Source organism: Somniosus microcephalus, chromosome 19 (assembly GCF_052327205.1).
Source record: "Somniosus microcephalus isolate GS21.2 chromosome 19, FLI_Smic_1.0, whole genome shotgun sequence".
Classification (NCBI taxonomy): Eukaryota; Metazoa; Chordata; class Chondrichthyes; order Squaliformes; family Somniosidae; genus Somniosus; species Somniosus microcephalus.
Genome location: NC_141005.1, coordinates 32799044 through 32871132, shown reverse-complemented (window position 1 = coordinate 32871132; position 72089 = coordinate 32799044).

Genomic DNA, 72089 nt, shown 5'->3' with positions numbered 1-72089 from the left:
CATGGCCACCAGCGACATTGACCCCCTTGGGGACAACAACGGTATGTTCAACCCTACTCCTTTTTCTCACATCCCACTTTCCCCTCACCCCACAAGCGTTTCACATTTTCCAGCTAATCATGCTGTATGCATGCATTTCTCCCTTCCTGCCCCCCTCCCTTCACCTTAACCTGACTCTTCTGCCTTAATGCTTTCAGATAATCAGCAAGCACCAGAGCAGCCTGTCCCTGAGGGCACCGTAGAGAGCAATGCGGGAGTAGAGGAGGAGGAAGAACTCACTACATCTCTCACTCACAGACACCAGCTCAGATACTGGCACTACGCATTCTTTAGAGGCTAGTATAGTAGTGGGATCTGCACAGGATGGTGAGTGGGCTGCAGCAAGGCCAGGGGAAAAGGGTAGCTCGGGGGCCAGCACCCCGGAGGGCAAGTTCATGCGTGAGTTCTGCTGCGCAGGACTCAGATGAGGACCTCAATGGGGAGGCTTTTAGAAGAAGGGTGATGGGCATGCACACGGAGATGATAGGTGCAATGGTAAGGGTGCCCGCGAGCCTGTTGGCAATCGTAAGGAGCGTGAAGGAGTCCTCCTCCAACATTGCACAGAACTCTGTGCACTCCATGGAGCCCATCATTTCCAGTCTGGAAAGGATGGTCGACTCCCAGAGAGACCGTGGCGACCCAGACCTGATGCTGCGTGTGATGGGTGATCTGGCAGCTTCCATTGCAGCACAGGCGGAAGCAACACAACGTCTTAGTGCTGTAATGCAGTCTATGCTTGGTGGCATCCAATCTCAGACTGCTCTCATGCAGTCGCAGCTTGATGCCACGCAAGCTCTGACTGCTGCCATTGTGGCTGGGTCTACCACCATCGACCGGGGCTTTCACAGTGTCGCAGCAGGCCAGCAATCTGTGCTCCAACAGATTGCTAGGGATGCTGAGGTGCTGCCCCGGGGGAGTGTCAGTGGGTCAGTGGAGCAGGGCAGGAGTGTTGGGGTTGCGGAGAGAAGTCATGAGCCAGGTGGAGATCGGATAGCCCTTGTCTCCGGACAGCCAGCCACGAGCTTGACGTGGTGGCTGGATGATTGCTGACACACCGGTCTGGCGCAGGATGAAGGCATCATGGCTGCTGCCAGGATAGCGGGCATTGACATTGAGGATTAGTTGTCTGTGGTTGCACACCAACTGCACATTAAGTGAGTGGTAGCTTTTGCGGTTACGGAAGATCTCAGGATTGTTATGCGGTGCCCACAAAGCCACGTGGGTGCAGTCAATGGCGCACTGCACCATGGGGAATCTCGCTATCCTGGCAAAGCATGCTCATCCTGCTTCTCTCTGGTGATGGAGATGGAAATGTAGTCCCTTCTCCTACTGTAGAGAGTGTCTGTGACCTCCCGGATGTACCGATGGACGGCGAACTGCGAGATGTTAGTTATGTCTCCTGTTGCAGGCTGGAGGGATCCGCTGGTGAAGAAATTGAGGGCAATGGTGATCTTGACTGCCACTGGGAGAGCCGTGCTCACCCTGATATGAGGCTGGAGGTCTGGTTGCAGGTGGTGGCAGAGTTCTGTGACTACCTCCTTGGTGAAGCGGAGACTTCTAATACACTGCTCCTCGCTTAATTAGAGGTAGGAGAAGTGCTCTCGGAATACCCTCGGAGGGCAAGGCCTCCTGTTGTGAGCCCTGATGGTCTTCCTCCTCCCTCTGGGCACCTGTTCCAGTCTTTCTCGCTGCCTCCGCTCCCTCTTCCATAGATCCTGGAGGGCGAGGTCAACTGCCAGTACAGCCCCCATTAATCTGATTTTGTTAAGAATAAATGTAGCTACTTTTTAGTTGTCGCAACACTCCTGATACTAAATAACCTTGAAATGAGAGAATGAGACTGTTGGACTATGTGAAACTGACAAGAAAGCACTGAAACTCCACTATCCTACAGCTGCGACTCATTACTGAAGATCCCTTTAAATAACGTCCCTGGAGCCGGCTTCCTGGTGCTTCACGCCAGCTGTCCCTGTTGTTGTTTACTGCAGGTGCTAAGGTAGGTGGCGACAATCAGTTTTGCAGATCGGGCGCTCAGTGAGCATTGCACACTCACTGACGTCACTTTCCACCTGGCATTGAGGCTCCTGGCGATAACTGTTAGTGGTGACACTGCAGGGGGGGTGCGGGGTTTGGCATGCGGCATGGGATTCACCTCGCCCCAGCGATAATGCTCTGGTTCCCCTGTTAGCGCCATTTGCTGGCGCTAACAGGAGGCGCTAAGGTACTGAATTTCTCCCCCTAATTTAATAGGTATGAGAGCGGACCTGTGGAAGAGTGAGAGAAGCGGCCATATATAAAGGTAAGCCCGAGAACCCAGAGCCTGGAGGGAGTGCAAGCAACAGGGAGCAAGGTAAAAAACCTAAAGTGACATCAGCACAAGGGAAGGAGCTTATGAGTTGGTGGTGATTGTTTTTTTACAAGTTTTGAGTTTATTTCTGTTGAGTTAGCTAATAGTCTATTAAATAGAGGCATGGCAGGGCACCTCAGTCCCATGGAATGCACATCTTGTGCCATATGGGAACTTCAGGATGCTTCCCGTGTCCTGGACAACCACATGGGCAGGAAGTGTCATCAGCTGGAGGAGCTCGAGCTCCAGGTTTCAGAGCTTGAGCAGCAGCTGGCATCACTGTGGTGCATCCGTGAGGCTGAGAGCTATGTGGATAGCATGTTTCAGGAGGTGGCCACCCCTCAGAGTAAAAGTGTGCAGGCAGAGAGGGAATGGTAAACCGTTAGACAGACAAGGAGGACCAGGCAGGTAGTGCAGGAGTCCCCTGAGTGTATCTCACTCTCTAACCAGTCTGCTGAGGGTGATGGTTCCTCTGGGGAGGAGGAAGATCAAGAAAGCAACAGTGATAGGAGAGTTAGGGGAACAGACAGGCATTTCTGCGGCCGCAGACGTGATTCCAGGATGGTATGTTACCTCTCTGGTGCCAGGGTCACAGATGTCACTGAGCGGCTGCAGAACATTCTGAGGGGGGAGGGTGAACAGCCAGAGGTCGTGGTCAATATTGGTATCAACGACATAGGTAGAAAGAGGGATAAGGACCTGCAAGCAGATTTTAGGGAGCTAGGAAAGAGATTAAAAAGCAAGAACTCAAAGGTAGTAATCTCTGGATTACTCCCGGTGCCACGAGCTAGTGAGTATAGAAATAGGAGGATAGAGCACATGAATGCATGGTTGGAGAGATGGTGCAGGAGAGCTTTAGATCCCTGGGACATTGGGACCAGTTCTGGGGGAAGTGGGACCTGTACGGGCCAGATGGTTGCACCTCAACAGAGCCAAGACCAATGTCGTAGACGGGGCGGGGGGGTGGGGCGGGTGGTTGCCAGCGCTGTGGGAGAGGGTTTAAACTCATTTGGCAGGGGGATGGGCACCAAGATGTAGCACTAGAAAGGGGAAACAAGATGCACAAAGGATTGGGAGAGACAGGTATCACTAGAGTAATAAATAGTACGATATTAGGAGGTGTCAGACAAAGAGAGAATACAAAAAGGTCTAAGATAGAGTCATAGATGTTATGTTCATAAATAAATAGACATTTTCATTATGAACAGCTAGCTTGAGCTAGTCACTTTATTCAGCCTTGTGGACTTCTGTATGGCATCCATCTTGACTAATGCCTTCTGGGTAGCCTGGTGCATTGTGGGTAGCCCCACTCTTATATACATACAGCTCCACCTAGTGTACCATTCTAGAATGACATGTTACTGATCATAACATCCCCCTTTCTTTGAGGTTAAACAAAATCAATATCAATCAATATCAATCAATCATAATGACATAAACATCTTCATAACAGTCAATACATTTTCAATATAGTTTTCTTTGTATTCAAAGATTAATTCTATCAGGCTTTTTTACTTCACGTGTGGACCTTCTTAGCACAGGTAAGTCTGATGTGTTTTCATGAGAGCCTGTATGTGTGTTTGTGTTAGATTGTTCTGGTGGTGAGTGACAAGATTCAGTTGCGGCATTGTCATCGATTTGCTCTTGAATAGTTTCTTGTGTTTTTAGGAGGGAACAGCGGTTCCTCCTGAGAATCTGTCCTTCCTCAGTTCTAACAGTGTATGACCTTGGTCCTACTTCCTCAAGAACTGTAGCTTTCCTGTTCCATGCATCTGGATCCTCAATCCTGACAATATCATCCCTTGTCAATGGTTTCAGAGTTTTGGATGACTTGTCATAGTATGATTTCTGTTTCAGCTTTAACAGTTGAAGTCTCTGTCTCAGTTCCTTACTCTGCTTTTCTTTTGCACAGCAGGGTAGCGTGGTACGCAACTTGCGACCCATTAGGAGTTCAGCAGGTGAAGAACCAGAGTCTAAAGGCGAGGCTCGGTAGCTCAGCAGGGCGAGATAAGGATCAGACTTGCTTTCTGTCGCTTTCTTCAGTAGCTGTTTGAGAACTTGAACGTCTTTTTCTGCCTTACCATTTGACTGAGCATACAAAGGACTGAATGCGATGTGCTGAAAGTCATACTGTGCTGCAAACTGTTGCCACTCCTTACAGTTGAAGCACGGACCATTGTCGCTAACGGCAATCCTGGGAATTCCATGTCTGGCGAAGATGGATTTAGCATGCATTATGACACTGCTTGCTGTGGTGCTTGAGAGCAGCGCCATCTCAGGATAGTTAGAATAGTAGTCAATCACGATTAGATATTCTTTATCATTCAAATGAAAAAGGTCCATACCAACCTTTTGCCATGGTGCTGTTGGTAAGTCAGCTACTATCATTGGTTCCTTTGCTTGTTTGTTTTGGTATTTCTGACATGTCTCACATTTGCCTATCATGTTCTCAATGTCCTTATTTATGCCAGGCCAATAAACAGTGTCTCTTGCTCTCTTTTGCATTTTTCAATTCCGAGGTGTCCCTCATGAATCCTTTTGAGCATGTCTTGACGTAGAGCCTGTGGAATGACTATTCTGTTCTGTTTTAGTAATAGTCCACTTGCGACACTCAACTCTGACCTGATGTGAAAATACTTTGGACAGGAACCTTTTGGCCAACCATGATGAATGTTCTCTATTACTGTTTGTAACACTGTATCTTTAACTGTTTCTTCTGCTATTTGCTTTGATTTTGTGTCTGACACGGGCAGCGCAGCAGTGACCATACTCACATGAACATCCACGTCTTCTTCAGTAGAGCTCACATGACTCATTGTGGGTGCTCGGGATAGTGCATCTGCTAACACTATGTGTTTGCCTGGTGTGTAGATCAGTTCAAAGTCATATCTTTGCAGCTTCATCATGAGTCATTGTATCCTTGGAGACATCTCATTCAGATTTTTTTATGATGGCAACAAGTGGGCTGTGGTCTGTCTCAACTGTGAAGGTGGGACGTCCATATATGTAGCCATGGAACTTTTCTAGTCCGACTACCAAGCCTAGACATTCCTTTTCAATCTGGGTGCATCGGCACTCAGAATCAGTCATAGACTTGGAGGCATAGGCAACAGGCTTCCAATCTTCACCCTCTGCTTGTAGCAAGACCGTGCCTCGGCCATCTTTTGATGCATCAGTTGACACTTTGATTCTCTTTGTTGGGTCAAAGAAGGTGAGTACAGGTGTGGTTGTCAGCACTGTTTTGAGGTTCATCCACTCTTGTTCATGTCTTTCTGTCCATGCAAACTCATTTGTTTTACGTAGCAGGTCTCACAGACAGGCTGTCTTGGCTGACAAGTTAGGAATGAACTTTCCAATGAAGTTTATCATCCCCATGATGCGTAGCACTCCTTTTTTGTCAGTGGGTCGGGGCATGTTGAGTATGGTGTTTACTTTTTCCATATCTGGCTCTATTCCTTTACCAGATAGATTATCTCCTAGGAAAGTGACTTCCTGGATGCCAAACTGACACTTGTCTTTGTTGAGCTTCAGTCCATTCTGGCGTATGCTCTGTAGCACTTTAGTCAGTCTCTCATTGTATTCTTTCAGTGTGGAGCCCCAGATGATGATGTCATCAACATAGACCTGAACTCCTTCCAGACCTTCAATTATGTGTTCCATCACTCTATGAAAGATTTCAGATGCAGATATTATCCCGAAAGGCATTCTGAGGAAACAATACCTGCCAAATGGCGTGTTGAAGGTACGGTATTTGGTGCTTTCTTTATCCAGTTTTAGTTGCCAAAATCCTTGTGAGGCATCGAGCTTTGTGAAGTATCTGGCACCTGACATTTCACTGGTGATTTCTTCTCGCTTGGGAATCTGGTAGTGTTCACGTTTTATGTTTGTATTTAAGTCCTTTGGATCCATGCATATTCTTAGATCATTGTTCTTTTTCTTTACACATACCATGGAGTTAACCCAGTCTGTTGGCTCTTCGACTTTCCTGATGACTCCTAGTGTGGTCATTCTGTCCAGTTCTTTCTTGAGCCGGTCACGCAGGGGTGCTGGAACTCTCCGTGGAGCATGTACCACTGGCTGAGCATCCTCCTTTAGCTGGATCTTGTAAGTGAATGGTAGAACTCCAAATCCTTTGAACACATCCTGGAAATTACTCACTACAGAATCCACTGAGTCATCTGGTCTGCTTATGGCACAGTTCATACGGTAGACTCTCTTGACCAGTTCTAAGTCCTCACAAGCTTTGTCACCTAGTAGTGAATCAAGTCCTTCAGCCACAACAGAAAACATGAGATGATGCACTTTGTCTTTGACTGTCACTTTAAGTCTGCATACACCTAAGCTATCTATTTTCTGTCCATTATAGTTCTTCAGTAGTACTGACTTTTTCTGTATTTTGGGCTTTTCTTTCATATTTTTAATGTCACTCATAATGATTAAGTTTGCTTTTGCCCCAGTGTCTAGTTTCAATGTAACTAATGCTCTATTTACCTGCAGTGACACCATCCATTTGTCCTCTTTTACTGCATTAACTTTATATTCAGCATTGTCCATTCCTGAGGGCTGCACATTTTCTGTGTCCTTTTTGATATTATCACATGACACCATTCCTACAGAAAATGTCTCACTTAAATCAGTGTCCTCAATCACATTAACTCATTGCCCTTTCTTAGTTTTTACTTTTGAAAAGCATTGTTTGACAAAGTGATTCTTTCCATGACATTTTGTGCAAATTTTTCCAAACGCTGGGCATTGTCGTGACTGGTGTTTGTAACCACAGCGTTTACAATTAAAAATTCCTTCCTCCGATTGCTTTTCATTTCTGTTCTGCCCACGTTTCTTCCCTTTGTAGGACACAGCACCGACAGCAGCACTATCACTTACTACAATCGCATTATTATTAATTTCACTGAAAGTCTTCACGTGCTTTTGAGCTAGCTCACTGGCTTGGCATATTTTCACAGCATTTTCCAATGTTAGTTCGGTTTCTCTCAACAGACGTTCCCTGACCTTTTTATCATGAATACCAAACACAATCTGATCACGAATCATGGATAATTTCAGATCAGAGAAATTACATGTCTGTGCTTTCAGTTTTAGATCTGTCACAAAGCTATCAAAAGTCTCATTTTGTTGCTGTGTCTGTGAACGGAACACGTACCTCTCATAGGTCTCGTTCTTTTTGGGAGAACAATGTGTATCAAACTTCTTTAGCACATCGTCAATTTTTTCTCTGTCCTCCTCTTGATCAAATACAAACGTATTAAATACCTCTATCATCTGCGGGCCTGCAACCGCGAGCAGCAACGCTATTTTCCTTGCGTCTGGCTTCGTACCGAATCTGATGGCAGCAATGTAGAGTTCGAATTGTTGTTTGAAAGTCCGCCAATTGCTGTCGACATTCCCCATGAGTTTCAAACCCTCCGGTGGTTTCAAAGTCTCCATGTCGCATTTCACAATTTTCAGCAGATTTTACCAATCCTGGTACCATGTTATTATATTCATAAATAAATAGACATTTTCATTATGAACAGCTAGCTTGAGCTAGTCACTTTATTCAGCCATGTGGACTTCTGTACAGCATCCATCTTTACTACTGCCTTCTGGGTAGCCTGGTGCATCGTGGGTAGCCCCACTCTTATATACATATAGCTCCACCTAGTGTACCATTCTAGAATGACATGTTACTGATCATTACAGTAGAGTCATAGGGCTGGATTTTATCAATGGAGGCATGTAGGAGGCGGGACTCCCACTTTTGGGGTTGTAGTCCCACCTCCATTGAGTTCTAGCCAACCCACTCGATTTTCCCCTGATTGACCTTGTTGTGCCCGCCCAGTGGGCTCAGCAGGCCAATTAAGGGCCACCCGGCAGCAGGTGATGTCACAGATTGACATTTCATCTGTCAAGAGCTTTTGACAGATGAAATATCAACGTTTGACAGCTCTTTGAAGCTGTGAAACACTGACAATCTGTACTCTAAGTTAATTCCTTCCTCTCAGGCTGATTTAGAGATCTCTCCAGAACAGAAAGCTGAATGCTGCAACTTTTGACAGCTTGTGGCCATTCTGCTTTCTGTGCCGGTGAGATGAGGGACTCTCGAGACCTGAAGGAAGGAAACCTGCATTATTAAGTAAAGGTAAGTAAAACTTATTTCAACACTTTACACACACCAAACACACTTACCTCTGCACTCATGCACCCATTACTCATCTCGAACCCTCCAAACCCTTCAGCCCGACGGTCTGCCTCGTTAACTTGGCGTGGTTTGGAGCTGTCGGGAATCCCACACTTCAGGGATAAAAATAGGGATTAGGCTAAAAACTGCCTGTTAACTACATGTTAACAGGCAGTTAATTGGCACTAATCCCCTTCCCGCCTCGGGGAGGTGGCTCCCAGCATAGGTCGGATACCCGCCTCCTGTGAAACTGGCATGGAAACGGGTTGGGGGCGGGATGGGTTCGTGCCCCCTGATTTCACGATTTTAACCCCCCACACGCCTCCAATCCCACCTCAACGGCCCGATGAAATTCGAGCCCATAGAGTTATACAGCACAGAAAGAGGCCCTTCGGCTCATCGTGTCTGCACCGGCCATCAAGCCCTGTCTATTCTAATCCCATTTTCCAGCACTTGGTCCGTAGCCTTGTTATTTATGGCGTTTCAAGTGCTCATCTAAATGCTTCTTGAATGCTGTGAGGATTCCTGCCGCTACCACCCTTTCAGGCAGTGAGTTCCAGATTCCAATCACCCTCTGGGTGAAAAGGTTTTCCTCAAATCCCCTCTAAACCTCCTGCCCCTTACCTTGAAACTATGCCCCCTGGTTATTGACCCCTCTACTAAGGGGAATAATAGTTCCTTTCTATCGACCCTATCTATGTCCCTCATAATTTTGTACACCTCAATCAGGTCCCCCCTCAGCCTTCTCTGCTCTAAGGAAAACAACCCCAGCCCATCCAGTCTCTCTTCATAGCTGAAACGCTCCAGCCCAGGTAACATCCTGGTGAATCTCCTCTGCACCCTCTCCAATGCAATCACACCCTTCCAAAAGTGTGGCGACCAAAACTGCACAAAGTATTCCAGCTGTGGCCTAACTAGCATTTTGTACAGCTCCATCATAACCTCCCTGCTCTTATATTCTATGCCTTGGCTAATGAAGGCAAGTATCCCATATGCCTTTTTAACCACCTTATCTACCTGTCCTGCTTCTTTCAGGGATCTATGTACATGCACACCAAAATGCATCACCTCACACTTTTCAGGGTTAAATTCCATTTGCCACTGTTTTGCCCATCTAACCAACCCGTCGATATCGTCCTGTAGCCTGAGGCTTCCCTCCTCGCTATTTACCACTCCACCAATTTTCATGACATCTGCGAACTTACTGATCATACCTCCTACATTCATATCTAAATCATTAATGTACACTACAAACAGCAAAGGACCCAGCACCGATCCCTGCGGTACACCACTGGACATAGGCTTCCAGTCACAAAAAAGATAGGTTGACAGTGTATGTGTGTAAATGCATGAAGCGTGGTAAATAGGATTGGTGAGCTGCAGGTGCAAATAGCCATATGGGATTATGATGTTGTAGCGATAACAGAGACCTAGCTCATAAAAGGGTAGGATTGTGTACTAAATATTCCTGGATATAAGGTGTTCAGGAAAGATAGGGAAGGGAAAAAAGGAGGTGGGGTGGCAGTATTGATTAAGGAGAATATTACAGTGCTGGAGAGAGAGGATGTCCTGGAGCGGTCAAGGACAGAATCTATTTGGTTAGAGATAAGAAATAATAGAGGTGCCATTACATTGCTCGATGTATTCTATAGGCCACCAACTAGTGGGAATGATATAGAGAAGCAAATTTGCAGGGAAATTATAGAGAGCTGCAAGAACTATAGAGTAGTAATAATGGGGGACTTCAACTATCCTATAGACGGGGATGGTAATAGTGTAAAGGGCAGACAGGGGGAAGAATTTCGGAAGTGTGAGAACTTTCTTGATCAGTACATTTCCGGCCCAACGAGGAAGGAGGCATTGCTGGATCTGGTTCTGGGGACTGAAGTGGGTCAAGTGGAGCAACTGTCAGTAGGGGAACATTTAGGGAACAGCAATCATAGTATCATAAAGTTTAGATTAGCTATGGAAAAGGACAGGGAGCAATCTGGAGTAAAAATACTTAATTGGAAGAAGGCTAATTTCAGTGGGTTGAGAATGACCTGGATAAATTGGAATCAAAGATTGGCAGGCAAAACTGTAATTTAACAATGGGCTGCCTTTAAAGAGGAGATGGTTCTGGTACAGTCGAGGTACATTCCCACGAGCTCCCTGGATGATGAAGGAGATAGAGAGTAAGATGAAGCAGAAAAAGGATGTGTATGACAGATGTTAGGTTGAGAGTACAAGTGAGAACCAGGCTGAATATAAAATGTTTGAGGGGAAGTGAAAAAGGAAATAAGAGGGGCAAAGAGAGTATGAGAATAGAATGGCAGCCAACATAAAAGAGAATTCAAAAGTCTTCTATAGGCATATAAATAGTAAATGGGCAGTAAGAGGAGGGTTGGGGCCAATTAGGGACCAAAATGGAGACCTACCTATGCATGGAGGCAGCAGGCATGGCTGAGTTACTAAATGAGTACTTTGCATCTGCCTTTACCAAGGAGGAAGATGCTGCCAAAGTCATAGTGAAAGAGGAGGTAGGTGAGATACTGGATGGGCTAAAAATTGCTAAAGAGGAGGTACTAGAAAGGCTGACTGTACTTAAAGTAGATAAGTCACCAGGACCAGATGGGATGCATCCTAGGATGCTGAGGAAAGTAAAGGTGGAAATTGCAGAGGTACTGGCCATAATTTTCCAATCCTCCTTAGATACAGGGGTGGTGCCAGAGGACTGGAGAATTGCAAATGTTACACCCTTGTTCAAAAAAAGGTGTACGGATAAACCCAGCAACTACAGGCCAGTCAGTTTAACCTCAGTAGTGGGGAAGCGTTTAGAAATGATAATCCGGGACAAAATTAACAGTCACTTGGACAAGTGTGGATTAATTAAGGAAAGCCAGCATGGATTTGTTAAAGGCAAATCATGTTTAACTAACTTGATTGAGCTTTTTGAAGATGTAACAGAGAGGATTGATGAGGGAAATGCGGTTGATGTGGTGTACATGGACTTCCAAAAGGCGTTTGATAACATGCCACATAATAGGCTTGCCAGCAAAGTTGAAGCCCATGGAATAAAAGGGACAGTGGCAGCATGGATACAAAATTGGCTAAGTGACAGGAAACAGAGAGCAGTGGTGAACGGTTGTTTATCGGACTGGAGGAATGTACACAGTGGTGATCCCCCGGGGTCGGTACTAGGACCACTGCTTTTCTTGAGATATATTGACTTGGACTTGGGTGTACAGGACACAACTTCAATTTTGCAGATGACACAAAACTTGAAAGTATAGTGAACAGTGACGAGGATAGTGATAGACTTCAAGAGGACATAGACTGGTGATCAAAATTTTGATAGAGGTGTTCAAAATCATGAGGGGTCGAGACAGAGTAGATAGAGAGAAACTATTCCCATTGGCGGAAGGGTCGAGAATCAGAGGACACAGATTTAAGGTGATTGGCAGAAGAACCAAAGGCGACATGAGGAATAACTTTTTTACGCAGTGAGTGGTTAGGATCTGGAATGCACTACCTGAAAGCGCAGTGGAGGCAGATTTAATCTTGGCTTTCAAAAGGGAATTGGATAAATACCTGAGGGAAAAAAATTTTGCAGGGCTCCGGGTAAAGGGCGGGGGAGTGGGACTAGCTGAAGTGCTCTTGCAGAGAGCCGGCACGGGCTCGACAGGCCAAATGGCCACCTTCTGTGCTGTAACCATTCTATGATTCTATGATTCTAAAACAGAGGTAATTGTTTTCTCCCAGTTGGTTGAGGCCACACTGATGAGCTGTAGGTATGCTTCAGCTCCTGAATACTTATGTAACATTTAGACATACAAGTAGAACTAATACTCACAGCAGTACCAAATAGGCGCCTCCTAATTTCCTTTAATTTCATCGGTGTGCTATTTTTATCTATTTTATTTTCAACAACAGCAACTTGCATTTATATAGCACTTCTCATGTGCAGGAAGAAGTACTTTGCAATGAAGAGCAAAGAGATATGGTGAACATCAAGGGTAGAGAAAGGGGAATAAATGGAGAGACTAAGATAAGGGACTAACTACATGGTTGAAGAGGAAGGCTTTGAGGGGAATTTTGAAAGCAGGAAGGGAGATAGTAAAGTGAGGAATATAGAGGCTGAATGAATGGTTGCAAATTGAACAGAGCGAGCAATGGGTGAAGAGATTTCCCATGTAAAATGAGTGGAGGGTGCATGAGAACATATAAAGCAAGAACAGATCACAAAGATAGGGTGAGGCCATGAAGAGATTTAAGAACAAGAATGACAATTTGAAATCAACACTGAAGCATGAGAAACATAGAAACATAGAAGATAGGAGCAGGAGTAGGCCATTCGGCCCCTCGAGCCTGCTCCGCCATTCAATGAGATCATGGCTGATCATCCAAATTCAGTACCCTGTCCCGGCCTTCTCCCCATATCCCTTGATCCCTTTAGCCTTAAGAAATATATCCAACTCCTTCTTGAATATATTTAATGAACTGGCCTCCACCGCCCTCTGTGGCAGAGAATTCCACAGGTTCACCACTCTCTGGGTGAAGAAATTCCTCCTCATCTCAATCCTAAATGGCTTACCCCTTATCCTTAGACAATGACCCCTGGTTCTGGATTCCCCGGCCATCGGAAACATCCTTCCTACATCTAGTCTGTCCAGGCCTGACAGAATTTTATAGGTTTCGATGAGATCCCCTCTCAATCTTCTAAACTCCAGTGAGTATAAGCCCAATCGACACAATCTCTCCTCATACGTCATTCCTGCCATCCCAGGTATCAGCCTGGTGAATCTTCGCTGCACTCCTTCCATAGCAAGAACGTCCTTCCTCAGATAAGGCGACCAAAACTGCACACAATACTCAAGGTGCGGCCTCACCAAGGCCCTGTACAATTGCAGCAAGACATCCTTGTTCCTGTACTTGAACCCTCTTCCTACGAAGGCCAACATACCATTTGCCTTCTTAACCGCCTGCTGCACCTGTGTGCTTACCTTCAGGTCTCTTTGCACTTCCACTTCTCCCAATCTATTGCCATTCAAATAATAATCTGCCTTCCTGTTTTTGCCACCAAAGTGGATAACCTCACATTTATCCACATTATAGTGCATTTGCCATGTTTCTGCCCAATCACCCAAACTGCCCAAATCGTACTGGAGTTTCATGACATCCTCCTCACAGCATACCCTCCCACCCAGCTTTGTGCCATCTGCAAATTTGGAGATATTACATCCAATTCCCTCATCCAGATCATTAATATATATTGTGAACAGCTGGGGTCCTAGGACCGATCCTTGCGGTACCCCACTAGTCACTGCCTGCCACTTGGAAAAGGACACGTTTATTCCAACTCTTTGCTTTCTATCCGCCAACCAGTTCTCTATCCAAGTCAATACCTTGCCCCCAATCCCATGTGCCTTAATTTTGCACGCTAATCTCTTATGCGGGACCTTATCGAAAGCCTTCTGAAAGTCCAAATACACCACATCCACTGGTTCTCCCTTATCTATTTTACCAGTTACATCCTCAAAAAATTCCAGTAGATTAGTCAAGCACGATTTACCTTTTGTAAATCCATGTTGACTTTGTCCGATCCTGTCACTGCTTTCCAAGTGCTCTGCTATTACATCTTTTATAATGGACTCTAGCATTTTCCCCACGACCAATGTCAGGCTTACCGGTCTATAATTCCCCGCTTTTTCTCTACCACCTTTTTTGAATAGTGGGGTAACATTAGCTACCCTCCAATCCATGGGTACTGTTCCAGAGTCTATCGAGTTCTGGAAGATGACCAGCAATGCATCTACTATTTCTCGTGCCACTTCCTTAAGTACCCTAGGATGTAGATTATCAGGCCCAGGGGATTTATCGGCCTTCAGTCCCATCAATTTTCCTAACACCATTTCCCTACAAATACTGATTTCTTTCAGTTCCACCCTTTCATCAGACCCTATTGATGTAAGCCCCCAAAGTGCGGACTAAGTGATATGCAAGGGTGACATCATCGGTTTGTTGTAAGGAAGACAGACCACTAATTGAAGTCACAATTGTTTATTCAGGCCTGGGGAGAACCTTTCAGATCGCTGTCTGAATCCGACTCCACCGAAAGTTTAGTGAGTTACATTTTTATACATAATCTTATCAGTCATATCCTGCCCTAGGGGTGGGGGTAAAGCTTATCAGCATATAGAGTTATAGCTAAATTGCAATTATAAAACCGTGACATTTCCTCTTCTTGTCGCCCCTTGTAGTGTCCGTGTGTTGATAGAGACACTGAAGACAGGAGTTGGTTCATAGGTGTTTACTAAGCAAAGTCTGGAGGGGTACAAACGGATATAACACAATATACAGGCTTATATAGCCCGAGTGGCCATTACCGGCATTACAGCACATATGGGGCTCTTAAAGGCACATACACTACAATTCCTCCCCTTTTAGCTAACCAGTACATCATATTTTAAGTAATTATTAATTACATGTTATAAGAAAAATAATATACACATTGCTGTAGTTAATTAATTATAAGTCAGTCTCTCTGGAGGCTTCCTGACTCGGTCCGGATAACGCCTCGGTGGTGCAGTAGTTTCTGGTGGTGTAGTAGGTTCTTTTGTCAAGGCTGATTCGGCTTGAATGCCAGTGTCGGGTTCATCGGGTTCCAGTATCACCGGATCGGAGGTAGATATGGGTATCTCTACTTCATCGTTCGGCGTATAGAGTTGTGGTGTAGGTTGTCCCTTTACGGATGACTCTATGATTTGGTCAGCATGGCGCCTTATTATGCTTTCTCCGATGTCCACGGTATACATCAGTGGTCCTAGTCATGTGCAGATAGTTCCAGGCTGCCATTTCTCGGTACGGTAGTCCCGGGCCAAAACTTGTTGACCTATCTGGAAGGTTCTAGTTGGCCTTTCATTCATGCCTTGAAACTGCCGGTTCTCCACGTCCCTTCTGATGTTGGGCTTGACCAAATCCAGCCGGCATCTTAGGTTTCTATTGAAGAACATCATGGCGGGAGTTTGGTTGGTAACCATATGTGTTGCATTCCTGTATGCGAACAAGAAGTTATCCACCTTGTGCTGAAGTTTTATGTCTTCACTACCCATGGCCTTTATGGCCTTCTTGAAGGTCTGGACAAACCTTTCAGCCAATCCATTGGTGGCGGGATGGTATGGGGCGGACGTGTAGTGCTTAACCCCATTGTTTTTTAAGAACTTCCTGAATTCTTCAGACACAAATTGCGGTCCATTATCAGAACATATCTGTTCCGGCAGCCCATTCCTGGCAAATATGGTCCTTAATACTGTGATGGTTTGTTCCATGGTGGTGGAGGACATCTTTATTACCTCCGGCCACTTGGAGTGTGTATCAACCGCGATTAAGAACATTGAGTCCATAAATGGACCAGCAAAGTCGATGTGTACCCTTTGCCATGGAGATGAGGGCCACTCCCATGGATGTAGAGGGGCTTGTGGTGGAGCGTTTTGGACCTTCTGGCATCCTAAGCAGCTCTTGGTCATTTCTTCGATGTCTCCATCGATACCTGGCCACCATACAAACACCCTGGCTAGGTTCTTCATTTTCACTCCACCCAGATGCCCCTCGTGAAGCTCCTTTAGCACTTTATCACAGAATCACAGAATCACAGAAACCCCACAGTGCAGATAGAGGCCATTTCAGCCCATCGAGCCTGCACCGACACATATCCCACCCGATCCCCATAACCCCTACACCAACACATATCCCACCCTATCCCCGTAACCCCATGTATTTAATCCCCCTAACACTAAGGGTCAATTTATCATAGCCAATCAACCTAACCCGCACATCTTTGGACTGTGGGAGGAAACCGGAGCACCCGGAGAAAACCCACACAAACACGGGGAGAATGTGCAAACTCCACACAGACAGTCGCCCGAGGCCGGATTCGAACCCGGGTCCCTGGCGCTGTGAGGCAACAGTGCTAACCACTATGCCACCGTGCTGCCCTGGAGTTTGGGTGGAATCACCACTCTGGATCCACACATCAATGTTCCTCGGCACACTGACAGCTGTTCTCTTCTTTGCGAGAATGCTGGCAACAATGGTTCACCATGTGCTGGCCATCCCTTCACTGTTAAATCGTAGACCCGTGAGAGAGTCGGGTCATTTCTCGTTTCCCTTTCAATGGCAGAATTTGTTACTGGTAGACATTCCACTATGGTAGAGTGGAACATCTCCACTGGGTCTACTGTCGGTGCCTCTTCTACCATTGGCAACGGTAGGCGCGATAAACCGTCAGCATTCCCATGCTGTTTTGATCCTTTGTATTCTATGTTGTATTGGTGTGCCCCCAGAAAAAGGGACCACCTCTGTAGCCTTTGCGCTGTCATAATGGGAACACCCTTTTTAGGGTTGAATATGGAGATGAGGGGTTGATGGTCAGTCAACAAGGTAAATTTTTGTCCGTGTAGGTTATGGTTGAATTTCTTCACTCCCCATACCAGGCTGAGTGCTTCCCTGTCGATTTGGGCATAGTTATGCTCAGCTGAGTTCAATGAGCGTGACGCAAAAGCTATCGGCCGTTCCGGGCCATCAGGGAATTTATGCGATAATACTGCTCCTATGCCATAAGGGGATGCATCGCACACCAGTCTGATTGGCAGTGATGGGTTGTAATGAGCCAAAACTTCTTTGGATGTGATTAAGTCTTTGCATTTATGGAAGGCACGTTTGCAGTCTTCGTTCCATTTCCAAATTACTCCTGTTTGTAGCAGTTCATTAAGAGGGTGTAGAAGAGTTGATAAGTTCGGTAAAAATTTATGATAGTAATTTATTAATCCCAGGAACGACCTTAATTGTGAAACATTTTCAGGTGCTGGGGCTTTTATGACCACTTCAATTTTTTCAGGTGACTTATGCAACCCTTCCTTATTTATTATGTGGCCACAATATGATATTTGATTTCGGAAAAATTCGCACTTGGGGCAATTTGCTCGTAGGCCCCATTCTCTCAGCCTAGTGAGCACCTGCTCTAAATTGGCAAGGTGCTCGTTGTCGTTTTCTCCTGTTACAAGGATGTCATCTAGGTAGCATTGAGTCCCCGGAATCCCTTGGAGGACTTGCTCCATAGCTCTTTGCCAGATAGCTGGAGCGGATGCTACTCCGAAAACCAGTCGATTGTACTGGTACAGACCTTTGTGTGTATTTATCGTGAGATATTTTTTAGAGGCCTCTTCAACCTCCATCTGTAGATATGCCTGTGCCAAGTCAATTTTGGTGAAACGTTTCCCTCCGGATAGTGAGGCGAAAATATCTTCTATCCTCGGAAGAGGATACTGTACCGTGTGAAGGACCGGGTTTACAGTCACCTTGAAGTCTCCACAGATGCGAATTTTTCTCTGTTCTTCAGATTTATCATTCTTCAATGCTTTCTTCATGACTGGGACGATGGGTGTTGCCCACTCGCTCCAATCTATTTTAGATAATACGCCTGCCTTTTCCAAATTCTCCAGCTCTGCCTCGACTGCTGGACGAATTGCCTCTTGCCTTAAAAAACTTGGGAATTGCTGCAGCTTCCACTTTTATTGAGGCGGTGATGCCTTTCAAGGTTCCTAGTTTCTCTTGAAACACTTCCTTGGCGTTGGCCAAGATGTCTTTTAATCGTTCAGGTATGACGTCATCATCATTTTTTTCTTTACTGGTCACCATCAGTGCCTGAATGGAGTGCCAGTCTAAACGTATTTTCCTGATCCATTCACGTCCCAACAGCGGTGGACCACCATCTTGTAGAACGTATAAATACAACTTCTGTATTTCCTTGCCGTTGTATACAACAGGCACCCTTATTTTTCCTTTGGGGTATACTTTCTGCCCCGTATATGTTTTCAAGATAATGGATGTGTCTTTTAAAGGTATATGCGGAAATAGCCGCTCGTAATCCCGTCGATTTATGACGGTCAGAGCTGATCCTGTATCTAGCTCCATTTTAACTGGGGACCCTGATATTGTGAGGGTAACCCAAATGGTCTGGTAATCTTCTTTGGCAATTACATTATGTAATTTGAGAGAGCTTAGTCTCTTGTTCCCGGAGTCGCTATCGCTCTTCTGGCCTTCGGAGCTACTGTCCATCACCATTTGTACATTTCTGTCCTTTTCCTTATTGATTCTTTTCCTGTTAGTGGATTTTTTGTTTCCAGATCGGCACACAAGTGTAATGTGTCCCATCTTTCCGCATTGCCTGCATGCTTTGTCCTTGAACCAGCAGTCCCTCTGGTCATGGGTGGATCTGCCGCAGCGATAACATCTCTCGAAACCCTGTGTCATTTCATGGGTGCCGAAGTCCTGTGTCTTTTGTTGTATCTCTGCAGCTCCTCTTGCACTGAACGCCTTGTCCAGTGTTAAATCTTTCTCAGAAAATAGCCTTTTTTGTGTTCCTACACTTAGGAGACCGCAGACGAATTTGTCTCGCAGAGAATCTGCCAGTCCTGCCTCGAATTGGCAGTGTAGGGTATCAACAATCTCCTTAAAATTCTTGTCCATTGGTTCGGCTGGAGTGATTAAGTTTCGTAACAGCTTGTATGTCTTTGCGCCCATTAGATCCAGAAGTACTGAAGCTTTTTTTTCATCTTCTATTCCATTTGCGGTGCAATATACCTCCACTCTTTCCACATATGTGGTCCAATCCTCTATCTCATTATCAAAAGCATCAATATTGCCAGAATTAGGCATCTTAGAAAAGATATGGCGCTTCCCGCGCGTTTCTTTCTTTTCTGCAGAAAAGATATGGCGCTTCCCGTGCTTTCCCGCCGCTGCTGCCGATGACAACGCTGTTTCCCGTGGTTTCCATTCTCTTTTTATTTATTTATTTATTTACAGTTGGAGACTCGTTCCCGCCGGACTCTCTCTGTAGGTCTGAACGCCGACCTGCTTGCAGCCGCGGCCGTCTCCCGAGTGCTCCCTCCCCGTCTGTTACTGCTTGCCTCCGCTTTCGCTGCTTGGCCCAGCTGTAGAGCCAGCCACTGGAGCACCAGCCTGATGCCCAGGAAGGATTACCGCAGTACCTGCCACCAGCTTGGCCAGCTGGTAAAACAACAGCTTCTTTCACTTCTTGATTCTTCTGGACGTCAGAGGAATCGATGTCCTTGAGGTGCTGCCGAATTGTAGGTAAGTCCGTTTCCACTTCGTCGCTACTGTAGTGTCCGTGTGTTGATAGAGACACTGAAGACAGGAGTTGGTTCATAGGTGTTTACTAAGCAAAGTCTGGAGGGGTACTAACGGATATAACACAATATACAGGCTTATATAGCCCAAGTGGCCATTACCGGCATTACAGCACATATGGGGCTTTTAAAGGCACATACACTACACCCCTGAATCCCACATTCCAGTTATCAATTGGTCCCATCACGTCCTGTGACTATGGGCCTCATCTTAATTGCTTTACAACCATCTAATTGCCCGTAGCCAGGTGGTGTTACTCATTACATGTTTCCTTAAGATAACAGTCCTTGTTATGGTGTGCAAAGCACAGACTTTTGGCCTTGTTCTCGGGTTACTTCTGCAAAGCAAGCACATTCTAATTAGTCCCACCATACTTTGAAGAATGGAACCCTGTTGTAGTTTATAATAAACGAATTCTTCGATATGTTATCTTGTATGTGTGTTGCCTGCCTGGCCGGCCAGACATCCTCCCTAATCTTCCTATGAGTTGCTCTGCAGTTTAATCTCTCAGCAGTCACCTAATCATGTTTTAAAACTTAGCTGGGTAAATGCAATATACGACCTCGATATCATTTAACTCAGAGTATGAATTAACCCATTACCTCCACCTTGTACATTGGTGTTGCAATTGAATCCTGGTTGTCTTGCCCTGTTATGTCCAATTTTAATATCTTACTTCACCTATGTTCCCCGGCATCTCTGGGAGGTTATTTGTGTCCTCCTTTGTGAAGACAGAACCAAAATATGTATTTAGTTGGTCTGCCATTTCTTTGTTCCCCATTATAAATTCCCCTGTTTCTGACTGCAAGGGACCTACGCTTGACTTCACCAATCTTTTTCTCTTCACATATCTCTAAAAGCTTTTACAGTCAGTTTTTATGTTCCCTGCAAGCTTACTCTCATATTCTATTTTCCCCTTCTTAATTAATCCCTTTGTCCTCTTTTGTTGAATCCTAAACTGCTCCCAATCCTTAGGATTATTGCTTTTTCTGGCCAATTTATATGTCCTCTCCTTGGATCTTATGCTATCCCTAATTTCCCTTGTTAGCCACGGTTGAGTCACCTTTTTTGTTTTATTTTTATGCCAAACTGGGATGAACAAATTCTGTAGTTCATCTATTCAGTCTTTGAATGTTTGCCATTGCCTATCCACCGTCAACCCTTTGAGTGACATTCCCCAATCAATCCTACCCAACTCGCGCCTCAGACCATCGTAGTTTCCTTTATTTAAATTTAGGACCCTAATCTCTGAGTCAACTACTTCATTCTCCATCTTAATGAAGAATTCGATCATATTATGATCGCTCCGACCCAAGGGGCCTCGTACAACACGATTGCTAATTCATCCTTTCTCGTTACATAATACCCAGTCTAAGATGGCCTGATCTCTGGTTGGTTCCTCGACATATTGGTCCAGGAAACCATCCCATAAACACTACAGGAATTCCTCCTCCACAGTATTGTTACTAATTTGGTTAGCCCAATCTATATGTAGATTAAAGTCACCCATGATGACTGCTATGCCCTTATTGCACGCTTCTTTAATTTCCCTTTTAATGCCATCCCCAACCTCTGCCTTACTGTTTGGAGGTCTGTATACCACTCTCACTGACGTTTTTTTCCCCTTAGTATTTCTCAATTCTACCCATACAGATTCCACATCATCAGAGCTAATATCCTTCCTTACAATTGTGTTAATCCCTTCTTTAACCAGTAATGCTACCCCACCTCCCTTTCCTTTTTGCCTATCTTTCCTGAATATCGAATACCCCTGGATGTTGAGTTCCCAGCCTTGGCCATCCTTGAGCCACGTTTCCGTAATCCCAACCAAATCATATTCGTTTACTTCTATTTGCGCAGCCAATTCATCCACCTTATTACGAATGCTCCTCGCATTAGGACACAAAGCCTTCAGGCTTGTTTTTTTAATGCTCTTAGACCTATTAGAATTATTATTTACAGTGGCCATGTGTGATTTAAACCGTTGATTTCTCTGACTGCCACTTTTGTTTTTCTCCTTCCTATCTTTTGCTTTTATCCTTGTTTCCCTTTCCTCTGTCTCCCTGCTCAGGTTCCCAACCCCCTGCCATTTTAGTTTAAACCCTCCCCCAGAGCACTAGCAAACACTCCCACTAGGACATCGGTTCCAGCCCTACCCAGGTGCAAACCGTCCGGTTTGAACTGGTCCTACCTCCCCCAGAACCGGTTCCAATGTCCCAGGAACTTGAATCCCTCCCCGTTGCACCATTCCTCTAGCCACGTATTCATCTGAAATATCCGTCTATTTCTACTCTGACTAGCACCTGGCACTGGTAGCAATCCTGAGATTACCACCTTTGAGGTCCTATTTTTTAATTTACCTCCTAACTCCCTATATTCCGCTTTTCGGACCTCATCCCGCTTTTTACCTATATCATTGGTGCCTATATGCACCACGACAACTGGCTGTTCACCCTCCCCATCCAAGATGTTCTGCAGCCGCTCTGAGACATCCTTGACCCTTGCACCAGGGAGGCAACACACCATCCTGGAGTCTCGTTTGCAGCCGCAGAAACACCTATCTATTCCCCTTACAATAGAATCCCCTATTACTATAGCTCTACCTCTCTTTTTCCTCCCGTCCTGTGCAGCAGAGCCAGCCCTGGTGCCAGGAAGTTGGCTGCTGCTGCTTTCCTCTGATAAGCCATCCCACCCAACAGCACTCAAAGTGGTGTATCTGTTTGAGAGGAGGATGTCCACAGGAGACCCCTGCACTACCTGCCTGCGCCTAGTACTCTGCCTGTTGGTCACCTGTTCCCTTTCTTCCTGTCCAAACTCTACCTGCGGTGTGTCCAACTCCGTAAACGTGCTATTCACGATGTCCTGAGCATCGCGAACGCTCCAGTATGCATCCAATCACAGCTCCAGTGCCGCAATGCGGTCTGTCAGTAGCTGCATCTGGATGCACTTCCTGCACATGTAGTTGTCAGGGACACAGGAAGTGTCCCTGAGTTCCCACATATCGCAGGAGGAGCATACCACATGGCCGGGCTGTCCTGCCATGACTTACCCTTTAATTAATTGAATTTAAATTAAATCAATCAATCCCACTAATTATACTACAGTTAAATGGTTTAACAACAGTCCCCGCTACACCAGAGAGACCTTAGTAACTATAAACCACAGAATTTAAGTTTATAAAGAGAGAAATACTCACCAACCAATCACCTACCTGCTTTCTGGTGACGTCACACTTCAATTACTTGTTACTTCTCTCCCTCCCTGAGCTCGGAGACTGGAGACTGGTACGCCTCACCTGGTCTGGTGCCCTTTTTAAACCGCCGCTCAGCCTCGTCCCTCGCAGGTTCGCACCGCCACTGCCACCGCCACTTCCGCTGCTGCTGTGGGGCCTCACCTGGTCTAGCGCCCTTTTTAAACCGCCGCTCAGCCTCGTCCCTCGCAGGTTCACACCGCCGCCGCTGGCTCCGCTGCTGCTGTGGGGCCTCACCTGGTCTGGTGCCCTTTTTAAACCGCCGCTCAGCCTCGTCCCTCGCAGGTTCGCACCGCCGCCGCCACTTCCGCTGCTGCTGTGGGGCCTCACCTGGTCTGGCGCCCTTTTTAAACCGCCGCTCAGCCTCGTCCCTCGCAGGTTCACACCGCCGCCGCCGGCTCCGCTGCTGCTGTGGGGCCTCACCTGGTCTGGCGTCCTTTTTAAACCGCCGCTCAGCCTCGTCCCTCGCAGGTTCGCACCGCCGCCGCCGGCTCCGCTGCTGCTGTGGGGCCTCACCTGGTCTGGCGCCCTTCTTTAAACCGCCACTCAGCCTTGTCCCTCGCAGGTTAGCACCGCCACCACTGCCTCCGCTGCTGCTGTGGGGCCTCACCTGGTCTGGTGCACTTTTTTAAACCACCGCTCAGCCTCGTCCCTCGCAGGTTCGCACCGCCGCCGCCGCCTCCGCTGCTTGTGGAGCTTGAAGAGAACAAGGTTGAGGGAGTGTGGGACTGAATGCGGGTATGGATGTGAATTGTGGAGTTCGGCTGAGTTTAAGTTTGTGGATACCTGAGGCAGGGATGCCAGTTAGGAGGGCATCAAGTCCCACTCACCCAGCACCTCTAGGCTCGGTAATCTATATTAGCTCCAGTCCTCCAATGCATCAGATTTAAAATTCTCATCCATGTCTTTAAATCCCTCCTTGGCCTCACCCCTCCCTACCTCTGTATCCTTCTCCTGCCCTACAACGCTCTGAGAACTCCGCGTTCCTCCAAGTCTGGCTTCTTGTGCATCTCCCACTCCATTTGCCCCACCATTGGCAGTCGTGTCTTCATCCTTCTAAGCCTCATACTCTGGAATTCCCTCCCTAAACCTCTGCGCCTCTCCACCTACCTCTCTTTCTTGAAGACCCTCCTTAAAACCCATCTCTTTGACTAATCTTTTACTCACCCCTCCTCCTAATATCTCCGTCTTTGGCTTAGTGTCAATATCTACCTGATTATGTTTCTGTGAAGTACTTTGGAACATTTTTCTATGTTAAAGGTTATATATATATAAATACAAATTGTTACTGATGTTTGAATAGCCAGGAGTTAGGGGGTTGGAAGAGGAAAATTGGTCAGGAGATCAGTCTCGTGGAAAAGATGAGCTTGGAGATTATATGTAGATATATAATGATTGCAAAATAAAATAAGTTACATCCTTTGGCCAGGTTGTTTTCTCTTATTATTCCACTGGTATTCATTACCATTTTTTAAACACCTATGCCCTAATAACAAGAAATGGAACAGAGGCAAGTTAATGTTTGCTTAATGTGCCTAATGTGTGCATTCCATGTCTTGGTTTGTAGCATTACTAAACCTTTTGTTGTTGTGAGTGAAGGATAGTGTTAACTTTATTTCCTAGCAGGACCACCTCTTGTCATGCAAGGTATAAGTGGAGTGCTCCCATGTCAGTGGCTGCTACCCTCCTCAGCTGTACTTTTGTGGCATTGAAGACTACCCTTGACTCAGCAAAATGCATCTTCCATGTTTTTAGTGCCATTAAGTTGAAATTTCCAATTAGCACTTTTAGGTTATTGGCTCTCTGGTGTCATGTGAGGTCAAGAGGCTTGCTTCTTGCTTACTGAGGTCCTGCTGAGGTCAGTTGGGTTGGTTTAGGTTTTGCAGTGGGTAGTCATTCTGCGGCTGCTGGTCAGAAAGAGCCACAATTCTGTGCGGGCAGTGGGTAAACATATCTCAACAAATGCCTGGATTCAGGACCTTGCCACCTGACAGACAGGACAGACTGGGATTGAGGTGGGTTTTACTGTTAATGATTTTCTAAATTGAAATGAATTAATTTTTGGAGGAAGATTTGATTTGAACTTGGTTGACATTTTGATGAGTCTTATTTTGAAAGGGAAATAATTTGTTGGGATATGTCTTAATTTCATCAAGACAGCTTCCCTCCATGCTGGGAGACATGTAAATCCTCTCACCCAACCCACCTCCGGCATTCAACATTGGGGAAATAAGAACAAGGTGAAGCGATGTGAATGTTGAACCCTAACTCAGTAGAAACATTTTACAGCAGACATTTCAGCAGCAATGAGTGCTCTCTCAATCTCACACCCAGCAGTAACTCTATCCCATTGGTGCGGGCTGTACGTGGCCCAGTTGTGGTGGTCTCTCTGGCTGCCTGCCTCTCTTCTCCACTGTTGTTCATGCCCAGGTATTCCGGGAGAAAGAGAACGCGGTGTCTGTCAGTACACTTGAGGCCTTCCCCGACTGGTGGGCACCACAGGGACTGGAGTGTGTACTGGACACTGGAAATAATATTATTATTTAAGTTTATAAGTTTCTTTTGTTTTTTAATGGTTACATTCTTTATAGCTGTGCCTCTTTAAGAGGGAGGTACTTTTATTTGTTGTTTGGTTGATGACACTGGGGCAACCTCTATTGGTTATTTTAGAAAAGGTATACTGTTGGTGCGACCCTCACTGGCCTCTCGCACTCTCAGCTAGCGAAGGAAATGGTAAGCGAAGCCTAAGACAGCGAGCAAATGAGTGAATTCTGATAGCGTCTACAATCCACAGGCACAGCCACGCCCCCCGGTGTTTGCAGCCCAAATAACCTGAGCTCAGAAACCAGAGAGCCGGCCCATCAGTCATCGCAGCTCTCTGTAGTATAAATAAACTTGAATCTGCTGATTTTAATATCAGTACTTTTCAACCTTACCTGAAAATTCAGAGGGCTGATGAGTTATCTCAGTGTGCATCTGGTGTACTGAGTGCAAGAAACACAGAAAGCTAGCATGCAGGTACAGCAAGCAATAAGGAAGGCAAATGGGATGTTGGCCTTTATTGCAAGGGGGTTGAAGTATAAGAGTAAGGAAGTCTTGCTACAATTGTACAGGGCCTTGGTGAGACCACACCTGGAGTACTGTGCACAGTTTTGGTCTCCTTATCTAAGGAAGGATATACTTGCCTTGGAGGCGGTGCAACGAAGGTTCACTAGATTGATTCCTGGGATGAGAGGGCTGTCCTATGATGAGAGATTGTGTAGATTGGGCCTACGCTCTCTGGAGATTAGAAGAATGAGAGGTGATCTCATTGAAACATACAAGATTCTGAAGGGGATTGACAGGGTAGATGCTGAGAGGTTGTTTCCCCTGGCTGGAGTGTCTCGAACTAGGGGGCATAGTCTCAGGATAAAGGGTAGGCCATTTAAGACTGAGATGAGGAGGAATTTCTTCAGTCAGAGGGTTGTGAATCTTTAGAATTCTCTGCCCCAGAGGGCTGTGAATGCTGTGTCTTTGAGTATATTCAAGGCTGAGATCGATAGATTTTTGGACTCTAGGGGAATCAAGGGATATGGAGATCGGGCAGGAAAGTGGAGTTGAGGTTGATGATCAGCCATGATCTTATTGAATGGCGGAGCAGGCTCTAGGGGCCATATGGCCTACTCCTGCTCTTATTTCTTATGTTCTTATGTTCTTAAAACTGACCACTATCTGCAGTGAAGATACAACAAAGTTGTTTACAGTTTGTTTGTGTTAGTCATTCACTTCACATCTGCATCTCCAGTACTCACGATCTATTTTAAAGGAGGGCGGATTTCTACAATCGGTACTAAGTGAGCTAACTCTGGAAAATAAATATAAGTTTATAAAAAGTCTGTCACGACCCATCCATTTTAAACAAAAATGTCTCCACGTCCCCTTTAATTAAAAGTTGACACTTGGCTTGAGGCCCTGACAGTAAATCTATGTTCATACTGACGACAGAAAACAACTTGAGAGAGAATTAAATAACAATTTATTAACCTATTTGAGGTGCACTGACACAAAATAAAAGGTGCAAATAAGCAACATAACAGATATTTCTTGAGAATCATGACTTATCTAAATCTGAAGCAGTGAAAACTCTGAAGGCACCTCCTACTCTCCCCCTTAGAAACTAAAACAGACTGCTGGCTGGGGCAGGTATTAATGCACCCTCCAATATTCATTATGGGAGCACCTCATCTTTTGATTAGGGCTCAACACAAGCTTGAGGAACAGCACCTCATCTTTTGATTAGGCACTTTACAGACTTATGGCCTCAACATTGAGTTCAACAACGTTAGATCATAACCACCTCGGACAGTGGGTGCTGGTAATGGTTCTGCTGTAACCATTTATACCTCCTCTGGACCCATCTTTTGTTTCTTTACTTGTCCCATTACCACCCCCTTTTTGCCTTCATAGAATGATACAGCACAGAAGGAGGCCATTCGACCCATTGTGTCTGCGCCAGCTCTTTGGTAGAGCTATCCAATTAATCCCACTCTTCTGCATTTAACCATAGCCCTGTAATTTTTCCCCCTTTAGACATGATGAGGAAACTCTGAGGCTTGTGATGATAGATGCTGGAAGGCATTGCCTGGAGGCTGCGTGCGAGAACACATAGTCATACCTCCAAGTTTTTGTGCCGACCTTGAATGAGCTTCAGTTGCTGCACCATTCAATGAGGTATGGTGTGTATCTGTGCTGTGGACATGCAGCCAGTGGAAATGCACTTGCACGCTGTATAATGAATTATGCTGATGCAATTAATGAGTTCCGAGCATTTAGTCAGGGTTCCAACTTATGCTTGTCAATTTCCTAATGTGTAATGACCAACTGGTGACTATCCATCTTACATGTGGTTAGGGGGAGCTAATTAGGATTTGTTTTGGGTCAAGTTGACTCCAGGATGACAGGACTGGTGATGGGAGACTGCAACTAAGATCATTCTCTACAGCAGAGTCTGGAATCTGATAGCTGAGTAAGGGAGGTCCGCCACTCTGAAGGGTGCTGCTGATGGTTGACTGGTCAGACTGGATTGATGGAATCTCAAAGGGTAGACATACCACTGGGGGTGAGATTCTTTCTGCTTAGCTTTAGATAACGCTGTAAGCCAATGCCCTAATAGAGAGTGATTCTAATTGGACGTACAGCAGGAAGCTTAACCCATTTTATTAAATCCGTGAATCTTAAGGTATGGTGTTCTTCAATAAATAGACGGAGACTGCAGATCAACAATCAACAGGTGTTTACTGGATGAGGGTAGTCTAAAAACTAACAGTACAGAACCCTGCTCAGGGCTTATATACAGGTGTGGTCACTGCCGGTACTAAAGTATACAGGAGCTGTAAAAGTAGTTCTTTCTTAAAGGTACATACACTACAATTCCTCCCCTTTTAGATTAACAGTACCATAACAATCAAATAACAGTTAACACTTTTAACATGCACATTAACTGAAATAGTCCATTTATAGATTCAGTCTTTGGGGCGGCTTCCTGATCCTTTCTGGATAGCGCCTTTCTGGAGTGTCTTGTTCTTGGTGCGGAGGCGATTCTGGCCCCCTGTCGTCGGTTAGTTCATCAGCTTCCGATGCTACTGTTTCTGGGGTAGATGCTACCGGTATGTCGAGTTCATCACCAGGTACGCGAGACATGGGGTTGACTCGTTCCTGTGACGCTAGGATCTGGTCAACATGGCGTCTCATAATGTTCTCCCCAACATCCACTGTGTACATTAATGGCCCCTGCCGTGTGCATATCGTTCCGGGTTGCCATTTCTCTGTTCGGTAGTCACGGGCCAAGACTGGTTGCCCTACATTGAAGCTCCTTGTCGGCTTCTCATTGATGTGCTGGAATTGCTTATTCTCAACATTTCTTCGCACATTTGGTCTGAGCAAATCCAGACAAGCTCTCAACCTTCGGTTAAAGAACATCATGGCCGGGGTCTGGTTGGTAACTGCATGTGTCGCATTTCTGTAGGCTAACAGGAAATTGTCCACCTTATGCTGCAGTGGAATGTCGTCATTGCACATGGCCCTTACTGCCTTTTTAAAGGTTTGTACGAACCTCTCAGCCAATCCATTTGTGGCTGGATGATACGGCGCGGATGTGTAATGCCTTACCCCATTCCTTCTCATAAATTTCCGAAACTCTTCGGACACAAACTGTGGTCCGTTATCAGAGCAAATCTGCTCTGGCAAGCCGTTCCTGGCAAATATGGTCCGTAGGACTGCAATCGTTTTCTCCGTAGTGGTGGAGGACATTTTGATTACCTCAGGCCATTTCGAGTGCGCAACCACTGCTATTAAGAACATTGAGTCCATGAATGGACCAGCAAAATCAATATGCACCCGTTGCCATGGAGTGGAGGGCCACTCCCATGGGTGTAGAGGGGCATGTGGTGGTGCATTTTGGACCTTCTGGCATCCTGAGCAGCTCTTTGTTAGGTCCTCGATTTGTTGATCGATCCCCGGCCACCACACATAAGCCCTAGCAAGGCTTTTCATTTTCACCTCTCCCAGATGGCCTTCGTGAAGCTCATTGAGCACTCTCTCCCTTAACTTGGGTGGAATTACCACTCGGGATCCACACATCACTGTCCCCTGGCATACTGACAGCTGTTCTCTTCTGGATGAGAATGTTGGCAACAGTGAGTCGCCATGTGTTGGCCATCCCTTCACCGTCAAATCATATACCCGAGACAGTGTTGGATCATTTCGGGTCTCCTTCTCTATATCCGCGTTAGTTACTGGCACGCGTTCAATTATAGACGAATAAAATATTTTGACAGGGTCCACTGCTGGTGCTTCCGCCGCAGTAGGCAGTGGCAGGCGTGATAGCCCATCAGCGTTTCCATGCTGTTTCGTGCCATTATACTCTATTTCATATTGGTTTGCCCCTAGAAAAAGGGACCATCTTTGTAGCCGTTGCGCAGTCATCACCGGAACGCCCTTCTTTGGATTAAAGATGGAGACAAGTGATTGGTGGTCAGTCAGCAAGGTGAATTTCTGCCCGTGCAGATAGTGGTTGAAATTTTTTACTCCCCATACTAGGCTGAGGGCCTCCCTGTCAATCTGGGCATAGTTGCGCTCGGCTGAGGTTAGTGACCGAGACACAAAGGCTACTGGCCTCTCCAACCCATCAGGGAATTTGTGCGACAGCACTGCTCCAATACCATAGGGTGATGCATCACACGCCAACCGAATTGGTAGTGCTGGGTTGAAATGAGCCAACACCTCTTTTGATGTGATCAATTCTTTGCTCTTCTGGAAAGCTCGTTTACATTCGTCATTCCACTTCCATGGTACCCCCGTTTGCAGTAGGGTGTTCAGTGGGTGTAATACTGTAGACAAATTTGGTAAGAACTTATGGTAGTAGTTCACCAGCCCGAGGAACGACCTCAGTTGTGACACATTTTCCGGTGCTGGAGCCTTGACTACTGCCTCAATCTTTTCAGGGGACTTATGTAACCCCTCTTCATCAATAACGTGGCCACAATACGAGATCTGCTTCTGGAAAAACTCGCATTTGTGGCGATTAGCTCGTAGCCCATATTCCTTCAATCTGGTGAGCACCTGCTCCAGGTTGGCGAGGTGATCACTGTCATTTTCGCCCATGACCAGGATGTCGTCCAAATAACACTGGGTCCCTGGAATCCCTTGCAGCACTTGATCCATTGCCCTTTGCCAAATAGCCGGAGCTGATGCTACCCCGAACACCAGCCGGTTGTATTGGTAGAAACCTTTGTGAGTGTTGATCGTGAGGTATTGTTTCGAGGCTTCTTCTACCTCCATTTGCAGATACGCCTGGGCCAGATCAATCTTAGTGAAGTGTTTTCCTCCAGATAGCGAGGCGAAAATATCTTCAATCCGCGGAAGCGGATATGGTACCGTGTGAAGGACTAGGTTCACTGTCACCTTAAAGTCCCCACAGATGCGAACCTTCTTTGGTTCCCCAGGCGTATTACTCAATGACCCCTTCATTACAGGAACGATGGGTGTAGCCCACTCGCTCCGGTTCACTTTGGACAGTACTCCTGAACGTTCCAAACCTTCCAGCTCTGCTTCGACGGCTGGGTGGATCGCATAAGGCACCAGTCTGGCCTTAAAAAACTTTGGGCTTGCATTTTCCTCTATTTTAATCATCGCTGTTATGCCTTTTAGTGTTCCGAGTCCCTCCTGGAACACTTCTTTTGCGTCAGTTAGCATTTTTGACAGTCGTCCAGGTGTGACGTCGTCATCCTTTTTGGCCTCTACCGTCAGTGCCTGTATGGAATGCCAATCTAACTGTATCTTCCGTATCCATTCACGTCCTAGTAGTGGTGGTCCTCCATCTGGCAATACATATAGGTCCATTTTTGGTGTTTCCTGGCCGTTGTATATCACGTTCACCCTTATTTTTCCTTTGGGGTAGACTTTTTGCCCCGTGTACGTCTTCAAGACAATCTCTGTAGCTCTCAAGGGTATATGTGAGAATAGCCGCTTGTAGTCCCTTCGGTTTATGACTGTTAGGGCTGATCCTGTGTCCAATTCCATTTTCACTTGGACTCCGTCTATCTTGAGCGTGACCCAGATAGTTTGGTGATCCTCCATTTTGATTACATTATATAGTTTCAGACAACCCAGCTCCTTGCTTCCGGAGTCTGTATCACTTTTCTGTTCGTCTGAGCTACTCTCCGTCACCTTATGTACCTTTTTGTACTTCTCCTGTGGAGATTTCTTGCTGCTGGTTTTCTTCCCCGACCTGCAGACTCTTGCTATGTGTTCTGCTTTTCCACACTGTCTGCACACTTGGTCCTTGAACCAACAATCCTTCTGGTCATGTGTTGTTCTGCCGCAGCGATAACACTTCCCTGCTCCATGTGACATTTCATTGGTGCCATATTCTTGCGGTCTCCGTTGTATATCTGCAGCGCCCCGTGCGGCTGCTTCATGTGATACTGCCATGCTGAAAGCCTTGTCCAGCGTGAGATCCTTTTCTGATAGAAGCCGTTTCTGGGTTCCTTCACTTTGAAGCCCACACACAAACTTGTCCCTTAACGTATCTGCTAGTCCCATTCCAAACTGGCAGTGTTTTGATAGCTTGCGCAGTTCCGTTAAATACTCAGCATTACTTTCATCTTTATGCTGGTTCCTTTTGTGAAACTTAAATCTTTCTGCTATCAGCAGCAGTGTGGGGTTTAAGTGTTCCTGTAGGATTTCCACTATGCTTTCGAAATCCTTATCCATTGGCTTCTCTGGGGTTATTAGGTTTCGCAGTAAGCCATATGTTTTTGCACCCATGGAATTCAACAAAACCAGTGCTTTCCTGGCATCTGGCACTTCATTCGCCTTGCAGTACACCTCAATGCATTCCACATATGTCGCCCAATCTTCGACTTCATTGTCGAACGCTGTGACACTGCCACTCTTCGGCATCCCTGGGTGTGGTTAGACTGGCTAAAATGGCGTCTCCCGCGCTCTCCTTTCTTCTCCGCTGGCTCAAAATGGCTTCTCCCGCGCTTCCCTTTCTTCCCGCGCTCGCCCTTCTTCTCCGCTGCGGCTTCAAAAATGGTGTCTCCCGCGCTCTCCCTTCTTCTCCGCGGCTCAAATGGCATCTCCCGCACTTCCTTTCTTCCCCTGCGGACGCTGCTCAGCCCTTGAGCCCTGGCTGCGCTCTGCGCATTCTCCTGTGCGCCTCTCTCGTTGCCGCCGCTCGGTCCTGAACCCCGGCTGTGCTTTACCCTCTCTCTCTTTTTGTTTTCCGTCGACGCCGCTCGGTCTTCAACCCCCGGCTGCGCCCTGTGCGCTTTACCCTCTCTCTTACGCTGTCGACGCTGTTCGGCCTTTTCTGTGCCGTCGGTCAGCTCCAGCCACCGCTGTCCGGGAAGGGTCTGTGCTGTACCTGTTGCCAGCCTGTTGCTGGATCGTTGTGGCTGGAGAACCAAGCCCAGCTCTCAACAGCCTCCCCTGCGATGCTCACTCTCTGCCGGATGACTGGGCGGTTGCTCGTGGTCGACGCCCGTGCTTCTGGCCTCGACTTTCTTCCACTGTCCTCCAGCAGCGAATCCTTGGGAGGAAATGCAGAGTTGCAGGTAGGTTCGAATCGACCTCGTCGCCACTATTAAATCCGTGAATCTCAAGGTATGGTGTTCTTCAATAAATAGATGGAGACTGCCGATCAACAATCAACAGGTGTTTACTGGATGAGGGTAGTCTAAAAACTAACAGTACAGAACCCTGCTCAGGGCTTATATACAGGTCTGGTCACTGCCGGTACTACGGTATACAGGAGCTGTAAAAGTAGTTCTTTCTTAAAGGTACATACACTACACATTTGCCTTTATATTCTGTAATATTCTGCATCTGTAAACTGTGTTTGTTTAGTTGGTTAACCTCCAGCAGTACCCTTGTTTACACAGGGAATCTCTAAATCTTGGCTCTTTTTTGCCTGTCCAAGGAATGAAGAAAAAATAAATAAAGGTGCATTTCTATAACACCTTTGATGTCCTTAGGATGTCCGAAAGCACCTCACAGCCAAGGAAATACTTTTGGAGTGTAGATACTATTGTTTTATAGACAAATGTAAAATTTGTGTACCACAAGGTCCCACAAACAGCAAATGACATAAATGACCATACAATTACTTGGAATTTCTGTGGGTGGTTTCCCCATTATCCACTGTAACTTCAGCAGAAGACTGGTGGAAACCTCAGAGAAATGATGCAAATGGTGATTTACACTGTTTTTCCAGGGATTCTGACAATCTTCCACCACAGTTATGCTAGATGATTGGGAGAAACCCAATCATCAAAAGAACTCCCTTGCTCTTCCTATAGCTCTCTCTCTATATAATTATATCCATTTGAATGTCTCATCTGAAAGATGGCATGCCTGACCATGCAGGACTCCCTTAATACTGCACGGATCAGCCTAGATTATGTGCTCAAGTCCTGAAATGGGGCTTGAAACCAAAACCTTCTGGTACATGGACAAGATTACTATCAATTGAAATTGCGGGGTTGGCAGGTGTCAATGTTGTATGTGGCTGCAACATATCTATATGTGCAGACTAGATGGTCTTTTCCATATGTAACCCAAACCTAAGCCTTCTGGAATTCAGAAAGTGTTGTGTTCCAAGGCGTACTGTGTGTAACTCCAGGTAAATTACTCTATTTGAGGACCTCAGACTGGTGTTGGAGAAATGGGTTTTGCTTCTTGGGACACTGGCACCAGTACTGGGACAGGAGGGAGCTGTTCCGTTGGGACGGACTCCACTTGGCCAGTGCTGGGACTAGAGTCCTGGCGAATCATATAACTAGGGCTGTAGAGAGGGCTTTAAACTAATTAGTGGGGGGGAGGTTTCTAGAGAGCAAATAACAGAAATGACAACGGAGAAGGTCATAGACTTAGGTAGCAGTGGGGAAATTAAAAAACAGAACGTGTCAGGAAGGGGCAGAAGGTATGGAGTAAAAGGTAAAGTAGTAAAAGGGGAAAAAACAGGAACTAAGTGTCACAAAATATATTTGAAAGTTCTTTATCTGAATGCACATAGAATTCATAACAAAATGAATGAGTTAACGGCACAAATAACTACATATGGGTATGATCTTGTGGCCATTACAGAAACATGGCTGCAGGGTGACCATGACTGGGAATTAAACATACCAGGTTATTTAACAATCAGGAAGGACAGGCAGGAAGGGAGGGGAGGTGGGGTGGCTATGTTAATAAAGGAAGGAATCACTATAATACAGAGAAATGATATTGGGTCAAAGGAGCAGGATAGTGAAACAGTTTGGGTAGAGATAAGGAATAATAAGGGGAAAAAAACACTAGTGGGCGTAGTCTATAGGCCTCCGAACAGTTGCAACTCTGTTGGATGGAGTATTAATCAGGAAATAGTTGAGGCTTGTAATAAGGGAACAGCTATAATTATGGGGGATTTTAACTATCATATTAACTGGACAAATCAAACTGGGCAGTGCAGCCTTGAGGATGAGTTCATTGAGTGTATTAGGGATGGGTTTCTTGAGCAGTATGTAACTGAACAGACATGGGGGCAAGCAACCTTAGATTTGGTCCTGTGTAATGAGACAGGATTAATTTAAAATGTCCGAGTAAAGGATCCCCTTGGAATGAGTGACCATAACATGGTTGAATTCCATATTCAAGTAGAGGGTGAGAAGGTTGGATCTCAAACAAGCGTGCTGAGCTTGAATAAAGGAGACTATGAAGGTATGAGAGCGGAATTGATTAGAGTGGACTGGGGAAATAGATTAATGATCAGTGGTGTACATTTAAGGAGTTATTTTACAACTTCCAAAAAATATATATTTCACTGAGGAAAAAAGGGTGTAAAAGAAAAGATAGCCATCCGTGGCTAAGTAAAGTAATTAAGGATAGTATCCAACTAAAAACAAGGGCATATAAGGTAGTCAAATCTAGTGGGAAGATAGAAGATTGGGAAGTCTTTAAAAGACAGCAAAAAATAACTAAAAGATTGATTAAGAAAGGGAAGATAGATTATGAAAGTAAATTAGCAAAAAATATAAAAACGGATAGCAAAGGTTTCTATAGTTATATAAAAAGAAAAAGGGTGGCTAAAGTAAATGTTGGTCCCTTAGACGATGAGACTGGGAAATTAATGGTGGGAAACATGGAGATGGCAATAACGCTGAACAAATATTTTGTATCAGTCTTTACGGTAGAGGACACTAAGAATATCCCAACACTGGACAAACAGGGGGCTCTAGGGGGAGAGGAGCTAAATACGATTAAAATCACTAAGGAAGTGGTACTTGGTAAAATAATGGGACTTAAGCTGGATAAATCCCCTGGACCTGATGGCTTACATCCTAGGTTCTTGAGGGAAGTGGCGGTAGGGATTGTGGATGCATTGGTAATAATTTTCCAAAACTCCCTGGACTCAGCAAAGGTCCCGGCAGATTGGAAAACTGCTAATGTAACACCCTTATTTAAAAAGGGTAGTAGGCAGAAGGCTGGAAACTATAGACCTGTTAGCCTAACATCTGTGGTTGGTAAAATGTTAGAGTCCATTATTAAGGAGACAGTAACGGGACATTTGGATCAACATAATTTAATAGGACAAACTCAGCATGGTTTCATGAAGGGGAAGTCATGTTTGACAAATTTGCTTGAGTTCTTTGAGGAAGTAACATACAGGGTGGATAAAGGAGAACCAGTGGACGTAGTGTATTTAGACTTCCAAAAGGCATTTGACAAGGTGCCACACAAAAGATTATTGCTCAAGATAAAAAATCACGGGATTGGGGGTAATATTCTGGCGTGGGTGGAGAATTGGCTCTCTAACAGAAAGCAGAGAGTTGGGATAAATGGTTCATTCTCAGACTGGCAATCAGTAACTAGTGGTGTTCCGCAGGTGTCAGTCCTGGGTCCCCAACTCTTTACAATCTATATTAACGATTTGGAGGAGGGGACCGAGTGTAGCATATCAAAGTTTGCAGATGATACAAAGATGGGAGGGAAAGTAGTGAGTGAGGAGGACATAAAAAACCTGCAAAGTGACATAGACAGGCTAAGTAAGTGGGCAGAGATTTGGCAGATGGAATACAATACTGGAAAGTGTGAGGTTATGCACTTTGGCAGGAAAAATCATAGAGCAAGTTATTATCTTAATGGCAAGAAACTGGAAAGTACTGTAGTACAAAGGGATCTGGGGGTCCTGGTGCACGAAACTCAAAAAGTTAGTATGCAGGTGCAGCAAGTGATCAAGAAGGCCAATGGAATGTTGGCTTTTATTGCTAGGGGGATAGAATATAAAAACAGGGAGGTATTGCTGCAGTTATACAAGGTATTGGTGAGACCGCACCTGGAATACTGCATACAGTTTTGGTGTCCATACTTAAGAAAAGACATACTTGCTCTCGAGTCAGTACAAAGAAGGTTCACTCGGTTAATCCCGGGGATGAGGGGGTGGTCATATGAGGAGAGGTTGAGTAGATTGGGACTCTACTCATTGGAGTTCAGAAGAATGAGAGGCGATCTTATTGAAACATATAAGATTGTGAAGAGGCTTGATCGGGTGGATGCGGTGAGGATGTTCCCAATGATGGGTGAAACTAGAACTAGGGGGCATAATCTTAAAATAAGGGGCTGCTCTTTCAAAACTGAGATGAGGAGAAACTTCTTCACTCAGAGGGTGGTAGGTTTGTGGAATTTGCTGCCCCAGAAAGCTGTGGAAGCTACATCATTAAATAAATTTAAAACAGAAATAGATAGTTTCCTAGAAGTAAAGGGAATTAAGGGTTACGGGGAGCGGGCAGGAAATTGGACATGAGTCTAGGTTTGGAATGGTCATGGCCCTGTGGGTAGTGGAGCGGGCCCAGGGGCCGTGTAGCCTGGTTCTGCTCCTACTTCTTGTGTTCTAATTCTGTGTTAGATTTCAGGAGATGGTTTTATCCCTGTTCCTGGCTGGGGTGGAGATCGCCTTTACAGAAGGTAAGTACTGTAGAAAATATAGGGACAGAGTGATCTCCTGGAAGAGATTCGATCGCCTAGATGGGTCGGAGAGGAATTTCCCAGATTTTTTCTCCCAAATTGGCCATTGGGTTTTTTATCTAGTTTTTCGCCTCTCCCGGGAGATCACATGGGTTCGGGTGGGATGGAGAGTGATAGAACGTTTGAGGTTAGGATCAGATCAGCCATGATCTTATTGAATGGTGGAACAGGCTCGAGGGGCCGATTGGCCTACTCCTGCTCCTATTTCTTATGTTCTTATGTTTGGTTTGGAAACTCGAGCAGGGCTTGATTTCTGTAAGTTGGACACTTGGCTGATCAAAAAAAATTCCTCTTTACACTACACCCTGTGGTTGTGTGGCAATTTTGCCTTTAAACATAACAGTGAGGATTGACACAGGATGATTTGGCCCATGGAAATTCTGTCTTGCAGTGCCTTCTCTATCTTAGTATGGCATGTATAATGTAGTTAGCATAACTCCACTGTTTTCACTTCTCTTATTTGCTCCATTCCTCACATTTTCTGCATGTACACTTAATAACCACATAATTCTTTCTGATACACATATATCCTGTGGTAATATTCATGCCCTGCCCTTTTTGCTCTTTTTAAAGTTCTTTTAGACCTTTTGACAGGTTCTTTAAGTGATGTTTGCAATTTATTTATATATATGTTAACTGGTTCACCAGCTGCTTGAAAAGCATTAAAAGGATTATTACAGGTACATGGTGATTTGGCTGCTATTTTCAGGAATTACATGTTCCAGAACTGCAGAATCGCACAGTTTTATTCTGACAAAGGGTTATACCCGAAACCTTAACTGTTCCTTTTCTTCACAGATGCTGCCTGACCTGCTGAGTGTTTCCAGCATTTTCTGTTGTTGTTTCAGATTTTCAGCATCTGCAGTTTTTTATTGTTTTTGTCCCACAATTTTGTTAGCAGCTCATGAATGACAAAAAAAAAAGCGTGGGCATTCCCCCCCTCCCGAAGCAGAGGAAAATATAACTCAGTATGAGGGATGTAGAGGGGCTCGATGCTGGAGGAACCCGACCTCACCATTGGGACAGCTGTCAAAGGAGCTAAAGGCAGATACAAAGCAGAAACAAAAATGTAGCTCCTGGCAGTGTTCACTGTCAGCTCATTGATCCCACACGCAAATGCAGAAAAAAAAAGACTTTACTGACACCCGAGAGTGAACAAGGACCAAGAATGACAAAGCAACTCATCGCATCACTTGATTATTTCTTCAAAGTAATAGTGATAATAAAAAAAAACTCAGCTCAGCCTTTGTTTAGCTGTTTTGCATCTGGTGGTATAGAGCTGTTCCCATTCACTGGCTGTGAGTGTGCCTTTAATGAAGTGCAATAATCAGAATGGATTAACATCAGCCAAATGAGCCACAGAAACATTGAAAGGTGTCAAAGAAATTAAAATTTCCATTCTAATTTACTGAGCGGGCAGGAAGGAGAAAGGATGATTAAAATGAATATTGTGGCCTCTTAACCTGGAAATGACTGGCAGAATTTCAAATGAGATAATGTGAAGGGTTATTTCTTAAAACATCACACAGATGTTTATTTTCTCCATCTGTGTGTCCATAAATTCTCAAAGTAAACAGGAGCAAAGGGATAGCAGTCAATCAGAAATGAATCAGCCTTCTTTGATTTGCAAACTAAACCAAACCGAAAACACCTGCTCCGCATGTTAGGAACAGAAGAACCATTCTCCAGAGTCTGTCAGCTTCTCAAGGATAACCACATAAAACATGGGCTGAATGCGGCAGGATCTGGAACTGACAATATGGACATTGGAACGCACAAAGGTCACATTGTCCAACTGCTGGCACCTCTATTTCAGAGACTCAGATCAAACCCAAAAAAGGTTAGGGTAACGTTTGAGAATCAGCTTCTGCTTTGTGTTGGCATGGGTGTCTGACTGGTTCCAAGTGTCCTTTAAAAACATATATTAAGAATAGGATACTCAGTGCCAGACCATTCAGGATAACCAACACCAGCTAGAGCATTTAAGTCAAAATCAGTCAAGACTGGGGTGTGGCAGCCAGTACGAGGCAGGGCAGGGCAATATTAACCAGGGCGCAGCAGTCTGGAGCTGCCTGCATCAACCAGGTGAGTTAAGAGATCTAATTAGTGGGCATTGACAGTAATCATAATTTAATGCCTTAGCAACAGGACTTTAGCCTCTTGACCATGTAAGACATCAGGCAGATGTTACCTGGCTGTGCTGGTCAAAACATCCTTATGCTATATTGTAAAATGCAAGAAAGGTTCCAGGTTCAATTTCCGATCTATGTTGAGTTTGTTGATCTGAGCTCGGATGGTGGTAAGAGCAGTGCATTTAGCATCAGTGCCCGCGGGCTAGGGAGAGGAAAATCACCCGGGGTTCCCACTCCTGATCACTATGCAGTGACCTCAGTAGGAAGATGCACATGTGGATCAGATCAGCATTGGGCTCGGCTGTGAGGCTCACTGTGGTCAAGTAACCTGTTGATTCTCGTTGTCCAGGCTCGCACGTAAATAATGGCCACTTAGGTGGAGCGTGATCATTGCCTGTAGAACTGCAGCCTGCATAAATGAATGTTTTCAGGAAAGGGGAGAAAATTGGTAAGCAAAGAAAGAATATTGGTTAAAAAAAAGGTGTGCTTTAATGAAAACACAGTTGCCTTAATTGTGGAGGAAGTAATGGCAAAGAATAGCTCATTACTGGGACTATAGATCCAATTAACTTTAGTCACAATGCATGTTTTGTACCGTTATGTTGTATGTGCACATGGAGAGGTCTAAATCACACTCAGGGCAGGACTTCACTGGAGGCATGGAGTGGTAAAGTCAGAAGGGGGAAAATGGGTGGCTCGGCGTATCGCCGCAGCCATTTTCATCCTGGAGCCTTGCGGAGTTATTGCTGCATTCAATGTCTACACATGCCAGTTTTAGGTGGACAATCAGTTTTTGGCTTCAGTGTCCACTGCATCTGCATTTGTGATTGGAAGTCAGTGTAGAGCCACTTACATCAAAACTTCTAGTGACGCACTAACCTGCCTCATCGGTTCCCTTGGCTTTGTTCTGATACGCACGTGCGCTGATCCCTCACACGGTTCTTGCACTTGTGGGCAGGAAGAGTCGCAGTGAAGGGGTACTTCCAATCAACAGCCAGAGGTGGTTTGGAGCAATCAGGTAGGTTGAGCTCACTGGTGAACTAAAGCTCATATCTGCATAGCTTAGAAAACTAGCCAGAGCTGACCAATAACTTCAAAAAAGCTGACTGCTGATGAATTTAAATTTATGACATGTAAAACAAGTAGTTACGAAAGGATCATTTAAAACCATTGCGCACAACTCCATTGAAAAACATACCAGATAATGTGCAGTAAGGTTAACTCATTTTTTCGTTCCTTATATGCACCACAATCTACAGACAAAACAAACCTCTAAGTTTAAATGTTTGTGTACCAAAGTAAATTACCATTTGGTTCTCTAGTCCCATAATATGCATTCTGTGAATATGTTGTAAATATGAATACCCATGAGTAGGACAAGTGGTTTGTGATGATGTGTCATCCCACTAATTACCCCATTTATCACATTTCTATACAATTTGCTGCAATGTCAGAACAGTTTTGCTTTGCAGGGAATGCCAATACACTCTGCGCAGATAGTTAACCAGGTAGACTGAACAGGAAAAGGGGAGAAAGGCTGCCAGAAAGAAAATTGTGGAAAGTGCGCGGCGCAAGAGGTAGAGACACAGGCCTAGAAATTGATTTGGCCCGAAAATGGGCATTGTCAAGGCCCGGAGCTATTTGCCTGCACCTGTTGAAAGTGGTCCAGGCAGCATGCAAAATTTATGCTGCCTGCTCATTATAATGCTCACAGCGCTGATCTCAGTGCTAAACGTGCTGCTGATTAGGTTAGTGCTCAACAGGTGGCCCAATGTGGGTGCAGTTTAATGGCCAGTAATGTTTGGCTTAGGCTCTCTCCACAACCTAAAGGGCAGGTACTTTGATGCAACAGCACCTCATTGTCTTTGCAGACTGAAGCCATGGCACATCAACAGCAACACAGAGAAAGAGCCTGAAGGTTTTCGGATGTGGCTTTCAAGGCCTTGTTCATGGCAGTGGAGAGAAGGTGGGGTGCCCTGTTCCCGCAGGGTGGCAGAAAGCTCTGGCAAGAGATAGCTACTTATGTCACGACCAACAGTGTTGTGCCGAGGACCTGGATACCATGCCGAAAGAAGTTTAATGACCTCACACGGCAGGCCAAGGGGAGTGATACGGCAGGCCAGTGTTCTGTGACCACCTCCTTGGTGAAGCGAAGTCATTGAATACACTGCCTCTCACTTTAGGAGATAAGAGAAATGCGTTCGGAAGACCCTAGTTGGGTAAGGCCTTCTATTGAGAGCCCTCTTGGCCCTCCTCCTCCTCCCTCTGCCTGCATCTTCTCCCCTTCTTCGCTGCCTCTGCTCCCTCTCCTGAAGATACCCGAGCACAAGGGGGCCTGCAAGTAGAGCCCCCATGACTGTGATCAAGTGTTGTGAGCAGAAGCCTTTAAATAAGAATGAAAGCATTCTCCACTTGCACTAACACTCCCTGTCACCTCAGGAACTTGAAACAAGTTTAGAAAGCTGCAACCTCTTTTTGGTTTAAAACCTAATTGATGGCTGGTGCCATCACCAATTATGAGGCAGCATATGCCCCTTGGGGCACATCCAATAAAACTGTTACATAAACAAAAAATTAAAGGAAACTTAATAAATCAAATTCCAATTCTATAGAAAACTGCAAGAGTTGCAGAAAGTTACACAGAGCCAGTCAAACTGAAAAACCATGTCAGCTGCAAGTTGTTGTTGATGATTCCTTTAAATAGCACTGCTGAAGGCTCCTTCCAGTTTGTGAATGCTTGGTCAGCTGGTCGTGATTAACACAGGCCGGTAAGTGGAACGGCGAATGTGAAAATAGCAGATCGGGTGTCAAGTGAGCATTGCACATTCACTGACGTCACAATCTGCCTAATCTAAATATCCCCAGCGAGCGTGGCCAGCGGCCAAAAATGGCGGCCGCTGTGGGACCCGCCGGAAGTGGGTGCAAGTGAGGCGGTGGTCATTTTTTTTCACTAAAATGAGCCTTAATGGCCACGCAAAACCCTGCAATTTCTAGGCCATGCTGACACAATAAGGCCCAACATGAGAGGCACCACAGTTACAATGGTGATTTCCAGTAGTCTTCGCTGCATCAAATCACTTGCCCTACTGTGCATAAGCTATACATACTATTCAACAATTGTATCTAATGAGGCTGAAGTATTATTACCTTCACACTGACACAATCTTTACACCAGGGACTGGATGAAATAATCATAGATGATAAGTTGTGCATCAATGCACTCACACACCAATTTCAACAACAGCTGCATGTATTAATTATATATGAACAAGGTGCACATCCTGGCAAGACACTTTAGTTAAATAATGTGTTGATGGGAAAGAAAGTGGGAAGATGTAGATTAGAGTTGTTTACCTATTTGATTAATGAATCCTCTTAGCAGTTTATTGAGATGAACACTTGTTTTGGTGAGAAGGTTGGATCTCAAACAAACGTGCTGAGCTTGAATAAAGGAGACTATGAAGGTATGAGAGCGGAATTAATGAGAGTGGACTGGGAAAATAGATTAAAGGGTAAGACGGTACATGACCAGTGGTGTACATTTAAGGAGTTATTTTACAACTTCCAAAAAAAATATATTCCACTGAGGAAAAAAGGGTGTAAAAGAAAAGATAGCCATCCGTGGCTAAGTAAAATAATTAAGGATAGTATCCGACTAAAAACAAGGGCATATAAGGTAGCCAAATCTAGTGGGAGGATGGAAGATTGGGAAGTCTTTAAAAGACAGCAAAAAATAACAAAAAGATTGATTAAGAAAGGGAAGATAGATTATGAAAGTAAATTAGCAAAAAATATAAAAACAGACAGTAAAAGTTTCTATAGTTATATAAAAAGAAAAAGGGTGGCTAAAGTAAATGTTGGTCCCTTAGAGGATGAGACCGGGAAATTAATGGTGGGAAACATGGAGATGGCAAAAACACTGAACAATTATTTTGTATCAGTCTTTACAGTAGAGGACACTAAGAATATCCCAACACTGGACAAACAGGGGGCTCTAGGGGGGGAGGAACTAAATACAATTAAAATCACTAAGGAAGTGGTACTTGGTAAAATAATGGGACTCAAGGCGGATAAATCCCCTGGACCTGATGGCTTGCATCCCAGGGTCTTGAGGGAAGTAGCGGTAGGGATTGTGGATGCATTGGTAATAATTTTCCAAAACTCACTGGACTCAGCAAAGGTCCCGGCAGATTGGAAAACTGCTAATGTAACACCCTTATTTAAAAAGGGTAGTAGGCAGAAGGCTGGAAACTATAGACCTGTTAGCCTAACATCTGTGGTTGGTAAAATGTTAGAGTCCATTATTAAGGAGACAGTAACGGGACATTTGGATAAACACAATTTAATAGGGCAAACTCAGCATGGTTTCATGAAGGGGAAGTCATGTTTAACAAATTTGCTTGAGTTTTTTGAGGAAGTAACATACAGGGTGGATAAAGGGGAACCAGTGGACGTAGTGTATTTAGACTTCCAAAAGGCATTTGACAAGGTGCCACACAAAAGATTATTGCTCAAGATAAAAAATCACGGGATTGGGGGTAATATTCTGGCATGGGTGGAGGATTGGCTCTCTAACAGAAAGCAGAGAGTTGGGATAAATGGTTCGTTCTCAGATTGGCAACCAGTAACTAGTGGTGTTCCGCAGGGGTCAGTGCTGGGTCCCCAACTCTTTACAATCTATATTAACGATTTGGAGGAGGGGACCGAGTGTAACATATCAAAGTTTGCAGATGATACAAAGATGGGACGGAAAGTAGTGAGTGAGGAGGACATAAAAAACCTGCAAAGGGACATAGACAGGCTAAGTAAGTGGGCAGAGATTTGGCAGATGGAATACAATACTGGAAAGTGTGAAGTTATGCACTTTGGCAGGAAAAATCATAGAGCAAGTTATTATCTTAATGGCAAGAAACTGGAAAGTACTGTAGTACAAAGGGATCTGGGGGTCCTGGTGCACGAAACTCAAAAAGTTAGTATGCAGGTGCAGCAAGTGATCAAGAAGGCCAATGGAATGTTGGCTTTTATTGCTCGGGGGTTGGAATATAAAAACAGGGAGGTATTGCTGCAGTTGTACAAGGTATTGGTGAGGCCGCACCTGGAATACTGCATACAGTTTTGGTGTCCATACTTAAGAAAAGACATACTTGCTCTCGAGTCAGTACAAAGAAGGTTCACTCGGTTAATCCCGGGGATGAGGGGGTGGTCATATGAGGAGAGGTTGAGTAGATTGGGACTCTACTCATTGGAGTTCAGAAGAATGAGAGGCGATCTTATTGAAACATATAAGATTGTGAAGGGGCTTGATCGGGTGGATGCGGTGAGGATGTTCCCAATGATGGGTGAAACTAGAACTAGGGGGCATAATCTTAAAATAAGGGGCTGCTCATTCAAAACTGAGATGAGGAGAAACTTCTTCACTCAGAGGGTGGTAGGTTTGTGGAATTTGCTGCCCCAGAAAGCTGTGGAAGCTACATCATTAAATAAATTTAAAACAGAAATAGATAGTTTCCTAGAAGTAAAGGGAATAAAGGGTTACGGGGAGCGGGCAGGAAATTGGACATGAGTCTGGGTTCGGAATGGTCATGGCCCTGTGGGTAGTGGAGCGGGCCCAGGGGCCGTGTAGCCTTGTTCTGCTCCTACTGTGTTCTAATTCTGTTAGATTTCAGGAGATGGTTTTATTCCTGTTCCTGGCTGGGGTGGAGATCGCCTTTACAGAAGGTAAGTACTGTAGAAAATATAGGGACAGAGTGATCTCCTGGAAGAATTTCGATCGCCTAGATGGGTCGGAGAGGAATTTCCCAGATTTTTTTCTCCCAAATTGGCCATTGGGTCTTTATCTGGTTTTTCGCCTCTCCCGGGAGATCACATGGGTTCGGGTGGATGCAGAGTGATAGAAGATTTGAGGTTAGGATCAGATCAGCCATGATCTTATTGAATGGTGGAGCAGTCTCGAGGGGCCGATTGGCCTACTCCTGCTCCTATTTCTTATGTTCTTATGTTCTTATGTTCAACAACAGCTGTATGTATTAATTATATATGAACAAGGTGCACATCCTGGCAAGACACTTTATTTAAATAATGTGTTGATGGGAAAGAAAGTGGGAAGATGTAGATTAGAGTTGTTTACCTATTTGATTAATGAATCCTCTTAGCAGTTTATTGAGATGAACACTTGTTTTCTCAACTTTCCGAAAAGGATTTTCTGTACTTCCGTTATTGAATATAGTAAAGTAGTGTAACAAGCTGAAGCAGGCCAAGGATTCAGTGGTCAATTAGACACACAGACCAAAGCTTAATGGTTAAAACATGTCAGGTTTATTCACCCACAGCAGTTGGGTCTTTGAGTGTAGCACTGAACCTAACAGGGATTACTTTCCACCATACCTCTTCTCACCTTCAGTTCCTTCCTCTCCCTCAACTGAACGATTTCCCTGCCTTTTCTGTTTACAGGCTGGGAGTCGTTCCTGATTCCTGATTAAAGGTCAATGATTTCTTAAAGCTATACCATCTTGCCTTGGTCATTGTGATCTTGTTTATAACTTCTTAAAGTTGTATCCCTATCATGGATACAGAGCTCTCAAAGGCTTATGGCTCACATATGGACCCTTTCCCACTCTGTTACAGTAGAAACAAATTTGCCATATTAAGGTTGTAGATTTTGCATGTAGTAACTTTTTATTTTTATTTTTGCAGAGCCCCTAAAGTGCTGCAGGGTTGGGTAACCCCATACATGTAGTGTCGCCAACCCTCCTGGATTGTCCAGGAGTCTTCAGGAATTAAAGATTAATCTCCCGGACACTTCTGTGAGCAACCCAGGAGAGAAATCATAGGGGGATTTTAAAAATTGTGTTTTCTCTTTCATTTTCCTTGGAGGTGGGGAAAGAAAAGCTATTTGACTGATAGTCAAGGTTCATCCAAAGGGGTAACGACAAGTCTGTTCGCTGTCCAATTGGCGTGGGAAGGCCGTGCGTCCCAAGGATGGACGTGTCGGGAGACCAATGGCGGGAGCGGTGGGCGGGGCGGTTGGAGGCGGGAGCTCGTGTGATGAAACCGCCAACCAGAATTGGTGACCCTACATACATACCATGTTTTATCTGGACAGTCAGCGAGGACCTCAGTGCTTGCCTCATCTGTATTTGTAGTTGAAGCTCGATAGAGCTGCTCCTGTTCATATTTCCTGTGATTTAATAAACCCTCAGTCCCTACAGTTCAGTTTTAATATGTGTGCAAATGCTGGTGCCTCACATGGTTCCTGCAATTGGACAGAATGAGTCAAGGTGGAGAAGACCTTCAGAGAAGCTAATAGTGAAAATGATAAGATATGGAAATGCACATTATCATGATATACAGCAAGCCCTGAACTGAGATATCCTAATCTGTATATGTGAGTGAGTGAGAGATTGATTGCCAGCAAGTACAATAATGCCCTACTGCTTAAACTCAGATTCTGGGAGAATTATTCATTTCCATCAAATCTCTCAGCATATTGCACTTTAATGTTGCTACTCCTTGAAAAAGATCTTTACCTTGTTTAATTAAAAACTTGTTTTATAATTAATTAATTGAAAATTATTCTAAAGTCATTTATTCAGAAAATGGCATCCTGGCTTCTTCTGTCATGGTTCATGGTCAGTGAACTGATGTAGATTGTGTGTCAGTGTGAAGTTAACAGTACTTCAGCCCATTTATGTTTCTAATAGCTTGTATGAAACATAGAAGATAAGAGCAGGAGTAGGCCATTCGGCCCCTCGAGCCTGCTCCACCATTTAATGAGATCATGGCTGATCATCCAAATTCAGAACCCTGTCCCTGCCTTCTCCCCATATCCATTGATCCCTTTAGCCTCAAGAAATATATCCAACTCCTTCTTGAATATATTTAATGAATTGGCCTCAACTGCCCTGTGTGGCAGAGAACTCCACAGGTTCACCACTCTCTGGGTGAAGAAATTCCTCCTCATCTCAGTCCTAAATGGCTTACCCCTTATCTTTAGACTGTGACCCCTGGTTCTGGACTCCCCTGCCATCAGGAACATCCTTCCTGCATCTAGTCTGTCTAGTCCTGTTAGAATTTTATAAGTTTCAATGAGATCCCCTCTCATTCTTTTAAACTCTAGCGAATATAAGCCTAATCGACCCAATCGCTCCTCATACGTCATTCCTGCCATCCAGTGGTTTGTTGTGGCAGAAAATGCTGAAATTTGCAGGGACAGTTGAAGTGTCTTTCAGGCCAGGCATCATTGTGTCAATGTTTCTCTTCCCCTTCTGCCATGTGTTTACCTCCCATCCGTTCCATGCTGACCTTTCTTCCTTTTTCCTGTTTGATCTACCTGGCCAACTCCTGATCCTGTGCACTGAGTGTGAAAGCATTCTCTGTCTGTTAGGTTGGGAGTGCAACTCAGCAACTACTTCCCACATTTGGGACTTTTTAAGCAAATTGGGCAGAGAATCAAGCACTAGAGGTGATAAACAGAGAAATTCTTGGGATATCGTGTAACAAGAAAGTACTTGCCCTGATCATGGACATTCCTATTTACAGCATATTCCAAGAAGGCACATTAAATAAGAGAGAAGCAAATGAAAAGTCATTTGTTGGGTGCACAGAAACAATGGGGGTTGTTTTGGCCAAAGGGTGAAAACAGGCACTAAATAGGTGCTGTGTTAATAAGAAACGCCTGTTTGAAAGGCCAGATTTAGCACGCAATTTTCGGGCTAATTGATGATTATCATGATTTGAATGTGCCTGCAGGCGCGCACCAGAAACCTGCAGGTTTAGGACTTAAGTACTGATTAGACGCAATTTTCTTGCAGCAATAGATGTGGGCTCCTCGCACTCACTTCTACTGAAGGAATGGAGTGGCTGGAACACAGGTTGGCTCAGGGACCGAAGGAGAGGGCACACAGGTTCTCAGATGTGGCCCTGGGGGTCCTCGTGGAGGAGGTCCAGAGGAGGAGGGATGTCCTGAACCCGCAGTGGGGAAGGACGCCACCTCGTCCTCCTGACCCACTCTCCTGCAGCAGCTGGTGTTGTTCTGCCCGGCCTCCCATTCCTCGTCCAGACCCAAGGGGAACCCCTAGCAAGATGCTCATGACCAAGTACTCCCTTTCTCCTGGTGACTCCTATAAGGTGGAGTAGCACAGCACTTAGTCTTGTTAGGTGAAGTTCTCAGAGAATGTCTGGAATAAATGTTGCTCGAGTGTTGGTGAAGTCTTGACAAAGTGTTCCAGAAAGTCTCCCGATGTGTTTCAGAGATTCTCTTCACAGCTCCAGCAGCAATGATCATGAAATGGTGAGTATACCTTTAAGTTGTGAGTATCCCTTTAAGTGGTGAGTATCCCTTTAAGTAGCGTTTGAAATCGACATCAACGCTGTGCTTACTCCCATCAGCCGGTCGCTGTTAGGAGAGGGCAGTAGTTGATTTGCAAGGCACCAAATTGCCGTGCAGCCTCTTGAATGAGTGTTAACAGGCATTTTAAGTGGCAATCAGCGTTCCTAGTGCTGGTGGTGTCTTGCGCTAAACACAGACTAAACTGCCGTTTCAGGTTAACACCCCATCTTAGACAACTCTTTACCTCTTTAGTGCCTAAAGTATTCGGCAAAAATTGCCCCCCAATGGATTTGCTTTTGCTTTGAGTGAGAGCCATGTGACATTTAAACTTTTCCTCTTGAATATAATGCATATAAAGAGGTTACATTTTAACTAGAACAAGTGTAAATTGTTAATTTTCTTTTTTGAAGTGAAGTTAAATCTAATTATTATGACTAATTCTTTCAAGACGTTTTTGATTTGAACCAGCTCAGAGTGCCAGAATGAAAATTAAAATGAGGAGAGATGTAAAATGGGCTGCCGATCCGCTGTCACCTGTTTTACACTATCGCGCAAAGTCAAAATTGTCCCCCAATAAAACTGAGGGCTCCGTGCAGGTGAAGAGCACTAAGATTTTTGTTTCTCTATTGGACAAACTCCATGTGGAACATTCTCTCTTGTGATGTGCAGGTTCGAAATGTAGGGCACGCTGTCGTGTCATGAGCTCAGATTTTTGTCATCAGCATCTCCAGACATGACGGGGCTCAACCTGCCACAGCACCAGTTAGAAATTCAGGCACGGGCTGCCTACAAACTTCTGCCCATTATGAATCCCTGGCCGTCTCACGACACCAGCACTTCACACATACACGATGGTCAAAGAACCAAAAGCCAGTCGTCCGCGCACAAAGTCGGAATTACCCCTCCAAAGCCTTTCCGACTGATCTGATTGACAACATAAGAATGGTATAAAGTGTCCTTATCAGTGCGGCCTGGTAATCCGGACTGCAAGATCAACGTTTCTGAAATATAGCTCCTCTTTGACATCAGGGTGAGAGAAATTCAATTTGAAATGAGACGCAGGTGGCAATCCACTCAGTTACAGACAGAAATCCTTTAACGCCTTTAGTGAATGGTCAGAACAATGTTGGAAATACACAATTTAATACATTTTGCTAGCAGACTGATAGACGAGCAGAGTCAATACAGTGACTGTCCTGTTTGGGGCGGCAGGTATTTTTTAGACGAGCAAGCTGTAAAATGCTGTTTGAAGAAGCACTGCGCAACAGTGGCCTGGGGAAACAAGAGGCTGCAGCAGAAATAAAGAGTAGGCTCTCTGAAGGGCTTATCAATTTTATTCACTGAACCATATAGACCAGGAAAGCCTGAGGTTTGAGCCCCAGCCTGCGCTAGTTGATCTCTGTGTGATGAAATATTTCCATTCATCACTGCCTGTGACTGAGATCGGTTTCAGTGTCATTTCCCTTCCCCCAGACCTCATTGTATTGTGTACTGGAATGTGCTGTATTGTATACTGGAATGTGCTGGAATGTGCTGTGTGTAGGGCTCCGCCCATACCTGGCCCCGTTTGTAAGCTAGCTTCAGTCTAGCCCCAGTCTCCAGAAGGACGACATCTCTCTCGCTTACGTGTTTCGTTCTAAGTTAATAAAAGCCTTGTTTTGTTCTCCTACCTTTGAGTCTCGGAATTATTGAGGCACATCAATTTTATTAACTTATTTTTCAACACTATGGATCAACTCCTGAAACCCGAACGTTTGGATTTGGATCAACATGCTCCGGACGCATCAGCACGCTTCGGACACTGGTTTGAGTGTATGGAATTCTTCCTGGACAATTCCGCAGCCGTCAAAGACGCTACGGACGCTGCAAGGATGAGACTCGGAATTCTGCGGAATTGGGTAAGCCACCGGGTTTACCCCCTCATCCAAGACGCCGAGACGTACCTGGCCGCCTGCGACATCTTAAAGGCGCATTACCAGCAGCCTACGAATGAGGTGTATGCTAGGCACCTGCTCGCCACCCGCGCACAGCGACCTGGGGAATCGGTGGAGGAGTTCCTAAGCACCCTGAAAATGCTTGGCAAAGACTGCAAGTGCCGAGATGTAAAAGCCGCAGTGTACACTGACGAGCTTGTTCGCGATGCCTTCATCACAGGCCTCAGCTCCACTTAGATCCGGCAAAGACTGCTGGAAAAAACGGGCTGCGGACACCGCGCGATCCCTGGATGTGGCCCAGAGAAACTCGGACGCCTACTCTTCAGCCCGCGCCGTCCACGCCGCCACGTGTGCACCGAGGGCGCCGCCATCTTGGAAGGCATCTTCCCCGCCCAACAGCCCGACACCGGCTGGGCCCCGCTCTCCCCCCAGAAGCCCTACGACAGCCGCGACGCGTCAGGGACCCAACTGCTACTTCTGCGGGCAGCCAAAGCACACCAGAAACCTGTGCCCGGCAAAAGGCACCACCTGCTTTAAGTGCGGTAAGAAGGGGCACTTCGGGAAGGTGTGCAGAGGGAACCCCGCCGGAAAACCAACCGCCGGAAAACCCGCCACCGCCGCTTGTGCGCCGTGGGAGCGGCCATCTTGGACGCCATCTTGCCCGACCTCGTGGGGTCCGCCATCCTGTGAGCAGACAGCGTGGACGCCACCTTGTATCGATCAGGGCCCTACAGTGGCATCGGTCACAGTGGACCAGACCAGGCCGCACCCGCTATCCAGATCAATGGTGGACATCGAGGTAAACGGGTGCCGGGTTAAATGCTTAATTGACAGTGGAAGCACGGAGAGCTTTATCCACCCAGAACTGGCACAACAACTCTCCCTAAAGGTGGTCCCTACTCAGGGTACCATCTCTATGGCTGACAAAACCCAGACATCGACCATTCTGGGTTACTGCACGGTACAATTGTGCGTTAACGGAACTGTATATGATAATTTTAAAGTATTAATCATGAAGAACCTATGTGCGAGCGTGATCTTGGGCCTGGATTTCCAGTGCAACCACCAAAGCATCACGCTCAAGTACGGTGGGTCCCAGCCGCCCCTCACAGTGTGCGGTCTGGCTACCCTGAAGGTAAAGCCGCCTTCGCTATTCGCGAACCTTACCCCTAACTGCCGGCCAATAGCGACCAAAAGCAGGAGGTACAGCTGGGAGGACAGGCGGTTTATCGCGACCGAGGTAGACAGGCTCCTGAAAGAGCGCATTATTGAACGCAGCAACAGCCCGTGGCGCGCCCAAGTGGTAGTGGTAAGGGGTAGCGAGAAGAAACGGATGGTGATCGACTGTAGTCAAACGATCAACAGGTACACCCTACTAGACGCCTACCCGCTACCCCGCATATCAGAAATGGTGAACCAAATTGCCCAATACCGGGTGTTCTCCACCATCGACCTCAAGTCAGCGTACCACCAGCTCCCTATCAGACCAGAGGACCGCCCGTACACCGCCTTTGAGGCAAACGGACGCCTCTACCAACTCCTCAGAGTCCCCTTTGGGGTGACGAATGGGGTCTCGGTCTTCCAGAGGGAGATGGACCGCATGGTCGATGACCACCACTTGCAGGCAACCTTCCCCTACCTCGACAATGTCACCATCTGCGGTCACAACCAGCAGGATCACGACTCGAACCTCGAGAGGTTCCTGAAAACCGCACAAAAACTCAACCTCACCTACAACGAGGACAAGTGCGTTTACAACACCACGCGCCTCTGCATACTAGGCAGCGTGGTGGAGAATGGGGAAATCGGACCAGACCCCGACCGATTGCGCCCCCTACGGGAGCTGCCCCTGCCCAACACTCCCAAAGCCCTGAAAAGGTGCCTGGGGTTATTTTCTTATTATTCCCAATGGGTCCCCAACTACTCCGACAAAGCCCGCCCCCTCTTGAAAGCATCCTCTTTCCCGCTCTCTGCTGAGGCCCACGCCGCCTTCAAAAGCATTAAGCAGGATATTGAGCGGGCCACGCTACAGGCAGTGGACGAGAACACTCCATTTCAAGTGGAAAGTGATGCGTCTGACTTCGCCTTGGCGGCCACCCTCAACCAGGCGGGGCGGCCCGTAGCTTTCTTCTCGAGGACCCTCCAAGGGCCCGAGATCAGACACTCCTCCGTGGAAAAGGAGGCCCAAGCCATCGTGGAGGCAGTGCGCCACTGGCGCCACTACCTAGTCGGCAAACGCTTCACCCTACTTACCGACCAGCGGTCGGTAGCGTTTATGTTCAATAATAAACAGAGGGGGAAGATTAAAAATGATAAGATTCTTAGGTGGCGGATCGAGCTCTCCACCTTCGAGTACGACATCATTTACCGGCCAGGAGCCCTTAACGAATCCCCTGACGCACTCTCACGAGGGATGTGTGCCAGCGCCACCGGGGATCGGCTACAGACCCTCCACAACGACCTCTGCCACCCAGGGGTCACGCGGCTGTTCCACTTCATAAAGTCCCGTAACTTACCCTACTCGATTGAGGAAGTTCGGTCCCTGACCAGGAACTGCCGCACTTGCGCTGAGTGCAAGCCTCGGTTCTACCGCCCAGATAGAGCCCACTTAATCAAAGCTACACGGCCCTTTGAGCGGCTCAGCTTAGATTTCAAGGGCCCCCTCCCGTCCGTCGACCGCAATGTTTACTTCCTGAACATTGTGGACGAATACTCCCGGTTCCCATTCGCCTTCCCCTGCCCAGACATGACCAGCGCCACGGTCATTAAATGCCTCAACAGCCTGTTCTGCCTGTTCGGTATGCCGAGCTACATCCATACGGATAGGGGGGCGTCCTTCATGAGTGAAGAGCTACGCCAGTACATGCTGTCCAGGGGGATCGCCACGAGCCGTACCACCAGCTACAACCCCCGGGGTAACGGCCAAGTGGAGCGAGAGAACGGGACAGTATGGAAAGCAGTCACTCTAGCTCTAAGGACCAAGGGCCTCCCTATCTCCCGCTGGCAGGAAGTCCTCTCGGATGTGCTCCATTCGATACGGTCGCTATTGTGTACGGCCACTAATACCACGCCTCATGAACGAATGTTTGTCTTTCCCCGGAAATCCACCTCAGGCGTATCCATGCCGTCATGGCTCTCCACCCCAGGTCCGGTACTCGTGCGAAGGCATGTGAGGGGCCACAAGACGGACCCTCTCGTGGAGCCAGTACACCTACTCCACGCCAACCCCCAATACGCATATGTCCGGCACGCCGACGGAAGGGAGGACACCGTGTCCATAAAAGACGTCGCCCCAGCCGGCATTGACAACAACCATGGCAATAGCGGCAACGACGATCACAGCAACTCTTACCCACCCACTACTCTTTCATCACCCCCGGAAGAACACCGACCAATGGCACCCCCACCAACTACCCCTTCAACAACCCTGGCGGCACCCCCGGCAGAGACCCAGGAGGCTACCGGGGACACCCAGCCGACACCCGCGGCACCGCAACAGCCACGTCGGTCGCAGAGGACTATCAAACCCCCGAACAGACTAAATCTATAGAAGGGGTGAATGTGATGAAATACTTCCATTCATCACTGCCTGTGACTGAGATCGGTTTCAGTGTCATTTCCCTTCCCCCAGACCTCATTGTATTGTGTACTGGAATGTGCTGTATTGTATACTGGAAATGTGCTGGAATGTGCTGTGTGTAGGGCTCCGCCCATACCTGGCCCCATTTGTAAGCTAGCTTCAGTCTAGCCCCAGTCTCCAGAAGGACGACATCTCTCTCGCTTACGTGTTTCGTTCTAAGTTAATAAAAGCCTTGTTTTGTTCTGCTACCTTCGAGTCTCGGAATTATTGAGGATACACAATTTAATACATTTTGCTAGCAGACTGATAGACGAGCAGAGTCAATACAGTGACTGTCCTGTTTGGGGCGGCAGGTATTTTTTAGACGAGCAAGCTGTAAAATGCTGTTTGAAGAAGCACTGCGCAACAGTGGCCTGGGGAAACAAGAGGCTGCAGCAGAAATAAAGAGTAGGCTCTCTGAAGGGCTTATCAATTTTATTCACTGAACCATATAGACCAGGAAAGCCTGAGGTTTGAGCCCCAGCCTGCGTTAGTTGATCTCTGCAAGGGAAATGGCAGAGGCTTTGCAATTGATCTCAGCATCCTGGGCAAGGTAGGAGTAAATCAGTCAAACTTCCCGCTCCTGAATGTTATCCTGCGACTCTTCCTGGAAAACGAGTTATGTATAATGGGTGAGAACAGGATTGAGCTCACTTTCAAATGCCTCCACGATAAGATAGCTTTACAAAGCTCAATGTCTGGATTAACACACTAAGAATGGCCACTTGTGTAAAGTTCCCGCGTATAAAACTGTGGGATAGAAATTAGTGTCGGCCCATCTTCGGGCTCAGGCTCAGAGAGGTCCAAGGCCAGTTCAAAGTTGAGCCTCGGGCTTCACCTAAATATTCCAGCTGAGTTGTCGGCGCCAGTCGCACCTTCACAGGCAGCTCGCATATCTCCAGGATCGAATTGCGGGCTGCCTGCCTTGCCGGCAGCGGCCCGCGGGTAAGTTGTGGGAGGGCGGTTGGAGCGGATAACGCGGGAGCGCAGTCGTCAGGACTGTGGAGTTGGGGGGGGGGGGTGGGAGGAGAAGTGCTCCTTCTCCTCCTGACTCCACAGAAAGGTTTCTTTCTGTTACAAACTCACCTTCAGTTGGTAGTCGCAGCTGAAGAATCACTTGCCCAACACCTGCCCTGCTCATCAGTGACTAAATTTGTGGAGGAGTCCTTCAACCGGCATTCGGCCCCTAATTGACATACTCAAGAGGCCTAACGCCTGTTTTAAGGGAAGCCTAAAAGTGGGCCCCATAAATCTAACAGGGGAATCAATGCCCGCACAGGTTGGGTGCAGGATGTTCCACTGTTAAATTGGTATGCTTTGCACCCGTTTTACGCCCAAAAGACGGGCGCAACGCCTACTGATTTCTACCCCCCTGTCTCCGGAAGATGACAGGGAGGAAAATTAGTAGCAAAAAAACCCCCCATAAATGCAAAGTATAGAAAGGAGAGAATGAAGACTTTATTATACAAACAGAGAAAACCAGGCAAGAGCACAATGAGAACTCAGTTTCAGAGCTTCAGAAAGTGTAACGAGAATAAACATTCAATCAGGAAGTAACAATCAGCCAGACAGAAACATGGAACTGAAAATGTCACTTAGCAACTGGGGAGGAACAGAAAGGAGCAGATAGAGAAGTGAAGAGGAGTGAGGGGAATTACTACAGGAGCCGCATAGCAGCAAATTCACTGGGGGTGAAATTGGTCTTGGGCAGTACCGCAAAATGGGCAATAGCGAATCGGCAGCCCATTTTACACTCTGTCTGATTGTCTTTTAAGTTGAAGTTAATGGAAAGGAATATTAGGTAGTGTGGTAAATGGGCTGCCAATTCGCAAGCGCCGCTTTGTGCTCCTGCCCAAGACAAATTTCACCCCCATTGCATTTGATGAATTTTAATGGAATTTCTGATACAGTCTTATCGCTGAAGCTAATGTAAATACAACTTCTAATTTCATCGCATTTGAAAGGCTCTGTCAAATTCATCGCATGTTGTGTTGATATTAAGCAGATATCACATTTACATTTCTACATGAGACTGAACCATCAGCTTCAGAAAGGTTCAGAGGGTCACAGAATCAACAAAGGCATAGCATCCCCATAGCAGGACTATAACACCGTAACACCTATCATAGCACCAATGGACCATCCAGTGTTAGCAGCCAACGCAGCACCAGGACTGTTGTGGCTCACATTACTAGCACCCATCACAGCATCATCACCAGGAGCAACACAAACCAAAGCACTAGAAGCAGCACAGGCGACTCTGTGTCAGTATAAGAACAATGAAACACATTAGGAGCACAACAGAAGCTCCAGCAACACCTGAGGATTTGGTCCTATCAGAAGAAGATCCATCTGAACAGAGCTGTGCTGCACACTGAATTCTTGCTCGGCAGCAATTCAATCTACAGTACGGGTTTCTCCTGTTGGTATTGGTGGAGCGTTACAGTCAGCAGTGCAATTTAGTGTCGTTGATATGGGTCTTGCTATGGAATCTACTGTCACTGTTAATTTCAAGAGTCTTGGTGATAAAGCTCAAGGTACACGGTGTCTAGGTTTTCCTTTAAAAGGCCCCAGAATACATTCAGCTCTTAGTGTTGGCTCTGCTGAGATTAGAGATGACCTACAGTGAGATCTGTTTCAAAGATGAACACATATTCATTACATCACCTCCTGACTGGCAGCTTTGCAAATTCTGCACAGTTTCATTTGTAATCCATTTGTTAGGTGGAGGGTCAGAATGCTTCCCATGTGGGGGGTCAATGGCAGCTATGTCACTTGAAGCGACAGAGGTCATTGTACCCTCCAGTGAGATGGCAGGTGGAGAAGGGCCCTGTGGATGCAGTCTCTTCCAATAGTGCTACAATCGGGAGCACATGGACCTCACAGGGTAGACACAGTGGCTTACACCGGTTGTGGGGTGGGGTGGGGGGGGGGTCAGGGGAAATGCGTAGGGATCAGTCCCTGAGCCTGAATGGTGAGGCCTGAGGTACACCTGATATTGGACCTCAGGCACTATTTACCATCGAGTCAGCAAGCTGTGGACAGTAACATCGTGGGTGGTGGGGGGGAAGGTAGCAGTGACAATCGGTGGGGGAGCGATGGCCAGCAGCAGCCCCCCGCGTTCTTTGAATGCTCCTGTTCCACCCTGCTCCACATTCAGGTAAGTATATTTTAAACACTTACCTTGTTGGTTGCGGCCTAACAGGCAGCCTCCTTAAGGGACATTAAGGGTTACTAGCACACCTTTGTTTTTTATTATATCTTATTAAAAGCGGTTTCAAAGTGTTTCACTGTGAGTCTCAGAGCACAGTCAGCAGCCAGCTGTCAGCATTGTTATCTCGATACTACAAAGGAAGTTCTCTGAGATTCCCCCAGGGTTCAGCTTTGAGCTGCTGAGCCACAGCACTGCAAAGTCAGCATTATTGTCAAATCCGGTAGTGTTAAGCCAAGTATTCAACATCCTGGGAAAGGAAGAACTGCTCTGGTCATTACATCTGTAAATGCGTTTGTGTTTACTAGACCCAGTGTACTCTGTACTGCTATCAATGTAATTGTACTGCGCCTTCCCTTCCCCGACTCACTGTGCTTTTCTGTCAGATGGAGTGGGGTGTGTGTGTCCTAGTACAATTACCATTTTCAAAGTATATAGCTTTTAAAACTTTCAGGACAAAATTCAGTTTCTCATTAACTCTGATGAGCATTTTATAATTTTTTGACTTGCTAATCTATTCTCGAACTCTCCCTCCTGCTGAGATGTGACTGTGCACTAATTCTCTCTTCTCCTTCTCTAAATTAATGAGCATTTCATTTAAAAATGTTAAGGCCATAAGGAACGTCGCTTAACTTGTACAAGGGCATATTTTCCTCTTTTCTTAAACAGCAAACACAAATCGATATGGCGGATGCATCCAAATTTGCTTCCCACTATCCTGTGGAATGAAAATCTGTTTACATTAATGAAAAGAAAATGATCCCCACGTGCAATAAAGCGGCTTCACATTTTTCAAGCATCCAAATTGGCACTTATCGGGGAAAGCTGTTGAAAATTTCTGGAGGCTAGCTGGGGAATGTTGTGGCTTCGTGAAAATGTAGAGAATGCTGATTTACCCACAAGGCTTGGCCTTCCTGAAAGGGAAGTCCCAGATCCAAAAGAAGTAATGTTCTCCAAGTTTAAAGAGATGCTGCTCTGTAGGGATGGCAGAAACAAAATGACTTTGCTTTGACAGACGCTTCTGAAATGTGCTTAATGACTGAGTGACTATAACATTTCATTGCAGGCCTTTTAAAAGCAGACCTCAAATTTTGAATTTCAATCAGTATGAGGCACTGCTGATGAAACTATGAATTGAGATGTACAGCATATAAAAAGTAAACTTATGAGCTTTCCCTTTTCCGTGATGCTCAGCGTGGATTTGAATGTTAGATCAAAAGTCTAAGGGCTAGAAATTCAGTATAGCCACTTTTGGGGCGGTAAAGTCGGGCGGCCGCTAAAGTTTGCGCCCGGCGCAAAGTGGAGGCCACTTCGCCGATATTCAGTAGCATCGCCCTAAGAGGTTGCTGCAGCGCTAAAACCGGCGATGCACGCCTATCTTTAGGCGCTAAGCCGGCGGTGCTGAGCGATACCGCCGAGGCCGGGCGCAGCGCAGGTGCGGTCATTTCTTGATTGACGGCAGACCCGCTGGCGGCGGCCATCTCTTAAAGGGGGAAGGGTCGAGTTGTTTGGCTGCCACGCCCTGGACACTGCAGCCCTCCAGCTAGGCCTGAGCACTGCTGCTGCACCTATTTAGCGACCAGGACGATGCAGAAGGCCCGGGAAAGAGCGCAGCGCTTTACTGAAGCTGACCTGAGGCTGCTGGTTCGCGCTGTGGAGCGAAGATGCCATATTTTGTTTCCAGACAGTGGCAAGAAGCCGGTGACCAGCGTCTTCCGCAAAGCCTGGAGGGATGTCTCCAACAGGGTGACATCCAACAGTGTGGTTGGCAGGACTCCTGTACAATGCAGGAAGAAGTTTAATGACCTCACTAGGATTGTCAGGGTGAGTACCCTTTCCAGTGTCCTCCTCATCCTTGCATGTGCACCTCACATTATGGGCAAAGGGACCTGAAAGCCCGAATGGCCAGCCCTCATCCAGCAGCTATGGGACTGGCATGACCATCAATTGCACATTCTGCACTTTACACACTGTCCAAGCTATTCCACCATGGGAGGCTGTGCAGACAAGATCAGGGCTACACACCGTACTTAGAGGCCATCCTTTCTCTTGCAGGCCAAGCTGGCTAACAACAAGCGTAGCCAGCTTGCGACCGGGGGAGGCGGGCCTCAGCACCAGGAGCTCACCGACCTAGACCAGCGCGTGGAGAGCATCATGGGAGTCCGTGTCATTGGCCCCGTTGCCACTGGAGATGCCGACCCTGTTCTGGGCACCAATGGTGAGGACATGACCTTTTGGACCTCTCTCGTTCCACTTTCGCATCAGATCAACATCCTTTGCCACTGTCCGACCAATGCGGTGAATGGCACCACTCATGCCGCCCATGCTGACGCCCTGTCCTCACTCTAAAGCTACTGTTGTGCCTTCCTGCTTTCAGATGGTGAGGCGCCAGGTGAGGAGGAGGTCCCTGAAGCTGCCAGTGTCAGCCCCTCGGAAGAGGAGGAGGAGGAGGAGGAAGAGGAAGGCGGCCCATCAGTGGCACCCTCAACTGCGCCAACCCATGGCGATGTAGGGGACACATCTTCCCTGGAGGGGAGCCTGGGGGGAGGGTCGGAGGGGAGTCCAGCTCCTGGGCCCAGCGGCCTGCAGCAACGCGGGAGGGGTGGGGAAGCTCGGCGGCCTTCTCCCCAGAGGGTGAGTGCGGCCTCCAGTCCGGCGACGGTCAGCGCAGAGGAGGTGCGCCTCCTCGAGGAAATGGCCGTCGACTCGGAGCGCAGGCACACGGAGCTCATGGGGGTAGTGGCACGGATGCCTGATGCCATAGAGTCATTGGCTAAGAGTGTCAAGGAATTCGGGGCATCACAGGCCAGAAGTCTGGAGGAAGTCGGTGCAGCTCAGGCCAGGAGTCTGCAGCAATTCGCTGCAGCTCAGGCCAGGAGTGTGGAGGAAGTCGGTGCAGCTCAGGCCAGGAGTCTGCAGGAAGTCGGGGCAGCTCAGGCCAGGAGTCTGCAGGAAGTCGGGGCAGCTCAGGCAGCTAGTAGCCAAATGATCAGTGGTGCTGTCCAGTCACTGGCTGGTCTGATGCGGTCACAGACCAGGGCAACACGGGCACTAACTGCTGCCACACTCGCTGCGTCAGCCAGGCATCGCCAGGGCACCCGCCGCGCTGCAGCAGCACAGCGGTCTGTCCTTCAGCAGATTGCTGCGCATGCTGCAGTGCTGGCCTGGGCGAGTGCCAGTGTCTCAGGCGACCAGCGAGCGCCTGCCATCAGCCAGCTTGCTCCCATTCCTGCAGCCGCCACTGCCACTCCCCCAGTGGAGCTGCCACAAGCTGCTGGACAGACTGATGCTGCCCAGCCACAGCTGCAGCAGTCACCAGCCGGCCCCTCGAGGGCCAGAGCTCGTCTAGGCCGACCCCCAAGGGCATCTGCCGTCACGCCATGTGCCCCTCAGGAGCCTTCCCCCAGCCTTGCTGCAGCCACTGGGCTCACTTTGAGGAGGAGCAGCAGGGCGGCCAGGGGCCACACAAAGATGGCCAAGGCATCGCCCTCGCGGGCCAAAAAGTAGAATGTGTGGGCAGTTGTGTTTGTTTTTTGAGGCTGAGAATTGGATGTTTGTTTTTTCAAGGCCGAGGATGTGATGTTTGTTTTTTACGAAGGCCGAGGATGACGGCCATTTTTGCTGCACTGTTTTGTTAATCCTCCCCAGGTTGTGGGAGCGAGTAATGTGTCTGACTGATTTTTGGGGGTTTCTTCTGTTTTTGTTTTTTATGCGGGAAGGGCACTGAGTTTGTGGAATAAACCATTTTCTTTATTCAGATTGTCCGTGTTTGAACTTTTAATTTTTTGTTGCCTTAACCGGCTGAGGGCTTGCGGAGCGGCTGCATTCATGTTCTTTTATTGGCACAAGCCATTCCCTGACAGGGGGCCTAGAACCTACGTTCAATAAGCCGCCGATGGGTGGCCCTTGCACCTTGTGCCTCCCTCCTGTGCTGGTCCTCCTCCTCCTCCTCCTGCTCCTCCTGCTCCTCCTCCTGAGGTGGTGCTCCAACCTGAGGTGGCAGTGCCTGAGTCCTGCGGATAGCCAGGTTGTGCAGCATGCAGCAAACGACGACGAAATGGGAGACTCGCTCCGGCGAATACTGCAGGGCTCCGCCAGAACGATCCAGGCAGCGGAACCATTGCTTCAGGACGCCAATTGTTTGTTCGATTATGTTCCTGGTCGCTTGATGGCTCTCGTTGTATCGCTCTTCAGCAAGGGTCCTGGGCACGCGGAGCGGGGTCATGAGCCAGGTACACAAAGGATAGCCTTTGTCCCCGAGAAGCCATCCTCTTGGGGGAGGCTGTGCCTGGAACATGTCAGCCACAGTTGTCTGTCGCAGGATAAAGGCATCGTGGCTGCTGCCTGGAAAGCAGGCATTGACAGCTAGGATGCGCTGCCTGTGGTCACACACCAGCTGTACGTTGAGGGAATGGTAGCCCTTCCGGTTGCGGTAATCCTCGGCATTCTCCAGAGGTGCCCGCAAAACCACATGCGTGCAGTCAATGGCGCCCTGCACCATGGGGAAGGCCGCTATTCTTGCAAATCCCATTGCACGCTGCTGCTGCTTCTCCAGGGTCATGGGGAAGGAGATGAATTGACGTCTCCTTATGAAAAGGGCATTGATCACCTGGCGGATGCAACAATGCACGGCGAACTGGGAGATGTTAGCAATGTCCCCAGCAGCGGATTGGAAGGAGCCGGTGGCATAGAAGTTCAGAGCCACCGTCACCTTCACTGCCACCGACAGAGACGTCCTGCGCATCAGCTGTGGCTGCAGATCTCTCTGAAGCAGCTGGCAGATCTCTGTGACCACCTCCCTTCTGAATCGCAGCCTCCTAACACACTGCGCGTCAGACATGTTGACATAGGAGAACTGCTGGCGGTATACCCTGAGTGGGTAAGGCCTCCCTTGCCGACGCCTGTTGCCCCCTCTGCGTCTAGCCAGGGCTGCCACTCTCTCACGGCGTCTGTGAGCCCTTTGGACATAATGCTGCAAGCCAGCGCTGACAGCCCCCATAATATGCTGGCAAACAATCAGATATCAATGAAGGCAAAGAGAATTGCAAAGCTGTGGCCTGAAGCCAGAAATACCTGTCCTAGTGTTGGGCCAAAGCAGTAAGCTCTCTACCTTGGTCTCCAAAAATCCGTGTCACAAGAGTGAGTGCTGCAAAATGGCTGCCCTTTATAGTGCAGGGGAAGTGCCCTTTAATTTGCGCTCCCCGCGGCCCGCATCGGCTGTGCACCGTTCCACTCCACAGTCGTTAGGGCCGCCAGGCGCACAATGGGGCGGCGCGACTGAAGTTCCGGTTGGGGGCGCACAAAGGGCGTTGCACGAGGAAATGACGTCATGATCTAAGCGCGCAGCTGAACGCGCGCAAAGACTTTGCGCCGGCGCTAAATATCTACTGAAGTTGGGGCGAGGCGCAGATCGCGCTGCGCCCGGGCGCGAAGCGCCTAGCGCTCGAGATCTACTCCTCCTAAGGCGCTAACGGCTGGCGCAGCCAACTGAATTTCTAGGCCTAAATATTTAATACCTCCACACTGCGTTTCTGGCTCAGGGATCTCAAGGGATCCTCAGCCAAGCTTATCTGAGCTAACAGATCATGCCTAAAATCATGGGAAGATAGGAACAGCAGTAGGTCATTCAGCCCCTCGAACCTTTTCTGCCATTCAATTAGATCACGGCTGATCTGTACCTCAATTCCATTTACCTGCCTTTGTTCCATATCCCTTAATACCCTTAACTAAGAAAAATCTAATGATCTCAGCCTTGAAAATTTAAATTGACCCAGAATCCACAGCCTTTTGGAGTGGCCGGAGTGTTCCAGATTTCCACTATCCTTTTATGTGAAAATGTACTTCCTGATTTCATCAAAATGGCCCAGCTCTAATTTTAAGATTGCACGCCATTCTTCAGGATTCCCTCACCGGAGGAAATAGTTTCTGTTAGATCCGTGTGTTAATGGAGACACGGAATGCAGGAGTTGATTTAACAAGTGTTTACTGAACAAAGTCTGGAGGTGAACTAACTACACAAGACGCTACACAGGCTTATATACCCGAGTGGTCACTACTGGTACTACAGTATACAGGGGCTTCAAAAACATAGTTCCTCTTAAAGGTACATACACTACAATTCCTCCCCTTTTAGATAAATAGTACATACATTTTAAGTAATCATTAAATAACATTTTTACAAGAACAATAATATACACATTTGCTGAAGTTAATCAATTACAAATTCAGTCTCTCTGGAGGCTTCCTGACTCGGTCCGGATAACGCCTCGGTGGTGTAGTAGGTGCATTTGGCAAGGTCGATTCGGCTTCAATGCCAGTGTCGGGTTCATCTGGTTCCAGTATCACCGGATCGGAGGTAGATACTATGGGTATCTCTGCTTCATCATTAGGCGTATAGAGTTGTGGTGTAGGTTGTCCCTTTTCGGATGATTCTATGATCTGGTCAGCATGGCACCTTATTATGCTTTCTCCAATGTTCACGGTATACATCAGTGGTCCTAGTCGTGTGCAAATAGTTCCAGGCTGCCATTTCTCGGTACGGTAGTCCCGGGCCAAAACTGGCTGACCTATCTGGAAGGTTCTAGTTGGCCTTTCCTTCATACTTTGAAATTGCCAGTTCTCTACGTCCCTTCTGACGTTTGGCTTGACCAAATCCAGCCGGCATCTTAGGCTTCTATTGAAAAACATTATGGCGGGGGTTTGGTTTGTAACCACATGTGTTGCATTCCTGTACGCAAACAAGAAGTTATCTACCTTATGTTGTAGATTTATGTCTTCATTACCCATGGCCTTTATGGCCTTCTTGAAGGTCTGGACAAACCTTTCAGCCAATCCATTGGTGGCGGGATGGTATGGGGCGGACGTGTAGTGCTTAACCCCATTGTTTTTTAAGAACTTCCTGAATTCTTCGGATACAAATTGCGGTCCATTATCAGAACAGATCTGTTCAGGCAGCCCATTCCTGGCGAATATGGTCCTTAATACTGTGATGGTTTTTTCCGTGGTGGTGGAGGACATCTTTATTGCCTCTGGCCACTTGGAGTGTGCATCCACCGTGATTAAGAACATTGAGTCCATAAATGGACCAGCAAAGTTGATATGTACCCTTTGCCATGGAGATGAGGGCCACTCCCATGGATGTAGAGGGGCTTGTGGTGGGGCGTTTTGGACCTTCTGGCATCCTAGACAGCTCTTGGTCATTTCTTCGATGTCTCCATCGATACCTGGCCACCACACAAACGCTCTGGCTAGGTTCTTCATTTTCACTCCACCCAGATGCCCCTCGTGAAGCTCCTTTAGCACTCTATCCTTGAGTTTGGGTGGAATCACCACTCTGGATCCACACATCAAGGTTCCTCGGCACACCTACAGCTGTTCTCTTCTTTGCGAGAATGCTGGCAACAGTGGTTCGCCATGTGCTGGCCATCCCTTCACCGTTAAATCGTAGACTCGTGAGAGAGTCGGGTCATTTCGCGTTTCCTTTTCAATGGTAGAATTTGCCACCGGTAGACATTCCACTTTGGTCGAGTGGACCATCTCCACTGGGTCCACTGTAGGCGCCTCTTCCACCGTTGGCAACGGTAGGCGCGATAACCCGTCAGCATTCCCATGCTGTTTTGTTCCTTTGTATTCTATGTCATATTGGTGTGCCCCTAGGAAAAGGGACCACCTCTGTAGCCTTTGTGCTGTCATAATGGGAACGCCCTTTTTAGGGTTGAATATGGAGATGAGGGGTTGATGGTCAGTCAACAAGGTAAATTTTTGTCCGTGTAGGTAATGGTTGAATTTCTTCACCCCCCACACCAGGCTGAGTGCCTCCCTGTTGATCTGGGCATAGTTACGCTCAGCTGAGTTCAATGAGCGTGACGCAAAAGCTATCGGCCGCTCCGAGCCATCAGGGAATCTATGCGATAATACCGCTCCCATGCCGTAAGGGGATGCATCGCACGCCAGTCTGATTGGCAGTGATGGGTTGTAATGAGCCAATACTTCCTTGGACGTGATCAAGCCTTTGCATTTATGGAAGGCACGTTTACAGTCTTCGCTCCATTTCCAAACTACTCCCGTTTGTAGCAGTGTGTTAAGAGGGTGCAAAACCGTCGACAAGTTTGGTAAAAATTTATGATAGTTATTTACTAATCCCAGGAATGACCTTAATTGTGAGACATTTTCAGGCGCTGGGTCCTTTACGACTGCTTCAATTTTTTCAGGTGACATATGCAACCCTTCTTCGTTAATGACATGGCCACAATATGAAATTTGTTTCTGGAAAAATTCGCACTTGGGGCGATTTGCTCGTAGGCCCCGTTCTCTCAGCCTCGTGAGCACCTGCTCCAAGTTGGCAAGGTGCTCGTTGTCGTTTTCTCCTGTTACAAGGATGTCGTCTAGGTAGCATTGAGTCCCCGGAATCCCTTGCAGGACTTGCTCCATAGCTCTTTGCCAGATAGCCGGAGCTGATGCCACTCCGAAAACCAGTCGATTGTACTGGTACAGGCCTTTGTGTGTGTGTATCGTGAGATACTTTTTAGAGGCCTCCTCAACCTCCATCTGTAGATATGCCTGTGCCAAGTGAATTTTGGTGAAACGTTTCCCTCCGGATAGTGAGGCGAAAATAATCTTCTATCCTCGGAAGAGGATACTGTACCGTGTGAAGAACCGGGTTTACAGTCACCTTGAAGTCCCCACAGATGCGAACTTTTCTCTGTTCTTCAGATTTATCATTATTCAACGTTTTCTTCATGACCGGGACGATGGGTGTTGCCCACTCGCTCCAATCTGCCTTGGATAACACGGCTGCTTTTTCCAAATTCTCCAGCTCTGCCTCGCCGGCTGGACGAATTGCGTATGGCACCGGCCTTGCCTTAAAAAACTTGGGGATTGCCGCATCTTCCACTTTTATTGAGGCGGTGGCACCTTTCAGGGTTCCTAGTTCCTGTTGAAGCACTTCTTTGGCGTTAGCCAAGATTTCTTTTAATCGTCCAGGTATGATGTCATCGTCGTTTTTTTTTCTTACTGGTCACCGTCAGTGCCTGAATGGAGTGCCAGTCTAAATGTATCTTTCTGATCCATTCACGTCCCAACAACGGTGGACCACCATCTTGCAGAACGTATAAATACAACTTCTGTATTTCCTTGCCGTTGTATACAACAGGCACCCTTACTTTCCCTCTGGGGTATACTTTCTGCCCCGTATATGTCTTCAAGATAATGGATGTGTCTTTCAAAGGTATATGTGGAAATAGCCGCTCGTAATCCCATCGACTCATGGCGGTCAGAGCTGATCCTGTATCTAGCTCCATTTTAACTGGGGACCCCGCTATCGTGAGGGTAACCCAAATGGTCTGGTAATCTTCTTTGGCAATTACATTATGTAATTTGAGACAGCTTAGTCTCTTGTTTCCGGAGTTGCTATCGCTCTTCTGGTCTTCGGAGCTTCTGTCCGTCATCATTTGTACCTTTCTGTACTTTTCCTTATTGACCTTTTTACTGTCAGCGGATTTCTTTCCAGATCTGCATACACGTGCAATGTGTCCCATCTTTCCGCATTGCCTGCATGCTTTGTCCTTGAACCAGCAGTCCTTCTGGTCATGGATGGATCTGCCGCAGCGATAACATCTCTCGAAACCCCGTGTCATTTCATGGGTGCCGAAGTCCTGTGGCTTTTGCTCTATCTCTGCAGCTCCTCTTGCTGCTGCTTCGTATGATACTGCCACACTGAAAGCCTTGTCCAGTGTCAAATCTTTCTCAGAAAGTAGTCTTTTCTGTGTTCCTTCGCTTAGGAGACCGCAGACGAATTTGTCTCTTAGAGAACCTGCCAGTCCTACCCCGAATTGGCAGTGCTTTGACAGCTTTCGTAATTCGGTGAGGTAATCAGCGTTACTTTCATTCTTGTGCTGATTCCTCCTGAAGAATTTGAATCGTTCCGCTATCAGCAGCAGTGTTGGGTTTAAGTGCTCCTGTAAGGTATCAACAATTTCCTTAAAATTCTTGTCCATCGGTTTGGCTGGAGTGATCAAGTTTCGTAACAGCCCGTATGTCCTTGCGCCCATCAGATTTAGAAGTACCGATGCCTTTTTATCATCCGCTACTTCATTCGCCTTGCAATATACCTCCACTCTTTCCACATATGCGGTCCAATCTTTTATATCACTATCGAAAGCAGTAATATTGCCAGTCTTCGGCATCTTGAAAATCTAAAATGGCGCTTCCCGCGCTTTTCCTCCGTCCCCGATGGATCAAAATGGCACCTCCCGCGCTTTTCTTTCTTCCCCGCCGAGTTAAGATGGCGCCTCCGCGCTTTCCCGCCGCCGCTGCTCCCAACGCTGTTCTCCACGGTTCCCGTTGCGACCTGCAGCTTTTTGCGGTATTTCTATTTTTTTTTAATATATCGCTTCAATAGTTTCTCCGTTACTTGGAGAACCGTTCCTGTCATGGAGTGGACCCTCTGGGACTTTCCCCTCCCTCTGCTCGGTCCGAACGCCGACTTGCTTTGCAGCACCGGCCGCGCCCTGAGCGCTCCACCCTCTCTCTCTGTTTGCTTCTGCTTTCCGACTCGCTGCCCGGCCCCATTGCAGAGCCACCCAATCGAGCTCTAGCCCGCCGCAGCCCAGGAAGGATCAGTGCACTACCTGCCACCAGCCCGTTTAGCTGGTGAAACCACAGTTTTTTGTTTTTTTTCTTGCTTCTGGCTTCGACCTTCGTCTGAGGAATCGATCCCCTTGAGGTGCTGCCGAATTGCAGGTAATTTCGTTTCTAACTCGTCACCACTGTTAGATCCGTGTGTTAATGGAGACACGGAATGCAGGAGTTGATTTAACAAGTGTTTACTGAACAAAGTCTGGAGGTGAACTAACTACACAAGACGCTGCACAGGCTTATATACCCAAGTGGTCACTACTGGTACTACAGTATACAGGGGCTTCAAAAACATAGTTCCTCTTAAAGGTACATACACTACAGTTTCCCTGTCAAATCTATATTTAATAAATAGAGTTATAGAACAGGAGTCTAAAAAGATGGTTAAACATAAAGTGAGAGGAAATCCTGTTAAAATGGAGTTAAACTGTCTGTACAGCAATGCACACAGTGTCCGTAATAAAACAGGGGAGCTGGAGGCAATCATGCATTATGAGGAACCAGACATAGTAGGGATTACTGAGACATATAAGGGATAATTACTAGTCCTAGCCCCTTTAAGGCTACCCCAGATCAGGCGTATTCCTCAGACGTTCACTTTTAACTAAAGTTTGAGGTAGCTGAATCCTAAAGATGCTTATATAATAGCAAAATACTGCGGATGCTGGAAATCTGAAATAACAACAGAAAATGCTGGAAATACTCAGCAGGCCAGGCAGCATCCGTGGAGAGAGAAACAGAGTTAACATTTCAGGTCTGGGGCCCTTCATCAGAACTGGTCCCAGACCTGAAACGTTAACTCTGTTTCTCTCTTCATGGAAGCTGCCTGGCCTGCTGAGTATTTCCAGCATTTTCTGTTGTTATTTCCTAAAGACGCTTAATTGGGTTTAAAGGTCCAGACTATTTCTCCCTAAAGGAAAGGAACAACCTGTAAATGTTACCGTCCTCCAGATAGCACTTTTAATAGTTTAGCTAGACTGTAACATTCTGGATATTATGAGGGTCCGGAAAACTCCCTCAGAATTCTGCAACTCCTCACCAAAGACTGTACAGAGATTGAGTTCGCGAGTTTGATATGAGTCTTATGTGAAACAATTCTAAAAATATATAGATTTATTAAAGAACCAACATGTAATTTACAGTTGGTGAGTCAATTGCAACATTAACAGTTCCAAAAAGAGAGAGTTTACAATTCTATTATCAGAGAACTTTATTCTCAAATCTTAACTTCGCTACAGTTTTACAGTTCTTAGTTTTATTCAGGATATCCACCAAAATCAAATACCTTTGATCCCCGAGGTACAAAGAGTTGGAGACTTACAGAGCTGCCTCTGAAGCCAAGAATCGCTTTGCCCCTGTAAAGCGAGTCTACTATCCCATTTGAAAGTTCAATATTTATACCCTTTTCCAGTGGTATTTCCTTTAAGGTTTTCTGCTGATGTAAGCTAATTATCTTTAGTCATTTTTCTGCTGACCTCTGCAATTCTTACAGTCACCTCAGCTGGTAGCATTACAGAATTATGTCTCTTCTCTAGGTGTTCTAAGTTTACCATAAAAAATGGTGTAATGGCAGGTGTGTTTTGCTTGATGTCATTTTTACAAAGGCAGATGTTTGTGCTTCTTTACGAGGTGTAAATTAGAACACCTTGTCCAGGGTGAACCATTGTTTTGTTTCATAAGGTCAGCCCGTTGGGAGCCTTTAACCTTCTGTTGCAATAAGGTTATTGATTCAGTGTCAACAACTTATCTTATCTCTATAGCCAGAATGCTATCACAGCCTTTTCATCGTTAGGTTTCTAGATTTCCAGACCCAGTTTGTCATGTTTTAATAAGGCCAGAATTCTTTCATAGAATGGTGTATTTTTCTGAATAGGTTATATGGCTTATTCCTTCACAACATGGCTACAGAAAAATCAGAACTGGGAATTAAACATTTCAGAGTATAACATATTTAGAAAAGTTACGGAGAGAAAAAGGGGAGGTGGAGTAGCTGTAATTATTAGGGATAACATAATGGCAGTAGAAAAAAGTGACGCAGAAATCAGCAAGACAAAAATAGAGTCCGTGTGGACAGAGCTAAAGGATAATAAAGGATCAACCACACTAATAGGCATAGTCTACAGATCACCTAATAGTGGAAGGGCGGTGGAGGAAGAAATATGCAGACAAATTAGGGAAATGAGTAAAAAACATAGAATAATAATCATGGGAGATCTCAACTACCCTGATAGTAATTGGACAGAAGAGGTAGGTAAAGGGGATAAGGGAATGGAGTTCTTACAATGTGTACAGGACTCCTTTAAGTACATAGACATCAGGGGAGTGCATGATAAGAGAGAATATGATAAGATTAGGAGAGAAGTTAAAAAAACAATTGAGGCAAAGAGGAACTATGAAATTAAATTATGAAGGAACATAAAACAAAATAGTAAAATATTTTATAGGCACATCAATAAAAAAAGGAAGGTTGGGATGAGAACAGGGCCATTAAGTGATAGACAGGATAATACTACAGGTAACAATAGAGAGATGGCAGAAATATTAAATAATTATTTTGCTTCAGTATTTACAAGGGAGATAGAACAGGTGGACATAACATTAGATGATGAGATTAGTAATGAGATAAGTGCATTTAAAATACAAAAAAAGGGGATATATTAAATAAATTAATCAAACTCAAAGAGGATAAAACCCCTGGTCTGGATGGATTGCATCCACGCATTTTAAAAGAATCCTGGGAAGAGATAGCAGAGGCATTACTGCACTTATTTAATAATTAATTAGAAAAAGGTGTAGTGCCAGAGGCATGGCGGATAGCTAACGTAATACTGATATTTAAGAAGGGGGATAGAGCATGTCCAGGGAATTAGAGACTAGTCAGCTTAACATTGGTGATAGGAAAATTAATGGAATCCTTACTAAAGGAGAAAATAGAAGAACATCTAGAAACCAAAAATATAATAATGAATAGTCAGCATGGATTTCAAAAGGGAAAGTCTTGCTTGACCAACCTTATTGAATATTTTGAAGAGGTAACAATGGTAATGCAGTAGACGTAATTTATCTAGATTTTCAAAAGGCCTTCAATAAGGTACCCCATAATAGACTGATGAACAAGGTCAGAGAATGCAGAGTCAGGGGACAAGTAGTAGAATGGATTGCTGGCTGGTTTCAGGACAGAAAGCAGAGAGTAGGAGTAAAGGCTAGCTATTCACAGTGGCAGAAGGTGGGTAGTGGTGTTCCACAAGGATCAGTGCTGGGACCACTGCTGTTCACAATTTACATTAACGATTTAAACTTTGGAATCAAAAATACAATTTCTAAATTTGCGGATGACACCAAATTGGTGGGGATAATCAATACTGAGGAGGACTGCAACAAATTGCAGGAGGACATTAATAAACTTGCAGAATGGGCATATAATTGGCAAATGAAGTTCAATACAGATCTTACCACTTGGAGGGTGCGAGTCTAGTTGGGGTAGAGGAACAAAGGGATCTCGGAGTACAAATACACAAATCACTAAAAGTTGTGACACAGGTTAACAAGGCCATAAAAAAAGCAAATCAAGCATTAGGGTTTATTTCCAGAGGGAGGATAGAATTGTAAAGTAGGGAAGTTATGCTAAACCTGTATTGAACCTTGGTTAGACCAAACTTAGAGTACTGCGTACAGTTCTGGTCGC